The following is a 72,089-nucleotide window of genomic DNA, read 5'->3' as shown; positions in this document are numbered from 1 at the left end:
GGGATTTGAAGGAGTGGAATGGGGGGTACAAATGCGCTTTAGAAGACTTGCCCATTAACAACTGTGTTTCTGACTAAATGTAGCGACATTCAATTTTCAAACAGTAACGCTTTACGTGTTGAGCAGAGTATTTCATTCATAGAACCATTCATGAAATCAATATTTTAGAACGAGAGCAAAACACTCGGTCTCGTTCCTGTATATCTCGTTCACAAGTACAGTTACCACACATTTTTAGCAACGTGATCCACCGAGTGCACCGTACTCTCGCACGATGATCCGGTGTAACCACCTTATACCGATGTTACTTTTTTATGCTTTACTCACAGCGTTCAAAACCAGTAGGCATCGGAAATATCAAGGCTTGATATGAATACTCGACAGGGCAGGCAGGATGACACTCCCCTGGGACGTGGGGGGTGTCTCATGAGCAATTCCTGGGGGGTCGACAAATTTGGGGGAGTGGAGGGGTGCTGGGAAAATCACTGGTTTCGCCCCCTCGATGAAACTCCCCACCCATCATCCTGAAATAAAGTTGTTGTTGTTTCTTCTCTGTAACGTGCTTTTTCAATTCTTTTTTTTACATTGTTACTGAAACACTCTGTATGTGTGGTGCACGGGGTGAGCAGATGTCCGGTCACTGTTGTGAATTGGTGAGCAAATGACAAGGGAATGAACGTGCGAACGAACACATAAACTAGGACCGCATTCTAGGCCGTCGAGTTCCCCGTTCCTGTTAGTTTCTTGCACTTCAGCTCACTTCTATAGGGGATGTAGCTACGCATATCCACGTACAGTTCGGTGACTGGGAGGGGTGATGTCTTTCTATTGTTACCTTTTCATCTTTTCAGTTTTCTTTCCCCTTTCATTCATTTCATTTCCTTTGTGGGAGTAGCAGAATTCGTCAGTAACGAATTCAATATCTTCCGTTTTTTTTCTTTCTATAATCAAACTCAAACTCAAACTATCCGTAGACGCACAGCTCTCGCGCTCGTCATTCGGTTTTAGACAGGCATTGGTCATATGCTTATAATACGTACATTGCTGCACGCTGGGACTCCATCACACTCTTGATTATTGTTGTGGAGGGGGGGGATGTTTATTTTTAAAAAAAGGAGAGCAAAGGTAGTCAGACAGAGCCGACCTGCTATTCCATGCGCATCCGTATTTAGGCAAGGTGTTGCTATGTACATACAAATGTCAATATCCGCAACGCTACACGTAGTGTAATATGACTATGTATAATAAAATAAAGGAATTATGTTATGAATGCTAATGGACGTTATGAAATATAATATATTCTTAGCCAGGTCTTTGCTGGCGTGTTCTCATGCTGGCTCGTAACCGACCACAAGGAGCAGTGCTTTCCCTATCTCAAATTAAACGACAACCATAATGAATGATTCACATTCCTAGCTGCTTTCTAAATCCCAAAGTCATTCTAAAGTCCTAAATCGCAGTGTCCCAAATCTGACTACGAGCGCTCTGCACTACATTCACGATGCACAACGGCAAAATATGGCCTGCGCCATTTGCAAGCCATCTGGCAGACGGTTTCACTCGTTGTGCATGGGTATGTTTCTCAGGTCGTAACTTGACTGACGTCACGACCGCAAAGCTCCACGCTTTTCCGTCGAGAAAAGCGTCGGATGCGCATCCCACTTGATTCTGTCTTGACCAGTCGTCCCCATACTCCGAGCTGGAGCGGGTCAGATCGCATCTCAGTCCGGCTCCGAGCCGGAGGGATCGTGCAGAAGCCGAACGCGGCAGGTTCGAGCAAAGGAGCGGAGAGGGAATGTTAACTCACGTGACTTCCGGTGTTTCCCTCGTAGTCAAAACGACGACGATGCAGAATGCAGAACATGGCAGGCACCCCTATTGGAAAAACGTCTTGAGGTTACCTCAGAAATCCTGAGATTGCCTCAAGCTATCCTGAGATTGTCTGAGGTTACCTCAGAACTGCCTGTGGTTCTTCTAAGGGGACCTCAAGAAATTCTGAGGCTCTGCTTCAGGACCTCAGACCTCGCTCTCGTTCTTTTGATGTAACCTCAAGAAATTCTGAGGTTCTACCTCAGAGCCCCAGACCTGGCTGTGGTTCTCCTAGGGTTACCTCAGCGAATATTGAGGATCAACATAGATCCTCACACCTTGGTACACCTTGCAGCCTTAGTAATTTCTGCGCGAATTTTTCAGGCCCTTTTCGTTGGAGAGGTTCGCAAGGTTGGGTTTGTTTGGTGACTTTTAATTTAATTGTGTTAACTTCAGTAAATTGACAACGTTAATTAACCTTACACCAAATCGTAACTCCAAAACGTTACATGAAATTTCATAAGTGTTATTCATATAAATCGTCGGGAAGGCATACATTCAACGTAAAAATTTTCGGTTATAAATTAAAGCTCTGCTAGCACAGTAAACGCCCACAAATATTGCACCGATACGGATGTTACACAAAAATCACAATGAAAGAATTGCTAAAAAGCAAGCAAGCAGGTGATTAGAATTCATGTTACTAAAACTCAAGACTAGTGAACTACGAAAACAGACGGACACTGTCCGCGTGTGTCTGTTTTCGTAGCTCCCTAGTCTCGGGGGCTTTTGGTAATATGCAAGCAAAAATCAGATTCCTCGTGTGAAAAATAAGGTACACATTTTTTCATGACCAATCACCTGAAAACCCAATAAGCGCAAATTTTATAGTATAAAGGATTCACGCGTGAATTTCTATTAGAGGCTAGGATGGATGGATAAAATTGCAAACAGGAGTTGTTGCGGTGCTTTCTACTTCTACCAGCTTCAAACGGGTTGGCGTACGTTACAATGAAATGTTGTGCAAAGAATCTACAATAGATGGAATATTTTGTTTCGTTTAGTTAAAAAAAAATAACAACGCGGGAAACATGCAACATCGGTATCGCTCGTACAAACCTACGCAATGGCTTCGCTCAAGAGACTCTCTTTCTCCCTGATTTTCATTAGTTCGGGAGGGACGGTACACCAAGTTCCCGCTTTTGCACGCGGTTCTTGGAACCCCCTCTGCTTAGAGAAATTACACGCCTGGTTCCATGGTCTGCGTGCGTATTTACTTCGTCCTGTCTGCCGCTTATTAATAAGTGTCATGATGACGTGTGTGTGTGTGTGCGTGCGTGTGCGTGTGTGTGTGTGTGCGCGCGTGCGTGCGTGCGTGCGTGCGTGCGTGCGTGCGTGCGTGCGTGCGTGCGTGCGTGCGTGCGTGCGTGCGTGCGTGCGTGCGTGCGTGCGTGCGTGCGTGTGTGTGTGTGTGTGTGTGGTGAGGCTCTTGACGACATTCGCGTTGTTGCTACCGTTGACAACGTGAGGATTTTTTCTGAAGACAACGATGCCACAGATTTTCAATCGGAACACAGAATATCCAGTGCACGCTATTTTCGGGAAGGATGGCGAGAAAAGGTGTGGAGGCTTCTTTCTGGAAGCATATGTATTGCACATAGATTTGGTTGTATGTGTGTGCTTGTCTTGTTTCAAAGAAAAAAAAAAGCTTGAATATCTTGTGAATGGAAAGTGACACAAAATAAACTACCGTAAATAACCGTTATCTCACTATAAAATGCACAGTAGCGCGCGGGAAACTGCCAACGGCAACCTGGACATCAAAGCACAAACACCGAACTTGGTCTAACTTAATAATATCCAACATGATGCTCCGTCGTGTCCGCCCTGTTAAGCCCTATAAGTTAGTATAGGTGACCGGTACATTCTCAAGGAACTGACGTCAGCGCCCACGTGACCGCTCACTTCCGTGTCTAGAGACTCGGGCGGCCGGCTTGGTGTTGGCTGCGGCAGTGCCTGTTGCTGCTTGTGTAGCTCTTGTTTGCGGAGCCTGTGTCCGGTGGAATGGGCGGTTGTTCCGCGCATAGATTGAGAAGCTACCCGTCAAAAAGAACTCGTTACAAGTTAATTGATTGATTGATTGGGTTTTTTTTGCGCAAAAGCGACAAAGGTCGTAGAGCGCCAAAAACAGTGGGTAGTTACAAGTTACCGTGTGCAAAATCTGTTAAAAAAAGTTAATAATGGAGCTCTTCAGCCTGAAATGTAACTCGCAGTTACTGAGTCACTTAAAAAAAGAACGAGTTACTTCCAAGTTACTTCGGAGCAGGTGCAGCGCGCGTGAGCAGTTGAGTTAGACCTTGAGTTGCCTGCGGAGGAGTGCAACACGCTTAGATCGTTTTCGTTTATGTCCAACAATAGACCTCTCCATGTTTGCAAACAAATGACGTCATAGTGTTCAACAGCGCCAAAATTTGGTAGAATTGAACTACGCTCGAAGCTAGAGGTGAAGAAGGTCGCGCCCGAAAGCCACGGTCTTGAGGGGATTACGATATGGTCCCTTAAAGGGACGCGACCCTCGGTCCTACTTTTCTTTCAATGCGAGGCCGCGAACAAGTGCCCGTTCGTGGAATTCCGCCCTCTCCTTCCGATTTGTTTCGGTTTCAGTCTGTCTACCAATGTCATGATGACGTTTCTCTGGTAGGGGTCTATTCGAACGCTTTGCATCTTACTCCCTGGGGGCGTACAATGGTTCAGCTTCATTTCAATGGCAGCGGTTCTTACTGCCTGAATAAAATACTGCCATTGATTGAATATCACGCTTTATGGCAAAAAATGCCATGCAGGAACCAGAGAGAAAGCAAGAAAATATGTGGACGTGAGTGAAAAGCGAGTTAAATGTAACTTGGAACTTAACTTAAGTTAGTTTGGCAAAGTTACCTGAAAAAGGAACGATTTCCTCTGAAAGTTACCACGCCGCAACAGTACCGAGTTAAGTTACAAGTTACCAAAAAAAGGAACTTAGTTACAGTAACGAGTTACTTGTAACGAGTTACCTCGAACTCTGGTTCCGCGTACGGGTGCGCAAACTCTTCGCAGGAAGGGTTCAAGCTGTTCCGATTCCCGTGGAACGCGGGACGTCAAAAGTAGAGGGCCGTTGCCGTGAAGAGGGCGGACCTCAGCAATAAGTTGTGAATGCCGAACAACAATTCTAGGATTTGTGAGGCACACTTCGTTTCGGGTAAGCCATAGCTACTGACCTCGTAGTACGTGAGGCTTCCATGGTTAGTGAGCTTGTAATGACTGTAATAAAAATTTTCGATCAATTCGGAAGAAACGCGCATTTAACGCCCTCATTCTACCTCGAGCTACTGCCAATATGCAAACATACAAAAGGACGATAGACATACTGCAATCCGCCGCCACTATACATCCACGTGCTAGACGCGCGGCTATTTTGACTTTCTGGTCATAACCTCGCTCGCCACGGACACTTACAAGTAACACCGCGTCGCACACAGGCCTTATTAACTAAAACTTTCACTCTTCACATTTTCCTCTGGCAGTTCTTACCTCGTTTTTAGCACTCTTCGACAGGTACTATGCCAGCCACCCGCTGCCATGGCAAGATCCGTAAATATCAGTCCAGTGTCAAAGTGACTGTGGCCTGTTGCCCTTTTTTTGCTTTTTGTTTGTCAACCTGCTGGAGCAGCTGCATGAAGGCAGGAATTCGTATAGTACCTACTAGCTGCAGTGCGCCTTGAAAGGCCGACTTTGAGGTCAACTGATGACCTCAATAACAATAGAAAGTCTTTGGTGAAAGACAAAGTGGTGCAACGGACGCTCGGTGTTGTTCGTGTCTTGAGGTCCAGCTTGTGGAAACCTCAGCACCCGATCGAGGTAACCCCAGGATCTCACGCTCCGAGGTAACCTCAAGGCCTCAAGCTCTGAGGCAACCCCAAGGGCTCAAGCTCTGAGGTAACCCCAGCACCTCAAGCTCTGAGGCAACCTCGAGATCTTAGATGTTCCATAATACCTCAAGACCACAGACTCTGAGGTAAGCTGAGGAATTATTTTCAATAGGGATGGCGGAACAAAACCACTGCTCAGCGGAAGCTGCCGCAGTCACGTGATCAGGACCCAACCATATTTCGAAACCGCTCCGACGACGTTGGTGAGAGCACTGTATAGAGCGCTCTGTGTTGGAGGAAAGAGCTCAAAATGAACCAGTCGAATGCAGTGAGAGTGCTCTGTTTCGACCAGTCGAAGATGGAACGCCGTTCCAGAGCGCTCTAGAGCGATGGGAGGCAACCAGTCGAAGTCACCATTAGTATCCTGTACTGGGACGTCGAGTCTCTCGAGTGAGTCGAATGAGGCATTGCATATATTCATCTGGACTGCCACAGTACAGAAGTTAGGAGTCGCACTTGAAAAAACTTTTCGATTTTCGAACTTTGGCAGGTTTTACACAAAACGGAAATATTTCTATGAAAATGCTTGAGATAGTCTTCAACAAGGAACTTCGTTTTCTTCAGTACAGAGAAAGAAATGCAAGAGAACGACGCGACCTGGATAGTGTCACCGCGAATCTACCATACCTATCGGAACCAATGACAACGTGCATATGACTCAGAATCTTATGAGTTCATTGGGTGCGGTAGACGTAGTACTTTGGAAACCACGTAGTCAACAGTCTACTAACACTTTTTAATCGTACTAGGTTGCGTATCGCACCAAACACGAACATTTTTTCTCGTTTCAGATATCTATCGGATTGTCCCCGAAATGGAGAAAGTGTATTTACTTATCTCCAATGGAGAGTGTTACCGTTAGTAGACCGTTGATAACGTGGCTTCTGAAATACCGTATCTACTGCGCGCCTAAACAGCTGACAAGATTCTTAGTGATGCACGGAGCCATTGGTTCCTGTATGTAGGATAACCTCATGGTGACGTTGTCAACGGTCTACTAACACTCTGTAATGGCCCACTGCACGCATTTTTGAAGTTAAGAAGTTAACAACATGTTTCATCAAGGACATGCTCTAACCGGTGTACGTGTCCTCATTCGGAGTTGACCACAGAGGTCTGGCATAAACCTACAGTCTGATACAAAAAATAAAAAAATCACCGGACAATTACGATAGTCGTGAATGCGAAAGTTGAGCGCAACTGTTGAGGTTGTGTTATACATCACTATTTTTTATTTTTTTTTTTACACATGGTACTTTCTTCGGGTAGCGCTCGTATCCCAGTTGAATTCGTGAAGTCGTTGTGAAGTTGTCGTCCACGTTGGTTAACAGCCCTGCTATGTCTGTTGCGCGACTCAGTGCCACGTATACCAACTTTTGCGGATGACTCTTGGCATAGGAGTCGGTACACGACTCTTTCACACGTGCCTCCCTGCGATTTGTGAATGGTGATGGCACTCGCCTGCACAACAGGTAGCTGGCATCACCTAACCGATACCTTCGTCTCCTTATCGATAACTCAGGTGACTGTGCGTCTTTCGATAGGTATCCCGTTTTGCTGAATGTCGCTGTTGAACACCCGAAACTGCGGCGATTTTGCGGCCGCCACTGTACCAGTCGCAAGTTTGGAGCCAAGCCCATCGAACTGCAGCCAGATGCGTTCCCGTCTTCCCAAGCGTGCCCTCCTTCTTCGCTTTCCTCCTCGCACCCTCTTCACTCTCACCGTACGCTTCCCCGCTGCTTTCCTTCTCACGCTTTCCCGTACTTTCATCCTTCGCTTCGCTCCTCGTGCGCTCTGCCGGTTACAACGCTGACGCCGCTCAACGCAGGAACGGGTGCCTAAGCGCTGCGCACTAAAAAGGGGGGTGTGCTTACTATACGGTCGTGTCCATGTCAAATATTTTTTAAATTCCGTGTTAGCGCCGCGAAGCAACTGTGCCTATGAGCGGCGTACAGACGTGGACAGATGGAGAGAGGACAGCACAAAGGAGTGGGGGACACGGGGTTAGTATGCGTCCTGGGCGGACTTCAGGGAGAACTGTGCCAACATTCGTCTGGAAAGTCTTCGGAAAACCCAGGGAAAACCTCAGACAGCACAGCCGACAGGATTCGAACCCGTGTCACCTCCCAGTCTCGGCGTGGAAAGCGATCATCCTAACCACTATGCCACGGGAGCTGGTCCATGTCAAATATTACGCAGTTGCAATCGCCTAGGGATTTTGGGAGGAATTTCGCTGCCTAGGCAGCGAAATTAGCGCTAGTTACCCCAAGTTAGAATAAAAGGCAGAAGCTTCTGCCTTTTATTCCAACTTGGGGTAACTAGCGCTTCCAATGCAGGTGTATTCGATGGAAGCCAAGCGCAAATTTGCAAGCCTGTAGCAATTAGGGTGGCGACGCGCATCCCATAAACAGCACCAAGCAACCCAATTTAATCGGCTGTATTTAATTGAGCGACAGAGGCATGAGAAACGCTTCAACGGCTTCCGCAGTAGGGGGTTTGTCTAGGCACGCTGATGTCATTACAGTTGGTGACTAAAACTTTTTCCTCTCGCAAGTGAACCGTTACCTGTAGGGAAGCACTGGCAAGATACGTCAGGAACGTAACAAGTATTTATTTTATTTATTTATTATATACTGCTAATCGCCTTTTGGCGATCGTAGCAGGAACAGGCTACAATGTTTTGGATGTATAAATGAAGAGCAAACAACAACAACAAAAAAGATTCAAACACAGTAATACATAGAATAGAGCGCAATGAAAACCTAGAACAAGCACCAGAACATATAAAGAGGAAGGGTATAAAGGGAAGGTATAAAGGGAAGTTAAATTTCCTTATTGAGTTCGTTAAATTTTCTGAAGTTTCTGCTGCATTGTGCAGATTGGCTTACGTCATATTTAGTGACTCGTTTTCACCCATCCCGATTAACATTTGAACCGAGATGAGCGGTCCCACAACTTGAATTTAACCCTTACCCTGCTTCACCAAGGGTAGTTATTGTCGCAGAAACATTCATCACGTCACTAACTAACATTGCTAAAAAAGAATTGAGTGTTAACTTCAAGATTTAGCGACCCTTGATCTCGGTTGGTGAAGCCTGGCCTAAATCTCAAACACTTACGAGCAAACTTTTGTAGCTTGGCAGAATTCTCAAAGCTATGAAAGATGAAAGTTCTTTCATTCTCAAAACTAGCACACTTTTCCAATAACTTCCAAGAGGGACCCCGTCCTTTTGCTGGTAGGAGCGCGTACATGCTCACCTTCACTGAATACGACAATTTGAAATTGTTCCCACACTGTTTAGCGCACACAGCGGTGTTTCGACAAGTTGTTATTCCGATGCCACGCTATTAAAAAAATGCCGTTTAGTTTTATAGCATAGTAACAAAATGCACTCGTGTGATCGCAATTTTTGCAATTGTGCAAACCTGAAGCACACGGACGGGCGACTGACGAGAGGTTAGCAAAGGATTACAAAGTCACGTAGCCGCGGCACGTAACCATTTTCATTTTTCTTGCCGAGGCAGACCTTATAGTATCGCGGCAGTAGAGGATGTTAGGGAGAACCAACATCATTGATCCATCTTTCTCTCTTTCTCTAATGATCCCAGCGTGACACGTTAAAAATTAATACTGGCGCACATTAAAAGCATTCATGTCCCGGCCCTCTTCCTTCTCTTTAACTATTTCCATTACATGCAGAACATGGGGATTAGAGTTCAGCCATGCGGACTGGAAGCAGAGCACGAGCATGCTATTGCAGCGCGTCGTTGCTAAGACGAATTTCCTTTTGTTAATGTAAGCTTTTGTGCGGACTCGCAAACCAGCAAAGCGAACAGTTTCACCTCGGACCGCAGCACACAGGATGGCGTTACCCCCACCCCCTTCTTCCATTCCTGCATGGTAATTTAATAGCGGGCGCACTGACAGAGGCAGATGGTAAGGTTGGAGAACTCAACGCACATCTCTCTATTCTTCCCACCTGCAATGAAGAGAAACCCTGGACCTCGTTTTTCAGTGCTTCAGCAAGCGCGGCTGTCAAAGCCGCTAAGCATATAACGAAGAACCGTCGTTTGTGTGACCATTAGTGCCTTTGTCTGTATGTATGTGAAACCACGCACCAAAAGCGCCGAAAAAAAAAAAGACGGAAAAGAAGAAAACGCCGTTTTTAAATCTTGGAGGGCGCGTAGGTGGAACCTTGTGTGGTTACGCAGCGGCAAGAAGAAAAAGATATCACTGAAAGCGAAATTGGGGATTAAATACGTAAAGAGAAAATGGTTCGAACAATAGGTGCTGGGTATTCGAACTGGAACGTGTAAGTTGAACTACATCCAATCGGAGTTCAAAGCACAAAGAATTTGCGATACGCTATTTTGACGATATATCAGATAAAAAGCATGCTCTTAATTAGCCATGTGCCATTAGCGGATTTCCAGTTCAAAGCGGAAACCAAACGTATAGCGTGTTTCCCTGAATATTTTTTAAAGACAAGGCTTTGGACGATTGGCGAACGAAAAGTGCGCACGAGAATAAAACGCTTTTTGTGATATAGAACCCAAGATATTTTTGTAAACTGGATTCAACACAGTTCATTCTTTTCGTTTGTATCTTTTATTTATTTATTATTTGTGTGTGTGTGTCTTTTTACGAGGACTGTCGTTGATCATGAAAAGTGTCATTTGCAATTGTTTTTATCTCTGAAGTGCTGAGCAACATGTTTCTGCAATCTCCCAAATGAAAGCATTTGAGGAAATATGAATTTTTTTTTAGTCTGCCGCACGGTCTATGCCTTTTGTACGGTAGCTCGAAAGTAGAAGACCGGTATTGGGGTTCGAATGTCACATTATCCCTGTTATCGAATAGCCGCACAGGCTTTTATGTTTTTTAGGCTTTTATGCTCTCCTAGAGTAAGGATAAATTCGGTAAACTGTCAGAGCTGGCGTGTGGGTATCAACTCTTTATACTACTGTCGACCCGCGTTTTTGCGAACGTCGTTTATCCGGATCCTGTACTATCCGGACAAAAAAGCATGGGGGCGGATTTCTCCCCATGTATTCCGCCAACGTTTATCCGGACTTGAGCTTCCGAACTCGGACGAGAATTCCAGGGAATAGCGTCGACGACTTGGCATCAGCATGGCCGGCAAAGCCGCGATAGGTAGGAGGAAGAAAGAATACCCCCACATGAAGGTTCCGGACATGCAACATTGGGCCATTGACGACACTTGGGCTGGATATCCTCAAGTAAACAATGAGAGATATCCTCAGCTGTTCGAACAAGTGGTTGGACGCCGGAAAGGAACATCTAAACATCGTTCGAGAGCGGGCAGGACGAGAAGGCAAGCTTGAAGAGGCGCTAATGACATGGTTTGGGGACATTTCCGGCCGTGGAATACCAGTCAACGATATAATGTTGATTGAAAAGGCAAATATCTTTGGCGTGAAACTCGGTAAGCCGTTCTCTCTTTCCCTATAGTGTTCAAGAAGAATCTGATGGTGAAAGCGGGGATGCACCAGCTGTGACGGTAGAAAATGCGCGGGCGTCACTGAGGACAGCTCTAGTATTTTTCGAGCAATATTTCGCAAGTTAACGCCATTAGCAAATGTTTGCAAGAACTGAATGCGTGTATACGCTTTGTAAGCGCGCGGGGTCACCGCGCATGACGCAGGAGTGACGTTTCAAGGACGCCTTTGATTGGCTGGACGAAACATGTGCTCGCTCCTAAAAGGTAAACAATGCAGCGTCTAGCCGAAGCTGAACTGTAAAACAGCGAATACGGCTGTGATATCGACATCAAAAGTGTGTTTTTTTTTCTTTCTGTGATGATCTTGGCTGTATGAACAGACGTGAAAAGAAAGTTGAACGTAGGAAACGCGCTTAAGCGTGAATTCCTGGACGCCTGTATTAGTGTCGAATGCGCGTGCTTCATTCAGAGATCGTTCATACCGCGTCAGGGTTACGCTGTCAACCTATGGACGGATGCAGTGTGCTTTGTGTGAATGCCCCAACGGAAATGAGAAATGTAGTGATGCCGTTTGCTGCCATCAAGTACGTGTCAAAAACTAACGTACCGCAACAGTAGAAACGCCGCCCCAACACTACCATACCACTAGACATGAGGAGTGTATTTAAGTGTGTTTTTAAAAAGGCCAAATTTAGTCATCGAACTTGAATACTTTTTCTGTACTTCTACGCATTTTCCATGTTACACTGAAAGCACTACTCTGTGCGTCACCCGGATGTCAAGCGAAATATTCCCTTTTGTCGCAGCAATGCATCATGTGTGTATGAATGCTTCAATGACCGAAACAAGCGGGACATTCATGTCCCTCTTTTGAAGGGGTAGCATACTGTGCCTCGGGTTTGGGCGGTTTGGGGGCACGCAGGAAGCGATGTGAGGTCCTGAACGGTATGCGGTTAAACTATCCAAACCCAATCAGACAGGACCGATGTCCGCCGGAATGTGACATCAAAGTATATAGAAAGTAACTCGTTACTTTTAAAAGTCCTGAAGATGGTGCCTCGGAACTGCGGCGTCAAAGTAACGACAACAAACAACTCTGGTAGCTGTATCTTGCCAGTCGCGACGGTCGAGTGCCTTCTGCCACCGCCGACGTTCCCGTTTGTCTTTTGGAACAGGGAAGACAGATACTTCATCCAATTGTCCATAGCACGTATTTATCACAACACGAAATCCACAACACGTATTTACCATTTTGTCGCTTAAAAACGACGTAAAACACAACAAACTGACAGCGTGAAAGCGACCGATCCGTCTTGTTTACCTTTTTCGCTGCTCGCACGTGGTGCAATGGGCTTCTCCACCAATAGGAGCTCGCCACATCACCGCGCGCGTCACTCCACTCTCTCCCCCTCCTCTTCTGCGCAGAAACTCACTTACAAAGCGTATTAGAATGATACAGATGACAATGGATAGTTTTCTGTGTAATGGTCAATATAAAGATGTCCTTTTAGGATCACCCTGGATTTTCGTGTTTCACTTATCCGTTCCCCCCCCCCCCCACCCACTAACCGGACATTTTCACAGGAAACTGAGCCGTCCGGATAAACGCGGGTCGACTGTATTTCGATCAAGCAAATAAAACTGATATACAGATTCCCGAAATGTTTATGATGTATAGACATGCATGCTCAAGTGAAAGAAAAAAGCTCCTTAAATGGTGTACGGCAAAGGCGTCGCCCCGAGGTTCCATCCTACCCATTTACCTATGATTTATCCTCATTGTCTCCATCTTCGCGCATGTCGTGATGTTGAAAGATTCAACGGCCTCTTCCTATGTACCCGAGCCATCGATATTATTCAGGCCTTGCCTTCCACATGCACAAAACGCACAATTTCCCGTTGTCTATAGCGTGCTAAAGAACCAATAACCCAGTCAACACACATTGTTGGTAGAATGCAGAATTAACGTTGAATATTGCTGAACAATGTAGAACCCAAAATGCTAACATTGATTCCGCGCTGATTTTACCTAGTCAATTCAGCATGTCAAATCTTTTACGTGAATATAACGTAGATTTGTTGCACACAAATTAACAGTAGATTTGCATACGTGAAAACAGCATCGATAACTGTAATGGAAAGTCACAGAGGGACAGACGTCGAATATACATCGTCGCTTTTGCGAAAATTTTGTCTCATGCCTTTAGCAAAAAGCAGGCTCAAACAATGTGGACCTGCCGCACAGGCCGTTCAACAGCGCTTTACCAAGGTGGCTTTTGCGTGATTCTGCTACTGTTAATATTGCAAAAGATCGTACAAATAAAATATTAATATGGTAGTAATTCCATACGTCGGAAACCTACAGCTGATGGAAAACCAGTAAGTGCTCACCCAGTAATCCAGACACGGGTATTTTATAAAATTCAGAGCATCTTGGAAACCCTACCTATAATCAAATTCCATTCATTTCACGGAGAAATACACAGTTGGGCGTTTGAGCCCCCTTTTCTCCGCTATCCGCCTTCACCCCATCTTCGTAACTCTGCCCCCCTGCCGTCTGAGACCCCCACACCACCGTACCACCGCCATGGCACCCGGCCAGCCGGTCACACGAGAAATCTGCGCAGAAGGCGTATTTTTTCGTCAGGCGCGGAAGAGAGAATCACGTGATGCCCTAGCCCGTTGTGCCCAGTGTTGCCAATTTAGCGGATTTCCCGCCACACTGTAAATTTCAGAACACCTTTTTTTGTGTGTTTGAGGTGTAATTAGGGTGTAACATTGCATATACTCCCCTATTACACCTTGTATGGAAAAAACAGTCACCAGAAGTGGTGTTAATGGGGTGTTAGTGTTTCGAAACACCCTCTTTCCAACGTGTTATCACATTTTGGTGTAAATATGGTGTAAATGAACAACATATATACTAATGAGACTTTTGTTTGGGGGATGTCCACAGTGGGTGAAACATGTGTTCCAGTTCGACATTTTCTTAAGAAAAGGCAATGAATGGATATGTGGCGAATAACGAATTACCTTCTTGTGCTGTCAGTACCTAATATTTACGACATGACTTCATCATTAACTAATACCATAAAGTAAAAAAATACTTGTCCTGCCCAATGTTTTTGTGGACATTATGTCAGATGTCAGCCCAATACAGTGTGGTAAGCAAGTGCAGTGCATATTCAGCAAAAAAGAATTACGATAAAGGGTTGGCAGAGCAAAAAGTTGTGTCTTCACAGAACAGAGGAAGAGAACATTTGCATAACGAATACAAGGGTACATACTGCACTAACAAACACGAAACCATGAAGAACTGTATGTTCAAGTGAACAAAATTTGTACTAATATCTGTATTTATTAATTTTATTTTTATTATATTTTATTTTATTTATTTATATGTATTCATCTGTATCATCCGTATCATTTATGTATCTGTATCAGTTTGGCTTACAGTGGTTGCTGGAATTAGATTGCTGGGATTCCAAAGCCCAGCCACGGCATCTTCAGACATTCCTCAGACGCGTTCGCGGACTTCATTTCGCCGTGTCTCATATACGACACATGGTGCACTTCATTTACACCCTTTCCAGAAGGGTGTACAGATTCCGCTGGGTGTAGGATTACACCAAAAAGGGAGTCAGTTATTATACCGTTGAAATACACCAATTTGGGTGTAAGGAATACACCTTTTCTGAGGGGTGTAACTTTTCCAAAGGGTGTTGATATACACCAAAAAGGGAGTCAGTTATGATACCGCCGAATTACACCAAAAAGGGTGTTTTGAAATTTAGTGTGCAGATCCTGGCGGATTCGACTTGCATCTAGCGGGAAATGAATTTCTTTAGCGGCTAGCGGAATTTCTAGCGGGGTCCTGGCTGAATTTAGGGGATACTAGCGGATTCAGACTTTCGCCGCATTTTGGCTTAAAAGCCCGAAAAATCAATTTATTCCCTACAGTATGCCAACTTCCGAACCGAAACCAGTCACGCGAAATTTGGTGTCTGACGGCAGTTCGCGCTCACAAAGCTCACTTTCGATTTGCTTTCCTTCTCTGCAAGAACCTCTCTGATCTTTTTTGGAGAACACACACCACCAATACTTTGCCAGACCACAACATTTAAGGCTTTATATTAAAGACCCTTTAGTAGTTAGGGCCGTAATCTCGCGCCACAAGGACAGAACCGACTTTGCTCTGTCCTTAGGGCATGAAATTGAGGCCCTAACTACTAAGGCATTAAATATTGCTGTCAGTAATACTTAGTCATGTCGTAGGAGACCGGAGGCGAAACTACAACATTGCCACCAGGGCAGGGCCACCGTCGTTCGCGTATTTTTCCCCGCGCGGCGCGTGTGCGGAGGGTTGTCCGCGCGCTTATCGGCGGGGGGAGGGCTGCCTGCGCGCTTACCCTCTCACATTTTTTCAGCCTGGGCCAACTTCTTTCGTCATTTTTCAATCTGTGCCGATTTCCCTCACATTTTTTTTCCCGATACAACAGGTGTGCGGTGGGTGGTTTACATGCAAAGGATAGGCATACACAAAAGTACAAGTGAAAATATATTTATTAAAGTCATTAGTGTCAGGATTTATGTTATGACTCTGTGTGCAATAGCATTCTGATGCAATAGCATTGAATGGGTATCACAATTTTTTTATTAGTGATAATCACGCAAGTTTTCAATTAAGCAGGAGGAGTAGCACATTTTAATCAAAGAAGATATTTTTAATCAATACGATTACAATCAAAATTAAAAGTTTTATTATAAAAAGTCTTACATGAGCACCATAGCGGAGTTTTAATTACAAAGATCGATGTACGTAACTTCATGCACAACAGCTAATATTCCATTATGACACATTTAATCAAAGAAGATATTTTTTATCAATATGATTACAATCAAAATTAAAAGTTTTATTATAAAAAGACTAACATTATTATACGTGACCACCATAGTGGAGCTTTAATTACAAGTGCCGATAGATGTGTGTAGTTAATTGTGGACAGCAGAGAACCTGGAAGACCATGGGACAAGAATCACACGAACACAAGACAAAATAAAATCTATAACACTACATTTAACCAAAGAAGGTATTCTTGATCAAAACAACTGAGGAGAACAATAATCTATCATTTTAACTATCATAAAATCATCCTCGTGACTTAATCTAGTCGAACCCCAAACAATTTTCATTCTAAGAGACGCTAAAAACCTTACTTTGTTTTATGAATCCAACACAGAAAATATATTAAAAAATGAACTTCACCGCATAGCACGCTCCTAGCCAACAACGAGCTCTAATAATATCTGCCCTGATTTGTTGAAGACTGGAGGCGTACACCTATTTTGTGACAGTTATGAACATTTTCGAGCGCAATAGGGAAGATAAGTTGATTATTCCAACATTACACAATTAATCAATTTCTTATTAAGTAAACAGCATAGACATACGGAAATAATGAGAAACAAAACGATCAACAGCTAATAGAGAACCAAAACCCATCACGTAAACAAGAGGTACACAAAGGATTAATAACTGAAAAATAATCCATCAAAACGATAAACATGCACGGATGAATAGCAGAAAAACACTTTGATGCTCATGATGAATTTAATACAGCACAGAGCTAAGCTGAATAGCAGACACACTCTAAACAGCGCATCTGCCAACGTGTAAACAACAGACAGGAAAATATTATTGAAACAAGATCAACAGCTAATAGAGAACCAAAATCCATCACGTAAACAAGAGGTACACAAAGGATTAATAATTGAAAAAGAATATATCAAAACGAGAAACATGCACGCACTTAACACTGAATAGCAGAGAAACACTCTACACGGTGCATCTGCCAATGTGTAAACAACAGACACATGCAAGAAAATAATTGAAAAACAATCTATCAAAACGAGAAACATGCACGGATGAATAGCAGAGAAACATTCTAAACGGCACACCATCCACACGTAAACAATAGGTACATGCAATGAAATAATGAGAAATACAATCAACAGCTAATAGAGAACCAAACAAATGCACCAAAGCAAACAAGAGGCACACAAAAGAAAATAATTGAAAAACAATCTATCAAAACGATAAACATGCACGATGAATAGCAGAGAAACGATTTGAACGATGCATCTGCCAACATGTAAACAACACACAGGAAAATAATAGCGAAACAAACTATCAAACATTACAAGTTGAAATGGAAATAATATATCTTTTGAACCTAAAATCAACCTTGCGACCTAACATTATAGAATTTTTATCCTACTCAAGCACCATAAACATTACCTTGACAGAGGTATCCAAACACGCAGCACAGCTATGCTTTACACAGTACAACCAGACTCGAGACCGGTGGGTGTCACTCTCTCCCTCTATACACCACAAAAGCAAAGAAACCGCACATCCTTTGTCAATCTATGGGGTGGGGAAACCATCTCTCTTTTTCACATTCTTTCATACAAAAGGAAATATTGTTAGGACAGGTGTACAGAGACGAAATTTTTTATTGATTGCAAATAGACATTGGAATTATTCGATTCTCAAGAACACAATAAGAATTCTATCAACAAACAATAGCACGCAAAAAATCTAAGAATAGACTTTTATGTCAGTGCAAACTGGTTTTAGAGAAATATTATCTAAGCAAATTAGAAATATTATCGGCGCAAACAATACTCAACCAAAACGAGAAACGCTGCATTTTATTGTATTTCAGATCTGACACAACTATTATGCATACATTATTCTCAACTCACAAAATATCAATCGAGTGAATATATGAAACAAAAAGAGAAAGTCAGATTTATTCATTGATAGAAACAATACTCATTCGAAAACGAGAATCAAATTTAACTACATCGTACATTTACAACTTTGCAATAGTAATTTCTACACGCAGAAGCAGCAAACAACTCGTCTGAAATGCAAATTAATGTAAAAGTTTGCTACAATGAAAATCAACGCACACAACTTAAAAATACTTTTCCAACTAGTAGAAAATTTTTATTAATATCAATCGAGCGATCATCTGAAGCAAACTCAAAACAGTAATTAATTTAGGGAAACACTTTCTGACCAAGCAGGGCGATACATCACAGGAACACATCTTTTTCATTCAGAGCCCAGTAAAAAAAAAAGAACGAGTGAGAGAGGGAACCTGAGCTCCCATGCACCTACGCCAAGGTTACGCCCCTCAGGGAGAAGGAGATCCCACAATGGTCGTGTGACTTTCATAACTCTCACGTCAGGTGGAACATTCTAAACGCGATAACATCATAAATTTTTAATAAATAAAATGAGCACCGATATGATTTAATTAAGTGTAGAGGCACACTACAAAACAGAACGGACAATTGCTATACATTGAAGAGATGGACGGATTTTGTACTCGTTACCATAGGTCATGGGAGGACCTGATAAAAAGCTGCTTCGAAAAGGAGGAGCATCGAAACGATTCAATTATCGATGCATTTCAATACGTTCTAGACATGGTCGTATTCGGAGATATGGTGGAAATTATGGAATTCAAGATGCGAGAACTTGTATGCCGAATCCAGGCAGTAAAACCAGGCCGAAACCAGGCAGTAAAAGGATGCATAACGCCGACATAACACCTTCACCGACATATGCGAAATGAAAGCATCCTCTATAGAGAGCGACAATTCAATCGGAGGTGCCTATACTCCATCTCCCTTGAGTATAGGACTATATCTGTATGGTGTGTCTCAAATACAGCGTCAGGTGACGGTGCAGTTGGACCTAATTTATGTGCCTAATCTGCGGTGACTAGACAGATAGCAACCTCGTGAGGCACACAGAAGCTGGCACAAGATGGCACAGGATGTACCGCTGGACACCAAGCTGTACTTTCTTATACCCAGAAGAGACGTGCAGGTTTGACATGCTCGCATACTGCTGCATGTTTAGTGGACATGCGGAAATCCCATGTCATTATCCCACTGGCGCCAGACTATCGGAAGAAAAATAGGGAGTCACCACAACGATCGAAATGGAGAGCACAACAATTAGTGGCATCGGCCAATAGGATGTCCCGCGTTTTATGTGGTTCTGTCGCTTATTACTTCTGACAGCACTAGGACAAACCGATACTTTCAGAGACACGAGAGATACAAATGGCATCGGTACACCCATGCTTTAAAAGGTGTCATTATTTGTAACTCAACAAGTATAGGTCAATTTGGTTTTCGAATCTGCATATACGTGCATGTACAGAGCGAGGTATCGTGCAGCAAAGTTCTGCATATGGCATAGACCATGTGCAGCTCAAAATGTCAAGGAGTTAATCTATAGTAACTATTTCTGAAATCTGGTTCTATAGCTATCATTCGGAACTTGTGGCGCTGTCTACCAAGGCAGCGCTAACAGCAGCTGCTGGAAGCGAACCAGCGGCAGCACGCACTGCGTCTCTGGATGGGCGGAAAGGCAACAACAACAACATAGATGAATGGATGATGATGATGATGTGGAATGTTTCCCTGCGTTGAGGCGGAAAGAGATGAAATAGATGCAACGCATTCCTCGTTTCTTCGCGTGAAGGGGGCTATATGAGTTGATATTCGAATATTGTATGGGGTTTGGAATGCGACGACTACCCTGCGCTCAACATGGGGTAAATTCTGGTGTTCTACGCGTATTATGCCTCGAGTTCTTCCGCGTTTGGAGTGTGATTTACCCAGCACTTCGAGCTGACAAGATAGTTAAGGAATGCCTTCAAACTGAAGTGCCCGTTATAAAATCCTTGAAATTCGTAAAATGTACTTTCAACATTTATGCTGTGGTGTGTGTCCAGTTTTCCCGCTACGCCGTTTGCTCTCGGTGGCTCTACAGTATTGATGACAAGTAAAGAAGGTGATCGCAAGTTAAGCCCTGCTAGCATTCGATGCAAAAGCGCACCACAAATTATTTAATCATGACTTTTTGTAATAGCCTAAGGAGTAATGAATTAATGGTTCAGATTTATAATTGACACATACGATGTTTATCTGCTGTACATCTGCTGTACTTTTGCGCCTGCCATCTATCCCTGTTTCTATTATTTTAAGCGGTGTCCGTGTTATATTTAATGTCTCCAGAAACGTAGTGCTGCTTGCTCTGTTTCATGTGTCTCCAAGCAGACGGCATTCGAGCCGTCGTTTGTTATCAGCATTTCGAACAATGACAATTGCATGCGACGACATCTGCAATGCAGAAGATGTAACAGTGGTTTTGCGGTCAATACGGTGTGATATGTTGTGTCTACATCATCTGGTTTGGTGTTGATACGCTTTCCTTGAATTATTGCCTCTTTTTTACCTCAGGAAGCAGGGGGCTAATTGCAAATTACAAGAAACGGATCACTGCATCGTCGTAAACAACGCATGAAATGAAGAAGCGTGGAACGGTAGAACGGGCTCCAGTTTAGTCAGCCACGGAGAAAGTGGCTCACAAAACTGGAGCTCGTGCTACCGTTCCACGCTTCTTCATTTCATGCGTTGTTTACGACGATGCAGTGATCCGTTTCTTGTAATTTGCAATTAGCCCCGTGCTTCCTTAGGTAAAAAGGAAACCATGAGGACAGAGCTCTCCGCTCGTTGGATTTCGGAAATTTACCACGACCTACTTCATTACACCGAGCATGTCATAATCGGCAACTCATATGCAGCATCCTGTCCACACGATCCACTAGGGGCAGCACTCGGCCCGCGAGGTCTTCATTATGATTGGTTTGCGAACATTTGAACGTTTTGAACATGCGGCCGGGGCACTCCGGGCGCGGGCTCAGCTGTGCGGCTGTTTTCGCTGGGTGTTCCTTGCACGCTTCGTTTTACTTCGCAAACGAAAATGAATGTATGTATTGAAGTTTGAAAGTGAAAATTTGTATTGTATTCAGGCAGTTTGTAAGGAAATTTTGCAAACCCTACTGGTCCATTTCGCAACAAGCTTCATGCAGCAGATTTCAGCAGACAGCGCTCAGCCCACCATCCACTACCTTGTAAATTGCTAGCTCCACAACGCGGCGCCCTCTACAGCACTATTCAGATTGTTGCGATATATATCTTCATGAAGCCTCAGCCTGCAAAGAACGTTTCTTCCGTCATGTTTACGACATAGGCTGACGCTCTAAATTCCTCACAGACTTCTCCACCCCTCTGCTGCTGAACATAGCTGTTTTCATTGCGCTTTATTTTTTCTTTTTCACTCTGAAAGCAATGTAGTCTCCTTTTCTTTTCAAAGCCTTCTTTTCTTTGCAAGTGCCACTCAAACCCTTAACGACACAGCCTTCGACGTCAAGATAAATCTAGCGACAATGAGGACCCAAGACGTTGCTATACATCAAGCTGGCATCCACGCTGATGGTACGTGGCTGAAGAAGATCGGCCCCCCAGTTTCTATTTCTTCGCAGGCATTACTGCAGTCGATATCATTGCGGGTTCATCTAATGCCCCGCTCTCCGTTCTTTTGCGCCCTTTCAGCCATGAACTGCTCACGGAAGGCTGGGTGAAAGAGACACTGGATGCATTAGGGTGAAGTGGCGCATAGGCTCGATAGGAAAACGAATCCAAAAGGGGCATAAATGGGAGAAGTGCAGACAGATAGACGCTTCCTTTAAACGGTTGCCCACCCGGAAGCTTGTTGTTGGAGTCGGAATAAATGGAGATGACGCGAAGGAACACAGTGGGAGGAAGCTTGGAAATTTAGAGAGTATTACGTTATAGCACACGCGTACCAGCTCTGTTTCATCGTCTCAACACAACGATTGATAATTAAGGTTGACCCGTTCCCCCCTCTTTTTTCAAACGCAATGAGATTGTCCCATGTATAACAAGGGGCTTGCGCAAACCGCTGTTTAAAAAACTGTTTAATGAGCGTTAATTCATTTCAAATTTTAATTGCACGCAGTTTTGCACTTTTCTTTGTTATTAATCCATATCATCGTCCTATCTGTATCACTATGGAACACTCCTCGTTGCCGCACCATTTTTGATGCCCTCTGTTGGTGACTTATTTCTAATTGGTAGTAGCGAAAGTAGCGCACCGAGTGTAGGGAGTGCACGATGATGGCTGCATCATGGAGAGGGCCAGGAGTTCACTTCCGCTTCTGGAGCGTGTTTCATTGGTGTAGGCATAGCCGTGGTTGGAGGCCGCTATCACGCAAGCTCTCCAGGGTGTTCTGTTGTCGTTGACCTGCTTTGCTCTGTACAGATACACAAGTCGCTTATACCCCTGTCACACGGGCATTTCGATCCTTCTCGAATCCGATCTGCATCGAACTTCCCGAGCACGCTCGAGTTTTGACGCTGCTACACGGCCGTCTTAAGTTATGACAGTTCACCGGGGTCGAGGATGCAAATGGCGGCCGTCGAGCCGTCTTGAAATTCTCAATCCTGTTATGGGAACTGTCTTGAGTCAAGCAGGATCAAAGTTCGATCCTGCTTGGAAGCGGCCGTGTAGCACCATCCGATCTGCATTGGGTTCAAGCAGGTTCGGTCGAGCACGATCGAAAATGCCCGTGTGACAGGGGTATTTCATTTGGTGACCCGAACATTGAACACCTGCCTAGCCCAGCAAACAATTGAGCCCCTGTATGCAATAAGGGGATAATTCGACTTATCCCCTTTGGGGTATTTCTGTTGCAATGACATCTACATACCAGTATGTACTTACAAAAAAAAAAAAAAAAAAAAGATCGGACCGTATTGCAATTTATTGACCCACTGCAGGAGGGTAAGAAACGGGAAATGCATCGGTGTGAATAGGACGGACAGTCAGACAACATACAATGGTAGACATGCATAGATATGCATACAAATGGTGTAGCTTAACTAACATTTGCTACGATGCCGTAATTAACTTCGTCTTCCAACCGGAAAATACGTCCTTCCTACCTCACGTGACCGTGTCAGCAGTGCTACTGCGCGTTGTAGCAAAAAAAGAAAAAAGAAAAAATGTGAGCACTAAGTTAATTGGTCGTATTATACTGGTCATATGGGACATTGTTTTCAAGATTGTGCTCGTTTAGCAGCACGATAAGTCCGATCCAGGATGCTCCACTACACACAGATGACTTTACTCTACCTGCCATCACCATTGTTCTGTCATCAAAGCCCGACTCGTGAAAACAGTTTTTTTTTTTTTTTCGCACGATAACATTGTGCATGCGGTGTTACATAGGAAAAGGGGATATGTCATGCTCCTGGACTTTGTTCAGTTTCTGCTAGGTCACACACACAAAAACGATGCTAACAGGACATGCATGTAGAGTAGACACGTACATATACATTAGACATTTTGCATTTCCATTATTCGAGGAAACCAGCTCCCGTGGCCTAGTGGTTAGGATGGCCGCTTTCTTTTTTTTTTTTTTTTGATTGGGTGTTAGCGCCGCGAAGCAACTGTGGCTATGAGCGACGTACAGATGTGGACAGACGGAGAGAGGATAGCAGGAAGGAGTGGGGGACAGGGGGGTTAGTATGCGTCCTGGGCCGACTTCAGGGGGAACTGTGCCGACATTCGTCTGGAAAGTCTTCGGAAAACCCAGGGAAAACCTCAGACAGCACAGCCGGCGGTAGGATTCGAACCCACCACCTCCCAGTCTTCAGCACGACCTTGGTTACCACCAACGAGCGGACGCCTTAGCCCACTCGGCCATGCCGCTGGTATGGCCGCTTTCCACGCTGAGACAGCGAGGTGACGCGGGTTCGAATTCCTGCACCGGCTGTGCTGTCTGGGGTTTTCCCTGGGTTTTCCGGCAGACTTTCCAGAAAAATGTCCGCACAGTTCCCCCTGACGTCGGCCCAGGTCACATCTGTACGCCGCTCAAAGCCACATTTGCTTCGCGGCGCTAACACGGAAGTAAAAAAAAAAATATTCGAGGAAACCCTGCAACCAGCTGCAATTGCTTTACCAAACCAAATTTGCTTAAGGTACTTAAATAGACAGTAGCATTCGTCCCGGTTGATTCCGAAACTATAGTGTCGTTTTGCTCCTCGTTTAACACCGATAATTACACCGAAAGTCCGAAGCGAAAAAGTGGAGCAGTTTCTGTGCAATCTGAGTAATACATGGGCAAGACCAGAAAACGGATGTTAAGAACATGCCGAAATTCCCTCTCTGGAAGTCGGAGAAAACGTCACTCGGACAGGGCCAATCAAGGAATGCCCTTTGGCGCGGACAAGTCCAATCAGGGAGCCGCGGGATGGCCTTTAGTGACCGGCGGGCGGGTGGGACGGCGTCTTCTGATCACGGAGAGTCTGTGATCGGCTTCTGGAATGTCACTTCTGGTTTAGCGTCGGCCGTGCTCGTACAGCCAGCAGCGTAACACCGTGTTCCACAGGACATGGTCGCGTCAGAACTCACACTAGTAAGCGAATGTTTATAAGTGCTCAACATCGCCATACCAGCACTGGACAACTGTTTCGGCCCTATTGGGCCATCGTCAGCAGTGCGCGGGTAGGCGACATTTGAGCGTGTGGCGTTTGAAGGTCACGTGACACGTGATGTCCTCCCTTAAGGGTGAGGGACTCACCACTGAAAGCCCAGTGCAAAGCCAGCAAAGTATTTAAGGAAGAAAATTAGCCGAGGCTCTTTGGCTGCGCGTGGAGTATACGTTTATAAGTGCCCGACATCGTCATACCAGCACTGGACAGCTGTTTCGGCCTTATTGGGCCAACCTCAGCAGTGCGTAGTGGTAGGCGACGTTTGAGCGTGTGCCGTCGGAAGGTCACGTGACATGTGATGTCCTCCCGTCAGGGTGAGGGACTCACCACTGAAAGCCTAGTGCAAAGCCAGTAAAATAGTTAAAGAATCCTATTTACACAGGACTTTCCACTTAGCATATTGTGGTGAGAGCGCGAAGCAGACGAACTCGGAGACAGTCGCCTGCGCTGCCTTAGTCGCCTGCGCTGGGTTATTTTGCCGATATCTGGAACGACTGGTGTGATGTTATCTGCACACCGCTTGCAAACATTTTACATTTGCAAACACCCCACACAACCAAGGCACAGACAAAGCTTGTGCAACACTGAAAATGCATGCTTTCCCAGCAGTTCGTATCCGCCAGGCCATCATGCCACCTACAACGTCACAACACTCCTGCATTGCTTCACTGAGTGACGGCCAGCCAAACACAACGCCCAAGGGCCAAGATAGAGTTGCGGCCACTCTGTTTTGGATGTGTCCGTAGACATATAATTTGATGCCGACGCGAAAGAAAAGGCAACACGCCCGACGGTGTCTGGTCGTATACAAGAGATATGGACTAGATTGCACGAAGAAACAAGAGTGCACATGCAAAGCAACGGACGGCTTGTTTACTGGGAACTGACTGCCACAGTACAGTGGAGCGTCAGAGCGACATAGCAGGCAGTGAGAAAATGGAAATCAAACAGACATCTGACAGTATAGCCTGTCGAGACAAGAGTGTAAAACGAGTGACAAGGAGCACGTTGATATAGCGCGGCCTAAAATTACAGCAAAAGAAGTGTGTACGTCAACAAGAAAAATACGAAGTGGCTAATTGTGTTCCTGGCATGATCTATATTCCCATGTGTGTTTCCTACGTGCCTTTTAAAGAAATTCGCTGCAGCGTTGTCGGTGACCGGCGCTAAAAAACAGAATGTGAGAGGTCGAGCACTTATTTTCACGTCCTGTTTTTTTAGCGCTTTTACCCATATCGTGACCTACAAACAGATCCAGTGGGGGTGTTTGACTTGTCGGTGACGTTTACGCTGAAGGGAAGCGTTGCCTGTCTGTTCTTGAAAACGTAAAATGTAGGCGCCTCGAGCAGATCGTAATACAGGATTCCAGACTACACGGACAGACAGTGGCTACTATTTCTGATGATATGGGACAGAAAAGAGTAATAACGAAACGGAAATCTGCTTCAAATCTGGCCGGCGTCCTGGAACGTCGTGTACTTCCCTTCGTGTAAATCTGTAGCAATTTTGTAGACGCAACAGTACCTATAGAAGGTCAAAGTAATTTGTCGCATTGCAGGAGCTCATCTCCGAAAGCTGTTCTGTTTTTGCCCCCATTTGTTCTTCTCTGGTCTAAGACATGTACATATTTAGATGTTTATTTATTTATTTATTTATTAAGGAGTGCCCAACAGCAGCAAAAGCCTGGGAATCGTGTACTCTACACAACGAAAGTGGTTATCTCAGCGAGAAGGTCAAGTTCCTTACAAAGGTCAGCTCAATACACACGATATTGCAGCATGTGCAGCTTTTCTGAAGTCACTTGTCTTCATAGAAATGTCGACATCTTGTGCCGCAATCTGGTTAAATCTTATCTGCGAGCTGACCACTGGTGAAAGCAGATGTGCTTGGTTAACATAAAACAAACTTGTGGCTCTGCAATGCCTGAGTGGTACATGAAACCCTGCCTCAGACAGGAGGTCTGGGCATTCCACCTGCCCGTTTACGATTTTGAACAAGAAATATGATGCGCCTGTCCTCTCCTGAACTATATAGCCTGAGATCCAACATGTCGGGGGTTGAATGCCAGTAGGATTCGGGGCGGATTCGCACGCTTTTGTTCTATATTTATTTGTTTCTGACGTGAACACGTCTTTAATATCGGCACCCAGGGAGGGTGGCATCCTGGAAAGCCGAGCGAAACGAAAACTATCACTTTTGTCACTCAAACTCTCAATCAGAGATTGCGAGGCCAAGGTGTGGGGCACCTCCTGATCTCGTAATCTCTGATCTCTGGAAGGTTGAAAGCGACAACGAAACCGGCCTCGACCTTCCCCGCAGCTTCCCCAGGGTGCGGCGCGCGTTTGAGGTTGTCTGTCATACGGGTGATTCACTCTGTCGACTCGCTGAGCGCTCGTTTGTGTTGCCAACTGTGTGAAGCTAGAGTCGATTCGTGTGCACATCATTACAGTCTACAATTTGAGTTTATCTGTCGTAAAGTGACACTCCACTCATCTGCGGAGGTATTAAGTGCAACAGCTCGAAATGCCTAAGTTTGTGTCTAATAAAAGGCATCGTGCCTTGAGAAATAGAACGGTTCCGGCTATGAGCAATGCGGAGCGTTGCCGGCTCTATCGTGTGAGAGGGAAAGCCAAACGGGAAGCACAGCAATGAACCGGACTGCAGACTCCATCCACTTTGGAGACGACGCATCCACAAAGGAGTGAACGCGCAGTTGCCATTTAAGTAGAGGCTGCGGCAACGAGCACTGGCTGTCCGTTCTGCACCTAATGACGATCGTTCGAAACCTGCGGACGACATGTACTTCGAGAAGACTTTCACCCAGAACGAGTTCGGGCACGCTTGTAGCGTATATGTGATCGCATCTGGTTCCAGCTCGACTTGAAGCCAATGGGCAGCAGGGAGTGCGAAGCACGGCAAGAACGGGAAACGGTTCTTGCCGTTTCGCGACAGCGGTGACGAGCGTGACTGGCTTCAGAGTGTGCGCGACCTGTAAGAAGTCACTGGACGCTGGCAAGATACCGGCATTGTCGGTGACAAATGGTTTCAAGTACCCACCAAAGCCCGAATCAAAGCCCGTGGTCTCGCATGTGGAGACGTATTCAGGGGAAAACCTAGCTGTAGTAGCCCGACTACTACCTAACCGAATTTTTTAAATAATATTTTCGTATTTAAACGGGCAGTAACACGACCATTCAAGAACCTGGATAATCACGGTATGCATCGTGATGTCTGTACTTCCGAAACATGTGCACTTAAGCTGTACACCGATGCGGCCCTACATTATCAATTTCCTGTACACCAAATATCTGTTGCTGCGATAACACTCCTGTTAGTCTCTAGTACCCTCAGGATATTGAGATGTAATATCAGGACCCGATTTTCACGCTCGTTCAGCATCTTTGCTTCGGAAGGGACGAGATGCGCTTTTGTCTACCATGTGGCAACCTTCTCACTGCCGGCAACGTCCCAGTTTGCCGTATTACAGTCTGCCGAAGTAAATATAGTCGAATGAACCTTAAGAACGGCGCGTTTAAGCTCCTACCCTTGTTTTCATTGGCTGGAATAGCAAGCCGCGTCACTCTACGTCGCAACAAATAATGCGCCGACGCCAAAAGTGCAAGCGGTAATAACACGCGACCAACCTATAGGGAAAAGTACCCAAGTTCAACACATGAATGTAATTGCCTGGTTTGCTAGTTATACCAAGTGAACTAAGGAAAAAAAAGAACTTTCTACCCGAGTGGGTAGAACTGCGTTGCAACCAGAGTTGTACTCAAATGAGTAGAACTGCATGGGTACAAACGTTTCTACTGGTATGAGTAGAATTGGTAGTACAACAGTTGTACTCAAAACAGTTCAACATAATTATATATACTGTTTGAGAAAATCTGGCTGTCGACATCCAAGCGCTGATCCATCCATCCATAGCACTGCAGCTTCAGCCGCTAGAGATACCGCTAGAGATATAAAGTTGGTGGGGAGGTCAGGCAAAAAGCTGCTAGTGTGCAGCTTGACGCGGCCCGACCCCCTATGTACATTTGGCAGCGCGGCACACATCGTTCATGCAAAAAGCATGACGTCCAATATCCATCTGTTAACAATATATAAGAAAAAGAAAATACACACATACAAGAAAATGAAAAGAGAAACTCCACTCAAGCGATTCCAAAAATATGTAGCACAACTCCCTACAAAAGCATACAACCTCCTATACATGTAAGCCTGAATAGTCGAAACTTTATTCAATGTATAATACTCGTAACGAACGTAACGGGAGAGAATCAATGTTAATATTGTTCTGTACACAAGAATTTATATGTCGGGGAAGCTTGTATGCGACAGACTGTAAACCAAAATTAGTACGTGCTCGCGGGGTGAAATAACGTTCGCCATGGCGTAAGGTACGGTTGGTCGATCTTATGGTTAAATGAGCTAGCCCTAAGAAAGTGTAATTATTTTGTTTCACTGATATAATATATGTGGCTAATAAGCGGTAATCATAAATGTGCATTATTTTAAAAATGTTAAACCTCCGGAAAAGAGGCCCGGTAGGTTGCAATAAAGGAACACCTGCTACGTGACGAATCACTCTTTTCTGACACAAGAACAATCTTTCAAGGTTTGTTTGTGTTGTCGTGCCCCAGACTAAATGACAGTAAGTAAGATGGGGATGAATAAGAGCATTGTATGCCATCAGTTTTGCCCTGCACGGAAGAATGTTTCTATACCGAGCTATTATACCAATGACACGCGATATTTTATTCATGACATATGTAATATGCTTGTCCCATGACATTGCATGAGTAAACCAGACACCAAGTGACTTTACTTCTTTGATAACGGGTATGACGGTGTTGTCAAGAATGATGGATTCAGATAAGATGACACGCTTGCGTAACGGATGGAAAACGACAGCTTTTGTTTTTATAGGGTTAATTACTAAGTAATTTTTAGTCGACCACGTACATAGAATCGACAGAAACCAGTTCATTTTCCTAATTAGGTCCGTGACATATTTCCCCTGCAAAAATTCGTGTCGTCGGCGTATGATATAAATGATGAAAAGCAAGGGCCCTAAAATGCTGCCTTCGGGAACACCTGTTGTTATGTGATGTGTACTAGAACGGTGGCCCTGGATGTCAACGAACTGCTTACGATATTACAGGTAGGTACGTATAAGTTTCAGTGTAACACCTCTGATACCATAATATTCTAGCTTTACGAGAAGGACATCATGATTTAGCAAGTCGAACGTTTTTGTGCAGTCGATAAACATACCTAAAGTTAGAAGCTTATTTTCAAATCCGGAGAGAATGTGTCCTTTCTGGGTTAAAAGGGCAAGTTCCGCGGACCTCTGTCTTCTGAACCCATACTGGGACTCTGAAAGCAGAGAGTGTTTTTGGAGAAAGGAAAGCATCCTTGCATGAATTAATTTCTCCAAACCTTTTGAAAAAATTGGTAAGATGGATATAGGTCTATAATTTTTTAGCTCATTTACATCACCACCTTTGTGCAGTACAATGACCTTTGCGATTTGCATTTCTTTCGGAAACTCACCGGTTTGGAGTACTAAATTGTAAATAAATGCTAGAACAGGCGCAATAACATCAAGTATGAATTTAATTGGTCGTTTTTGAAAACGGTCTTTGTCGCAGGTGTTGCTGTTTTTAAGATTCCTAAAAACAGAAAATACCTCTTGTGAATCAGTTGGAGATAAGAAGAAACCTTGGCTTGGACTCGGCACAAAATGTGCTGTAGGGTGGTTGGAACTAGTACAAGAAACATTAGGTGGGTTTGATTGGGAGACGAAGAAAGTGTTAAATTTTTCTGCAAGCTCTATGCCGTTCATGATCGTACCTCCTATAGTTATTTTCTCTAGGGATCTGTTTTCATGAGTGTACAGTGATTTAAGACTCCTCCATGCCAGGCTTGGCTTCTGGCCAGTATTTTCAAAAACAGAATTGTAACACGTCTTTTTGGCACTACGTAACTTCGAGTTCACATTGTTTCGATACTTTTTATACCTGACAAGATCATCAGCTGACCTTGTCTTAATAAATTTTCTGTAAAGCCTATTTCTAGTGTTTATCACGTTTGTTAGTTCCTTCGTCATCCATGGTTTCCGAAGTTTAGAAGATACCCTGTGAGGTTCTATTGGAAAATGCTTATCGTACAATTCTCGAAACTTACAAAGGAATTGCATGTGTGCCCCCTCTGCAGTGCTTTCCTGGAAAACGTGTTCCCATGAGACTGACAGCATGTCTATACGGAAGGCCTCGAGTGACAACAGTCTGATAGGCCGGTGTAACACGTGCTCCTGGTTTTTAGACTTCTTTTTAGGTGAAGGTATCGTTGCGACAATCGGCAGGTGATCACTGATGTCTACACTAATGACGAAAGTAGAAGTATCAACTTCGTTTTTGATGAATAGATCAAGCAACGTTGCTGTACTATCAGTGATCCGGGTGGGAATTTGAATGATGTTACTGAAACCGTTCACATCTAGTAGCATTTGGAGGCGCGTTTGGTGACAAGTTTTTCCAAGCATATCAATGTTAAGTCGCCCCCCATAACAAGTGCATAATTGTTATTGGTCGCATACAAAAACACTTGCTCAAGAAAAACAAACAAGGCCTCAGTATTGCCAGTAGGTGGCCTGTATACAACAGAAAACACGTGTTTGTCAGTTCGAATTGTCACTATCTCAAAATCACTAACACAAAGGATGAAATCATCGACAAATTGACAATCAAATGAAGTTTTGACAAGTATGGCGACGCCTCCTCCTCGCCTCTGTGGTCTGTTTAGGGGGAACAGATTATATTGAGGCAGAATGTATTGATCCTCGTTTGAACACCAAGTCTCCGTCAGCATGATGACATCCAGGATATTTCTAAACTGACTGAAAAAGAAGTCTAATTCGTCTGTCTTGCTCACGACTGATCTCGCGTTTAGATGTAGGCAATTCAGATGTGGCAGTTTCAGGTTCGATAAATGTTTACAGAGGTAGGATGGGGTCACAAGACTTGTCATATTAATTATGAACTACAACACACAAAACAGGGAGAGACAAAAAACATCCTAATAAATTCGTGTGAGATCAGTTTGGTCTCTGATGTGAATCACGTGTGATCCATCCTCCTTACGTGCGTAAATTCTACCCTCTCGACTCCACACGTATCTCCAGTTTTTTCTCTTTTTTCTTTGCAACAGTTTGACACAACAACTTTTTCAACGTGGAGCATAAATGTTCGTTTATGAATATGGGCTGTCGTGCGCAGTGACCCAGATCTGCAGTTGTCAGCTACGTCATCACGTTTGTCTCTTCGCGCAAACTGGACAATGATATTGCTCCCCTCTGCACTTTTTGCAATGGGGACACGATGACAGGCTACTATGTCCTCGCGTGACACCGGCTGCGAAACTTTATCTCCAATGGAGATTATAATATCAATTGGATTTTCATTTGCTGTTACGGGAATGCCTTTTATTTCAACGTTTGAACGTCGACTATACTGCTCAAGGTCAGTGATTCTCTTAGCATTTTCCTTTAGCTGCTGCCTGAGGATGTCACAGGTATCACTCAAGGACTTGTTCTGGGTTTTAAGTTCGGCGTTTTCTATTACAATTTTGTCCAGTTTCTGAACAACCTCCTCAAAGCTTTTGTTGAAGAACGTCGGAGATGCGTGGAATTCAGCTACTTCCTTTCGAATATCTTTCTGAATGGAGTCCTGGAAAAATTTCCATTCAGATCGTAATTCCCTCTTAATCTCTTCGCTAAGTTTCGACAGTTCTCTTGTCATTGTACAAGCACTACAACGGTGAACAGTACTCACAAGCAGCAGCAGCCAAAAAAAAAAGTAAACTAAGACAGGCTATACAGTCAGGAGATATAGAACAACCTGAAAATGTGCAGGCTGAATGTTAGCACTTCGTGCGTCAATGACGGCTGCTGCTGCCAAAATGAGCCCATTAAGCCCTGCTGATCGCTTTTGAAGGAATTGCAAGAAGCGTAGGTGGCAAATCAGACGTTCCCAGGAAAGAAAATCCGGTTTCGGGGTAGATATCCTCCCACGGCGACTTCCGATGTAGTCAGCGCAAGACTGAGCGATGGAGCCGGTTTCAGCACGTGCCGTGAACGACGGAAAGACCAGACAGATCCTGTAAACCTTGAGCTCAGCAAGGCAACACGTCACCGACTGAGCTGCCGACGCCTTCCTTCTTCTTTTTTTTTTTTTTTTGCTCAAAAGAGATAAACCACCGAAGCCGGTGTTGTACCCTCCCATGCCAACTGCGGCCTTGCTTGATAAGTGGAGAGAGGATTGGGGAAAGGGAGGTTCCCGCTTATACCCAGAGAGGAGAACGCGCGCGCCGGTTCCACTCGGCACGTAGAAATACCGTCGTTCTACCCGCATGGGTAGAAAATTTTATCTTTTTTTCTTAGAGTATGAGGTAAGTCTAGGTTAGGTTCGAGCCGCGAAGCCACGGAGTGGTTCTGAGTGCACTTCCTGCTACTCTCGTTTCCGATGGCTTTAGTTGCGCTTGTGGTTCGACAACTTATAGGCCGCACCTCGTGGCACTGCAGTATAATTTCTCAGGCGGAGTAACTCTGTTACATTTCGTGCCGTTCTTACGTTGAACACGGGTACATGATCGATGGCTGTCCCGCACTCGAACTACAAAACCGAGCTGAACCTGAGTCCCTCATTATCTTTTTCATCATCACCTTATACCCAGTTATAGTTAGTCGTGGCGATACTCACAGCTGCGAGGCCAACAATGGCAAGCTGTTTCCAACATAACCAACACCACCACCTACCTGTCTGCCGAAATCCGTTTTCTCATAAACGTTGCTACAAAAAGCCTACAACTGAAACATCTTTGACTTTCCATATTGAATGTGCTGCCAGGAACTCTACAAGCGTTGCATTGAACACAAACTACTGAATCTTTTCCAACTTCTTTTCACCCCAAGCTTATGTCAACGAAAATACAAAAAATTCACCGGGAGCAGAAATTATTGCTTACTGCGACACGTGTTGTTTCCTTACCTCATCGTAAAAGCGGTTGAAATCATAGCGACCTACGAGTTCTGCCTCGCATGGTGTGCTCACAATATTATTGCTTCAAGCGGTGCAGGCGCTTGATACGTTTCCGAACCCAGAAGAGAACCCTTCAGAGAAGAACCCAGACAATCACCCACCTACACCAGAAAAAACAGTTATGGCGACCTTACTCGACACGAAACAAGTTCGAAGGCGACTTCGACTAATTTTTCGGCGCGACATCCACACCGTCTCTGTATACGTTGCAACATGAGGCGCACAGCTATCGACTTGGTGGCTATCGCCGACGGTCACTACTATCGTTCCGTTCTCCTTTTCCAGTGGCAGTTGTACGAAGCATTTACATTCGGCAGTTCAGTGTGACCTTATTTCCCCAAACGCCAGCAAAGGACCGCAATCGTGAATCGTCGAAACGAAGCTGGGAAAAGAAATACATACATAGGAAGAGGAAACAAACCAAATAATGGAAGCCATTACTCGGATGTCGCGTCGTTTACAAAAAAAAACTTCTTTGATTTCAGCTTCGAGATCCGGATGTCATTAGAGCAGCCTCTAAAACGGAAAACTTACTAAAGAAGAACGTGAAACTATCAGGGATGTGATCTCCGGAAAAGGAGGAGGAATACCTAGTACGGCACGAACGAAAAAAAAAAAAAAGCAAAATGAGAAGCTTAAAAGGAAACGCTAGCGACGAAGTCTTATGGAAATGGAAGCCAAGTTACGCGAAGCTCAGAGATGTTGCAGTTTATTCACATCCACAGGAGCTTCATATTACGATATGCTTGTGTGGCTTAAGACTTGTTGAATCCGAGAATGTCCTGGAATAGCGAGCTCCGATTTTGCAAAATACGAGATGCGCCTTTTTGCGTTTTGTTACCCTCCGAGTCGTAATATGCAAGTTAAATTTTGTCCTTTCACCTTACGACGAAGTACATTTCATTTGGGAACGACGTGATTTCGCGCACGCAAAGCTGAGCAGACCTTCAGACAAAATAAATGTTCGTTTCGCACACGGGACCCGAAGGAAGAAAAAGCCTTTGAAGCCCGTATGACGTTGAGCATGCGACGAGATCGGGCCAAATGTGAGCTGATACAACTGGAAACAAGGAAGGCATGGGAGTGGTTAACCACTGCATTTCTTATTCCTCAATGGCTATTCTTTTATCTGAAATAGAAACCATTTGTGTGCGACATTCTCTAAAACCTGAATCGTAAAAAAAAAAGAAAGAAAAATTGTTTCGGTCCGCTAGCCAATCCATAACAAAACGTTGACGTTTTTGTTACCTGAATTTGTAGCAGGTATTTTGGAAGAAAGGTAGTGCATTAATAAATATTTATCAAACCCGCATGCTTTTCCTGTAACCTTCCTGAGTCGCATTGTCGTTGCTCCAAGTGATGATGCTCAGCCTGACGCGGATGGACATCCTTAGCGCTCTCTGCGTTCTCCAGTTCTGGTGCTTCGTTTATACGGGACGCAAAACTCAGGTTGTAGAGTCATGCATAACTAACGTCTTAACGAGAGACACATTTACTGCAACAGCTTCAAATGTCGGCGTCCAGATTTTACCGGAACTAACACGAATGTTGACATCTCAACCAGTGGGGTTTTCGCGGTATCAGCGTATACGGCGCTTACTTGACGACAGAACGGCGAGAGCCGAGCGATTTTCCACTCGACTCAGAAAACAATACCAGCCGACCGGATTCGCCGACGTCTGCTGTGAGCACGTCCTCGCGGCCGACGAACGGAGCAAGCGACGCGTCCATCTTGGCCGGAAGCGTCCGGGAACATAGACAACACCACCTAGAGACAAAGCCTGATCGCTTGAGCTACGTGACGTAACAAATAAGAGTCCGCAAATCACGCCCGTGCTTTCAGGGGCCGTGACTATGGAGACGAGCTGCCATCAGCCGCATGGGCCACAGAAGCCACACTATAGAAGCTACAGAAGGCCTCTGTTTCAAAATAGTGTGCGGCGATTGCCTGACATCCTGACTTCATGGGTCTACGTGCGAAGGAGTGAGAAGAGACATTAAGCAGGCTTTCTGTATCTGTAGATAGGTGGCGTTGGTGGCTGTACTAGATAAAGAGAGCCTCCTCAGAGCTTCCTCAGAGAGCCTCTTCCTGCTTGGCCCCGATGTTCAACCTGTCGTTATCCCATAACGCGCGGTAAATGCATCACTTCGGCCCGTGATTCGCCACGAGCTCTTGCACGAGCCTACCACAGCGGCGTTGTAGCACGCGAACTTTAAATATAACGATAACGATCGCTATGTAAAAGTTGAAGATCGGAGCCGGACGTATAGAGCCAGCCGCCGCAGACGACTCCAAACACTGGATTTCAATGGCTCCATATGTCTGCCCAATGCGGATGATGGCGACTTGTCTCCATAGCCACGACCGCTGAAGCATGATCGTGATTAACGGATTCTTAATGACTACGTCACGTTGTTTAAGCGATCATTTCTTGTTTTTTCAGGGGCGAATTACTGGCCACTTGTCGGTGCGTAGCGCAGCGTCGTCTTCATAGTAACTCGTGCTGCACGTGACCCGCTTCGTCGTGAGAAGGAAGAAGTGACCTTACTCGCGGCCTGCCACCATCGCCTGGTGTGTGGCGTTCGTAGCCATTGGGCGTGGAGGTCAGCCAACGCAAAACGCTGCGATGTTCGTCGTTGAAAACGGCGCTTGTGTACGCGTTTCTAGAGGACCAAGGAGCCACTTCAGTGCAGTCAACGAGGACATTACGTGCTCACAAGGATGTCTTCACGTTTTTGTCGGAAGAGTAGTTTGTTTCCTTCTTCCGACTGTCCAAAGCCTCGTGTATACACCATGTATATGGAAACATTGACATGACATCGAGTGTTTCCCATATAGGGAATGTTATGCACCCGCATTAGCTGAGTTAGTGTGTATGTAACCCAAAATTGTGAAATAAACTCAGTCTTGCACAAGCATGACATTTCTTTATTTATGATATATTTGGACACTGCAATAAAAAAAAAACTAAGAATACTTGCGCTATTCATTTGTATGCCTTTTCTGCAGAAGCTTGTGCGCAAAATATTGTGATATTGGAGCCAGTGCCTGCGGGAATGAGCCAGCACATATTTTATTGTCCGTATTGTTAGTAACTCTTTCATTGGGTATACTTGGCATAGGCGATCAATGCTTCCTGCGGTCCGCCGTTGTTGTTCCACGATTCTCCTTCGTTCTTCAAGGAGTTGGTGGACATTGATGGTGGCACCTGTCTCCTCCTCCGTCGACATCTGCCTCCGCTCCGCACACTTTGAGCTTGGCTGCTTGTTGTAGCTGGTAACTCTCTCGAAGCCTCAGCAGGCTGTGTAGTCCTGAGCTGTTACCCGCATCCCTGCTTAGTTTAGTTGTAGAACTAAAAAGGAGGAGGAGATCACTCGACAAGGTCAGCAAGCACACCGTAAGTCAACCAAATAAGTTTATCCTCGTCAGTATAGGAATCTTCCACGCGGCGTACAGTGCACAGATCACCGTCCTCGTCTTCTACGAATGTGATGTTAAAATGAAATACGAAACTAATTCTCAACACATGTGTAGAGTGAAAAGAAAAAGAGACAGCTCCGAGCGCCGAAGGATTCAATTCGAGCCGGCGACGGCACCAGACGATACAGCGGTAACCGCAAACGACGGATTCTCGACGGAAAACCGGCCACCGTCACCGTTTTTCCGGTGAGCCGACGCGAGCAATGGGAACGTCACCGATTTCTCGGCGACAGCGATGGACAGAAAAATCCGGCCAGGAGCGGAAGCGGGCGCTCGACGGCAGCCAATAGGACAGCTCCACGCGCTATCGTTCCACGACACTGGATCGCGGATAGGGAGCGCGAGCGTGCGGCAACCGGCCGCCATCTTACTGTACCCTAAACAGTCGCCGCAGCGATCATGGCAACTTCTTGCAATTACAGTGGTACCAACCGTACCGGCAAGGATACAGCACCTAAATTTCTACAGGTGGGTCATTCTTTATCAAGGAATAAATAGGCGTCCATTCTGTACATTTATTTGACAATTATAAAGTGTTTTTTTAAGGCAAAAGTGTCTCTCAATACAGATTTCCTCATGGGGGCTACCCAGAGGATCATCTGTGCAGTGTGATGCGCTCGAGTTCACAGATAAGTATCATGTTCCTCATCCATGGGTTTCTACTTTACGGGAAGAAACCACCTCAGTGCACGCACTGTGGTTAGCCTATCTCAATTTTGCACATTTTCTTTACGTGTTCACATCATGAAACACACCTTACACACCTTAGGCTCCTTCACCCAGCATTTTAAACTTTAAAATTTTTAAAAGATATCGGGCTTGTAAACCCCGTTTTAAATGGATGATTTAAACATTTGTCCAATGCATTTATTAAACAACATATTTATTTTGAACTAGTTGCATCCTAACCAATGTTCTGATGTACTATGACCTTTGTTGTCGATGCACCATAAAAATTGGAATAATCATCATCAATACAGGTTCCTTCAAGCTGCCTCGACATACTCAAGAAATGGGTGCAGAACCTGTGCAGTGCCCACACACTTTGATTACGACAGCACCTCCAAAAAGTAAAAGCATATGTGTCACATGAGATTTTTAAAGGTATTCATAGTATATAATACCTTGTAGTAACTGTGATCATTGTTTCAGTTAATAGGCATGCACATATATGCTATAAGAAGAAAATTATTTCTTGAGAATGCACTTCTCTGGCTACTGATGTTGTTTACATCTACTGTTGATCACATTCATTTATCGCATATTATGTTCTTATATATTATTATTATTCTGATATATATTATTATATCTCATATTGGATCTCATTCAATTTAAAATTCGGCATATATGAAAAAATAAAAGGAGGGCAGTTGCTATTCATTGCTCATTTCAACCTAATATTGAGCGCTACAAATTTAGAGATTGTATCTGTACGTTGTCATTCCTGAATATTGTCATTGCAGGGAGGTCACAAAACAATAAACGTAGTCTTTTGTGACCTCCCTGCACGTTCATTGTATCTTGAAACGCATAAGTGCAAGAAATAAACGTTGAACTTGAAAAATGTATATTCTCTTTACTCATCATCACTGATCATCTTGCCTCGGCCAAATCTCGTTGTTTACAAAAGCCTATCGCGTTACACTTTTTTATTTACGTTTGACACGATTCAGTTGATATCATTTCACAGACGGAGTACCCCAGGGCCAAAATCACAACTGTTTCAAGCTCCAAATCGTCCTGTTGCAATTCGCAGACCATGCGTGTGTAGTGCAAGAGAACCCTTGCACATCAAAATGTAAGATGGGAGTCACAGTTAATGCAAAGTGGTTCCTATGAGAGACTTCGACGCTGAAGAAAACTGTGCAAACTGCGGAAGGTGTCACAGAAGATCAGAAACCGTGTCTGGTCTCACGGGGGTGCTGCGACGCTCCCTTTTAGATGACGATGGTAATGATTGGATTTTCAGATGTGCAGCTGCATTTTTTGGAACGTGCTCCACATAACAAACATGACAAAGTCAGCACTGGATGGCCCCCGTCCCTACGCAGCTTTGCTCACGCTGCAGTTCTATTCAGCAAAAGCATGTGAGCACGCGAGAAGGACATTCAATGCGGCTCAACCGCACCTGCAAATAATCAAAACAAACGAAGGAGGATACAAACAAAAATAGAAGAGCTGTACATCAAAAACAGATAAGCCTTGTGTCTCAAGGAGGTGTTACCACTTTCTAAGTAACTTCATTAAGCTTACATCACTACCTGATTAACTGTCCTAACGAGCGTGATCTAATTGCGTGAAGTAATTATTTGGGCTGCTTCGGTGTGTCCATATTTGCGAGGCATTACGTCGAAGACACCGCTGTCGTTCACTAAAAGCCTTTTTCTGCGGCGATGCTTGATATAAATCATACTAAACGCCAGTGATGGCCACTAACTACTTCTACAGTAGTTTAACTATAACTACTAACTACTTCGCAATGGAGTAGTTTAACTAGTAGTTCAACTACTATTCAGGTGAGATAGTTAAAACTACTTCTTTAACTATTGCAATTTAGTTTAACTACATCTCTAACTACTCAACGTTGTCTATCAACACCAATCCCATTCTGTAGTGTTCTTAAACACCTAAATATGAATCACAGGCAGTGATGAAAGTGAATATTTCGTACGCATGCACGGCACAATTGCTCTGCACCTCCATTCTCATCAAACGTGTAGCTCAAGGTAAAAGGCGGAAGCACAATCTTGCCGTAAAGCTTGCGGCAAAATCGGAAGTACGAGTAGTTGGCGCCTGCAGTAACCTAACTACTGTAGTTAACTACTCAAAATATTTGTTTAACTAGTAGTTGCACACTACATTTCTGCAAGTAGTTGATAACTACTTCTTAACTACAATCAGGTAGTTTAACCAGTAGTTTAACTACATGTAGTTAATTACTGGCCATCACTGCTAAACGCATACACCTATCTAAAACAACGACTGTGATTCTACGGAACGATCTCTTTCTGTCATGCGAGTATATCTTTTCCGGGACCATTCTTTCTGTAACAATTTTTGTCCAGAACGGAGCACCGGAGATTATATAGATTGTTGTTGTTAATCTCACATCGTTTCTTATTGAAGTATTGGCTGTGAAACGTGCTGTAGCACAATCCCCAGCGCTGCACTGCAGTGACGGTCTAAGTTTCGGAATACAAAACATAACGTAATTAAGAATCGAACGGCAGGACACCTGTGAAACACTGTCAGGATACATCAGTGTACTGGCACCTTACAAAATTGTGTGATGACAAACAGCGATCAACGCTTGCAGCGCTATAAATACTCACAATCTCTGTTGCCTCCCATTGTTTTATATGGGCACACACAGCTCTTTAGGGCCCACCAACATGGCGGCCCGAATGCGTGCCTCTCCCCACGCGCCCCTCTCCCATGCGCGATCCAGACGTGGCGGGCCACTGATCTCTATAGTATATGGCTGGATCGCGCATAGGGTGCTCCACAGCGTGGAACCGGCCGCCATATTGGTGGGCCCAACACGTACTGTCGTCTGCATTTAGTTAAGTGCGGCTGCCCGCAAGTATTTTTGTTTCCTTTAAATTAGAGAGCATGCCATGCCAGCTTGTTGCAGTTTTCAGTGCACTTCACGCACGGACAGACGAAAGGGGTTAACTCTTCACAGGTAAGCTATTTATTTTGAGGAAAAACAGTGTTTATTCGTATCGTATGTATGTGACACTCGCGCTTGCTCGCACTGCTACTTCGCTGGTGCCGTTAGGTACTAATAAATTATGTTTGGCTGCTCTATTTATGTATTTTCTACACAATGTGCTTGTGCTATACAGGTTCCCTCACAGTCGCCCAGCCGTGCTGAAGAAGTGGGTGCAGAAGATGCATCGCAAAAATTGGGCCCCATCTAAATCTTCGGTGCTCTGCAGCAGACACTTTGAGGAGGCCTGTTTCGATCGTACAGGGCAAACTGCGCGACTCAAGAGTGATGCTGTGCCTACAAAGTTTGACTTTCCACAGCACCTCCTGATAGGAATCACAATAGTAACACATTAGAATTTGCTTGGGAACCTGTGTAATGTGCAGGAATTCTGAATGTGGTAGTTGATCCAACAAGCTCAGTACAAGTCTTCAGAAGTGAAACATCAGTCAACATACATGACACAACAAAACTTATGCGACAAAATTTATGGTACAAAATAATGTAGATTCCTTGCTAGGCTTTCTGTCATCATCTTTAAGGCTCATGACAATGCAAGAAATAGCTTGCAAACAAAATTCTGTTATATTGAGGTTCCACAACTTCTCAGTTTTAGCTTGTGGTGATCACAACAGCTCTGAATTTGTGCACTGTGCTCTGGGTGCAAAGTCATGGAGACTTGTAAGACACTTTTTCTTTTTTTTTTTTGCGAACTCACATTGCACTTGCTGGACTGAACTGACACTACTACTTTTTGCTTTTATGGTTCTTCGCAATGTAATTTTACATTCACTACCTAGAAATGCAGAGTCATGTCCCTGATTTGATTATTCAAGACAGTCCTAGTATAAGGTCAGGGTCCTGTGGCGTAATATTCGAGCTTGTAGGAACCAATACATATACTAGCTCGTTAGGTATTTCTCATGCAATGCAAAAATAAATAAATAAATAATAACGAAGGAAAAATATTAATTTCTAGGTTTTCACTGCAGTGCCCACTGACCTCCATCATGACCTCAGTTCCTGGCATGTGCAAGAAATGTGGAAATAAATGCTGAATTTAACAAATGTTGTCATTTATCCCACATGAACAACAGCTTCTAAAAATAATTAATTAATCTTTCCATCACAGAGGGTACAGCCAAGAAAACCACCTCCAACAAGACATAACATAGAGGTAGAGCAGGACGTCAACCATGAGATTTCACAGCCAGGACCATCGTGGGCTGCAGGTCCAGGGGTCTTGTCATCTCAGCCAGTCCTATCCTCACATAACCTTGCTGCTGACCACACATACACAGTGCAAGAGCGTCCACGGACCTTAAAAAGGAAGATAGACATCACAGTTGAAGCACTGGACAACGTGAAGAAGAAGCTGAAATGCTCTGAAGAAAATGCCCGAAGACTGAAGAAAAAGGTACTCACTGCGGAGAGTGTTATAGAAGATCTCGCCTCATAAAGCTTATAGCCAACTGCTATTGCAAGATTCGACTTCACCATCTTGCAAAGGAGCACACAGAAAACGTGAATGAGAGATCACGACTACGAAAGAAGCTCTCAAGAATCATAGTATTCAACAATCAATGAGAATGACTAATGGCCGTAGAAGTCGAGTGTTGTAATATTAATTTATAAATTCTACATGTCATGTTCGCAGTGATGTTACTGTGCAATTTTATCCAACTTTACTGGGTATCACTTTAAACAAGCCGTTTGTGAGGTAGGGTGGAAGTAAACTGCGGCGTTAACCTCGCAAGTGCAATCACTCTTGCAGCACTTGTTACGTCATGCGCTCTTCGTGCACAGCGCTTCGAATTTCTGTAACGAACTGCGCCGACAGCTAAACAGCTGCAACACACTCGTAGAACACAATACGAATGCCAATGGATTATGGAATAGGCCAAACGAGAACCATATACAGCGCCTAACGAACCACACAATAACAAACGAAAACCACACACAAACGAAATTACCTTACAATAACAAACAGTGCAAACCCTTTCTAAGCAAAAGGAAGTAAAGTTATAAGTTGTCATTCACCAAATTCCTCTATTTTTATGCTTCCCGTGCACGTAACTAACGACACCATATTCGGAGTGCAGGAAGCGAAGAAGAAAAAGAACGTAATTACCAGTGATGGCCACTAACTACTTACAGTAGTTTAACTATAACTACTGACTACGTTGTGATTGAGTAGTTTAACTAGTAGTTCAACTACTTTTCAGGGGAGTAGTTAAAACTGCCTTTTTAACTACTGCAATGTAGTTTAACTACATCTATAACTACTTAACGTTGTCCACCAACACCCTTGTAGTGTTCTTGGACACCTAAATATGAATCACAAGCAATAATAAACTTTGGCTCAAGCCATTGCTACGGTCGTCAAATACAAAGCTTGCGGCGGGATTCTTTCTGTGCCTACGCGATAAACTAAGTTGCAGAATTATTTCACAGCAAATGAGACTTCACTAGACAAGCATTAAAAGTGAAGATTTAGTACATGTGCACGACACAATTGCTCTGCACCTCCGTTCTCATCAAACAAGTAGCTCAAGGTAAAAGTCGAAAGCACTATCGTGCCGTAAAGCTTGCGGCAAAATCGGAAGTAGTTGGCGCCTTCAGTAACCTAACTACTGTAGTTAACTACTTAGAATAGTAGTTTAACTAGTAGTTGCCACTACATTTCTGCAAGTAGTTGATAACTACTTTTTAACTACAATCAGGTAGTTTAACTAGTAGTTTAACTACATGTAGTTAACTACTGGCCATCACTGGTAATTACCATGAAAACTACAGACACACCGCCGAAGCACGGTAGGAATACACCAGCACACTGACTCCTAAGAAAGATGCGTGCTAATCAACAATGAGGAGCGTTTAAAGAGTAACAAATGCTCCAAATCGAATCGCCTCCCATTGTTTCCTATGGGAGCAGCCGGCGCCATTGGGCCCTCCAACATGGCGGCCGGTTGCCGCACCACTCTCCCACGAGCCCCTCTCCTATGCGCGATCCAGCCTTTATACATAGAGATCAGTGTGGCGGACATTTTGGATGCCCGCATGGCCAACCTGGAAGCTGGGAAGCATGCTGTCGCACGCCCGCTGCTGTCTGAGGGCGCTTTTGTAGCGCCTGCTTTGCGAATATGCTTTGACCGCAAGAACTTATTCTGTGTGCCACTATAACTTTTCTATGTGTAGCAAAATATTTATCAGTTAATTTGAAGTGAATATTTAACACGGACTAATGAAACGCAGCTAGTGCGCCACCGTTCGCCGCAGTGGAAATCTGTGCATGCGGTCCGTCCTGCCGTTTCTCCGTCGAGTTGTCGTGCCGGTGGGAAAGTTGGCCGTTTTTCCGTCGAGAAATCGTTGCATGCGGTTACCGCTTACCGCACTGCATTCGCATTGGCTGATTCGTGTATTACTTGCTCATCTAGCGAAGTATGTGCAAGAATGTTTCTTTCCACGCGGTAACAAAATTTATATTTGTTAGAGGTAAATACAAAGTAAGTTAATGTCGTCAAATTTAGGCTTTTTGCTTGACAGACTTGAGTTTGCAACCGAGAGTAGCGTCATTGCTCCTCGCGCCGGCGAGGCTCGCCTATCCAGCGGACGACAGTGGCCTTACTGAGCACTTCAGATCGTGCGTCGGCAGCGCTTGCTTGCGCGACGGTGGGCGTTGCCACGTTAGGCCGACGCACCGATGCAATGGCCAGTAATCCGCCCCAGGTGATGTCTCAGGCCGCGCGTCAACACCGTAGAGCAAGGAATTCGTGCGCGTTGATGTTACATCTGTAGACGGGATGCTGTACCTCTGCATACTGAGTCCTCCGAGTCCTGATTGGTGGTGGTGGAATATCACGGGGGGGGGGGGGGGGGGGGGAATATTCTGGGGAGCTTCTCAACCCGTGGCCTCATTTCAGGACTGCGTCGATAGAATGAGGCTCATGCACATGACGTGACGCGCAGCCTTTGAGCGCCCTTCAGCCACGTGGCATAGGAAAACATGGGGGTGCGTCACAGGCGTCATACTGAGGGCCGAATGAGGCAGCAGCGCGCCCTCTCACTGAAACTCGAGTGCGGCAATGTGTTTTCCCATGTCGTGTGATCAACTGTGTCGTCACTGCACAAGTCTCATTGCGCGAATACCCCAACAACTCACGGCATGCCCTCCTACTGTGACTCCGGTGCGGCAATATGCTTTCCCATGTCCGCTTAAAAAAAAAAGTTTCCAAATTCTACAGGAATTGTATACAAAAATCTAGACAGGGCAGGTACAAAAGCTATAGGAATTCCATACAGCCTTTATCTAATCCATTTCCAATGAATATTTGGAGGCCGCTTTCTATAGAAACTGTATACACCGTTTTCCCGTGGACGCCGCCATATTGAAAGCGCAGCCCCGTCTAGCCGGGGGAGCATGTTGAAAACTGTTTACCGCACAAGCCAGATAGAAGGAAAGCACACGTGTCCTATGCTTCCTCCATGGTATCGCTTTCCTCCTTGCTGGAGTGCGCTGGGTGCGAGCCCGTCTGTGAAACGGTGTATACAGGAAAATAGATACACGTCGTAAACAATATGAATAGAATTCGCCTTTCATTTTGGATACAGTTTACAGCTTCGATAACTCGTAGGTTACGCATGGTTTGCGCCTAGCCGATGCAGTAGCTCGATAACCTTTTGTACTTCAAAAATATTCCATATTTCGACATCGCGACATCAGAGAGATGCTTTCCCACTCCAAATAAAAAGAAAAACACACACAAATGGGAAGGAAATGAGACATGTTGCAGAGGAACACAGATACGGGTTAAACACGCAACGACATGGCTTGGCCATATGTGGATCAGTCTTCGCTTGAGATGGAACATCACGGGTGAGGAGAGCACGCATAGATTGTTATTTCGGGAGCAAATAACAGCCACCAAAAATATTTCCTCAAACTGGTTAATATATTACTCCATTAAGGACTGTGTTTATTATTTAAATTACTTAGCACAATCTCCACACCAAATTAATATGGTGCTGCACATTGCCACGTATGGAGCCCCGTGTTATACGATTAGCTACCACGATCTGTGTCTTACACATGGTTTAAGCGGCGTATATAGACAGTTGAAATAGGTACAAAAATGGTGCTTCAGGCCTGGTTTACCTTTTTTATACATATACCTTTTATACCTTTTGCTCTGACAATGTAGAAACAGCAGTATTAAAATATATATATAAAGCTGCAATATTAAAAAGTAAACAGTAAATGTTCGCGTTGCCTGAAGTGGTAAATCACAATATTGCTATTAACATTGATATCCATGTTCATACATGCACACATCATACGTATTAGTTGTTCTTCAAATGTGCAGCAAAAACAAGTACCACATGTTCATCAATTGGAACTTCTGTGCCTAGCATAAGCTCTATACAGACAGTATAGAAAATCTATACATACTAGTTCCTGACTCCTGTATAGAAAGTGTACAGAGCTGACCAGTTAAAAACCCTATACAGCTTCTACGTATTTCCTATCCACAAGATTGACACTAGACACGATAGATAGATTCTCTATAGGCCCTGTATAGACACTAGAAAATCATTTTCATAAGGGATCACGTGACCAAACGTGACGTCACTTCACAAGCCTCATTGAGCTGTCTCAAGCAGGAACCGCATGGGGCGTATTCCGGGGCGTATTCCAGGGCGTGAAACCGCCAGCGCGTAAGACGCACCGGCGAAAACACGCGGGCCACGCCGCATGGATCAAGTGCAAGTCGCGAAACTAGGAACTCGCCGCGAGGAAAAATCACGCAGTGTTGCCAGTACATGTGCAATATGCACTAATGCAAAACATACTAAAACACATACAGAAAAGTCGGCACAGTTCCCCCTAAAGTCGGCTCAGGACACACACAACCCCTCTGTCCCCCACTCCTTCCTTCTGCCCTCTCTCCATCTGTCAACGTCTGTACGCCGCTAATAGCCACAGTTGCTTCGCGGCGCTAACACATAATAAAAAAAGCAGCAGAGACGGTAATAGAAGAGGAGAAAACAGGCTCCGCAAATACTGATACTCATGCGACTCTGACATCACAGCCCTCGCATCCGCTAGTGAGGCAGCGCTGGAGAAGTCTCGTGCTTACGGCTGCCAATGGGAATGGACACAACTCTGAGCTCTCTGACGTCTGCGCTATGCTCAGGAGTGTGTTCAGTGGCTTGTGTTCTCCTCAGCATTCTGGTGCGCCGTACAATGCGTTGTAACAAACCACATCTATGAGAGTGCCCCGACACCTCTTAGTGAAAGACTGCAAAAAATGGTACCGTGATGTTACACGTACAGTTTGTCTGCCGAATGTTGCGACATGTTGCACGTGCCGCAGGGTAGGACTGCGGATAATTTGGATCACCTGGGGTTCTTTTGACGTGCGCCGGAAATCTGCGACATACGGTGCTGCAGCATAGTGGATTTGGGTGAAGAGAGCAGTCGTGATATACTTGTCGCGCGGGCTAGTACCCTACGATACGAGGCAACCTTGACACGAAAGGAAACGAACCTCATCAGCCGACCATCAGGGGCATGCTTGAGCTTGGTTGGGCATGCCCGATGCTCGTGAGATACCACGGACCGTGTGCTGCTCGTAAATATTATTCTGGCTATAGACATTTCAAATCTATTTCTTTTACCTTTCTATTTCTTTTTCACCCTTTGTTCTAATAAGTATATCCCCCAATAAGACCCTCAGGTATTTACCTGTTTTCGTGTTAGTACTTGTTGGAAACATCGTCCTTTGATATGTGTTCTAGCAAGGTCAAACTTTTTCCATCAAGAAATGGTTGCTGTAGTGGTTGATAGTTAATAGTGAGTATTCCAACAGGGAAGCAAGACCCGTTGAAAGAATACTTTATTCTGCAGCGGCAGGTGTAAGTACCCTAGAGGACGACGTCATAACTTCACCGAGGCACCCCAAGAGATTCCAAGGCGCTCGTGTGTCGCGACAGTCATCGTAAAGACGGCGAGGTTGCGTCACATCACTTCAGTGTTGTTGTTCAACACAGCTTCAGAAGCCACGAAAATTCAGCGTTTCATCGTGCAGCTTCCACTGCATTGAGAGGGGAGGACCTCGATATTCCGGGTTGCGAAATCCCCGATCTCGAAATTCACGTTCTCGAAACAAGGAAAATGAAGGAGAATGCTCGATTGCTTCATAATATGATATGCTGTGTTTAAAAACTCGACGTCATACGTATTTAACCACTCAAGTTCACGGGTTTTCGATGTCTGTCCAAGTCGTTTTAGCGAACGTAGGCCGCATTTTAGGCCGCCGGACGTTAGGCTTAGCAGGGTGGACACGACGGAACAGCACGTTGGTGAGCTTATTATTAGGTTAGTCCAAGTTCGGTGTTTGCTTCTTTTCTCCAGGTTAGTCTAAGTTCGCTGTTGGCAGTTCCCCGCGTGCGGCTGTGCATTTTATCGTCAGATAACAGTTATGTAGAGTAGTTTATTTCGCGACGGTCATTTCGATCGCTTTATTTAGAGGTACACCCCGTGGCATGTACGAGTCACGTATCATCTAAGCACAGTACAGTCACTTTTACATATACTATAGAAACGCCCTGGAAACAAAGAAGTTCAGCACGAGAAACCTAATGTGTGCCGGTAGCAGGACTCGAACATGGAACTGGAGAGTTGCTGTTTCTCAGGTTATGGCGAGTAACGCAAGCATGCTGTACAGATTACCACGTATGTCTACCTAATAGAGTGTTAGCAGACCGTTGATAACGTGGCTTGCGTCGAACCATATGAACCGGAACCAATCAGTGGATAAGATTCTGAGTCACGCCCCAAGCAGCACACAATATTGGGCCCGTATTGGCTGGTCATTGGCGATACGGGTCCAACATGGGCCCGTTTCGCCAAGATTTTCCCCCATACTGGCTGAAACTTGGCAATATGAACCCCATATTGCCCAGTTTAAGCCAGTATTGGGAAGTCCTGGCAATATGGGCCCCGTATTGCCCGTGTACACCCATATTGACTGAAAATACAGAAAATGGTGCGCACCCGTGTTGCACAAATGCTCAAGCATAGCACGGCAAGATTGGACGTTGAAGCGTGTGAAATGCCCAATTCAATCCTTCGTTACATCCAACAACTTCCCGCAGATGATACATTGTTCGAAACAGTCAACATACATACGTGGCAATCCCATTGTAACATTCACTAGAACTCGACAACTCAACTTTCCACATTCTGGAAGCAGCCGTCATCTTGCTTCGCGATGCCAATGCCACTCGGTCGAACCGACTGAGAGCGAGCGTGGTCGTTTGAGCGAAATCACGCGTCCTACAACTAATGCGCATGCGCGCCAGTCGGATCGGACGTTTCATACGGGCTAAATGTCGCTGGTTCCTCTAATGATCATGGAATTGCAGCAGGTCAAGGAAAAAACACGATGTTTGATAGAAAGGGATGGCTCTTCTGTAAAGTTAGGTGCTTACAAGTTACTGCAAGCAGTATGAGTTGCTCTGGCGTATGTCCGTCACCGTCACGAAAGTGTTTCGCTGCTTTGTACTCTCAGAGCGGGTTGGAAATTTTTGGTTCATAGATTGTTGCGATCCCAATGAACTCCCTGCTCCCAGAGCAAGAGGGTTAGGACACCACTCCCTCTCCTGTGCCACCATCATCTCTCCCCTCCCTCTTTCACCCTCCCCTCTTCCCCCTTCCCGGGGTGCGCCGAGCAGCCACTTCAGAGCAGGCTGACCGCACCTTCCCCCTACATCCCCCCCCCCCACACACACACCCAATGAAGGCTTCTGAGTGATGTTTGGCATTGGCAGTTCCGTGGGACTACCTGTGTCCTTCAGCAAGACGGGTGTAGCACCCGTTCCTGGTTTTTGCGGCGATGCCGTGTTGTTTTTTGTAATACTATGCAGCGTGGATCAATGAGATCGGCAGAAATCAAGAGAGAAATAATATCAGTGGTGGATATTAAACCGGATAATGCTTTATTATTACACGGACTCGCCGTTGGCGTTATCACAGAAATATTGGCAATATTGGCGCAAAATGGGCTTGCCAATAGGGGCAGCCCATATTGGTCCAATATGGAGCCTGGTTGCGCTCCCCATCCCAAGCAGCACACAATATTGGACCCATATTGGCTGGTCATTGGCGATACGGGTCCAATATGGGACCCGTTTCGCCAAGATTTTCCCCATATTGGCTGAAAATGTGCAATATGGGCCCCATATTGCCCAGTTTCAGCCAATATGGGGAAAATCCTGGCAATATGGGCCCCATATTGCCCACTTTGAGCCAATATTGGGAAAATCTTGGGAATATGGGCCCCATATTGCACGCGTACACCCCATATTGACTGAGCAGGGTACGTAGCCGTGTTGCACAAATGCCCAAGCAGCACGGCAAGATTGAACGTTGAAGCGTGTGAAATACTCAATTCACTACATCGTTACATTCAACAACTTCCCGCAGATGATACACATTGTTCGAAACAGTCAACGTACTTGGCATTCCCAACGTAAAGTTCGCTAGAATTCGACACCTCAACATTCCACGTCTTGAAAGCCGCCGCCATCTTCAATCGCGATGCCAATGCCAATCGGTCGAGCCGACTGAGAGCAAGCGAGTTGTTTGAGCGTAATCACGCGTCCTACAACTAATGCGCATGCGCGACAGCCCGAATGGACGTTTCATAGGGCTAAAATGGCGCTGGGTGCTGTAATGATAACGAAATTGCGGCAGGTCAAGTAAAAAACACAATGTTTCATAGGAAGGGATTGCTACTCTGTAAAGTTAGGTGATTTCAAGTTGCTGCAAGCAGTGTGAATTGCTCTGGCGTATGTCCGTCGCCGTCACGAAAGTGTTCGCTCCTTTGTAGTCTCGGATCGGGTTGGAAATTTTTAGTTCACAGAATATTGCGATTCGAATGAAGGCTTCTGAGGGATCTTTGGCATTGGCAGTTCCGTGGGACTGCTTGTGGCCTTCAGCAACGCGAGCGTAGTTCTTCGTTCTTTTTGGGCAAAGCCGTGTTTTTTTTATTTATTTATTTTTTTGCGATCATGTGAAACGTGGATCAATTAGAGCCGCAAAAATAAAAAAGTAAAAATCAGAAAAAAGTATTATCAGTGGTGACTAATATACAGAATAATGCTTTATTATTACACAGAATCCCCGTTGCTGTTATTACAGAAATATTGGCAATATTGGAGCAAAATGGGCTTGCCAATATGGGCAGCCCATATTGGTCCAATATGGAGCCTGGTTGCACTCACTATATTGGTCCAATATTGGCAATCTTGGCAACCCAATGGGTCCAATATTGGACCAATATTGGCGTGCTGCTTGGGATATTTGTCCAATATTGGCAATCTTGGCAGCCCATATGGGTCCAACATTGGACCAATATTGGCGTGCTGCTTGGAGCACCACTGCGATTGGTTCCGATAGGCACGATAACCTTATCAACGGTATACTAAAACTCACTAATTAAGCCAAAAGTATTTCGTCACCTTACTTTCCCGTTGTCCTTCCACTTACCTGCTCTTTGACATTAGAGGTTACGTACGAAACCATAAACCCTTTCCACTTCATATCCCGCTCGATGCCAGACCCATTCCCAGAATAAAGCAGTAATCGTAAAGTACAAATACGGCCGTGAACTAAGAGATCTTACTTCCTGGCGTCAACATCGTTCCGAGAAGGACCACATTTGCGCATCACCCAACGCACAAAAGGTACGCTGAATGAGGTCCCCTTTTTTAGGTGATTCATAACTTCTTGAGCAAGTTTCTCACATGAAGCTGACTTATACGATAACATTTTGGAGGCCAGTCAGTAGCTGAGGCCTCCTGATATGCCTTATCGTGCCGCCGGAAAGTCTACAACGGTTCCCGCGAGGAAGCTTTTTGGGATAAAGCAGGAGGCGGATCAGAGGCAAGCTTTGGCGAAGAACCTTGCGAGCAGGTGCTCAGAGGTGATTAGAGAGGGAGGGTATCCCTAAGCCTATAATGTCATAAACTGCGCACTGCTGTACGACGTCACGTTTTGTTCCCTCTCACCGACTGCAGTTGCGTTGCTAGTATGCATGAGCGCTAGTCTTAGGCTTTGCTGTACTGGCCGGAGTACAGAGATGTGGCACGAATAATAATACAATAACGTCGAAAGTACGCTGCAGGAAAACAAAAACAAAAAAATGCTATGTTGTGCTGCTCCTCTTGTGTACTGTGAACCTCGGGCGGTGTTTTTATTTTGTATATGTTTCTATCATGCATTCGAGAAGAAACGGAAAATACACGTTGTACTTGCATTGAGTTTTTCTGCGAACGCTATAAATGTTTAGTTTGGAAATTTGATCTATCGAACAACAGCAACAACTCTATTTTGAGTTGGTGAATGGGGAGTTTCATGGCCAGTGGCGGTATGATCTGTCGATTCATTGCCTATACGTTGTATTTGTTGTCTAATACACGGGACTATGGTCACCTGTCATACTTAGCGCCGCTGTACGTCGCTCATAGCCACAGTTGCTTCGCGGCGTTAACACCCAATCAAAAAAAAAAAAACCTACAACAGGTGCTCTGCACCTATGTCGGAGGATCGGTGCTGGTGGTTGTAGTGACAACATCTTTGTTTCATATTATGAATGTGAAGACAGAATGGTACAAATATTTTTGTAGGAGGGCATAGAGAGTAGGGTTTGGAGTCCGGGATCCCGAAATTCCGGGATTTCAGCACAATTTCATGTCCCGAAATCCCGAGATTTCGGAAGGAAGTATTGTAATGTATTTTCACAGCACGTATTCAACTAAATTATCCAGTTTACTTAAATCCGTTCTTCTTCCTTTCTAAATTCCAAATCTAACCGGGGAATGAGGTAGTCACTGAGCGCTCCGTATGCCACTGTGCTTATCTGTTCCAAGACAATATTGGAAGTGAAGGGAATAAAACGATTCTCCGGTTGCGAAGAAGTGATTGTGTCAACAGTAACGAAATGCAGTAACTTTTTAAAACTTCTTACCTGTTGCCAAGAAACGAAGCGTCAATGTCAGCTGCTCCTCCACGGTAATGGCGATCCTCATCAATGTGTCCTGATACGGCACGGCTTCACTTATTCCAATATACAAGTTCTTCAAAGTCATGTGTTATGTGTCAGTGTGCTTATGTGGAGGTAACCCCTGAAATATTCGTCACTTAGACAAATGATTGGAAGGAGGTTATTCTGGGCACCAACTTATGGACGAACCTTGGAAATTCTTTTTGTCCCCGGCTATCCCTTTTGGGCCAACAGTCTCACTGCTTTCAAGCAGGTTAGGTAGCATTAACACAACAGCCACAGCAGCAGCTTTACGCTTCCGCGATGAAGGATACATGCTATCACACTAAACTTTTTTACACCCTTTTGAGTGTAAGGTGGGTGTACCATAACTCACACACCTTTGAGTGTAAAAGTGTGTAGGTCTAGTGAAATACACCTACCTCTCAGGGTGTATATCACCCCACACACACATACACACCTCTGAAAGGGTATAACATCTACTTAGCGGGTGTGCGGCTTGTTGGCCTATACACTGGTAATTGGACGATACCCTATAACTGAAACTGATTCAATTTTTGGTGTGGCGTAACATGTGCAGCTCTGGTTCCACAGTGAACGTATCATGCATATCAGCGAAAGTAAATTCGTAACATGAACATGTAATGCATTGTGCTCTCCCGATATAGCAATTACGAACTAGTGCCACATTGGACCAATGTGCGGTCTGATATACGGATAAGGATATACGCGCTTAAATTTAGAGATACATTTGAAACATCACATAAATGGGATGACGAACCAAAAGCTCACTTAGAAAGGCATTTCTTTGTGTGTATTGTTGACTCTGTGAGATGAGCCACAGAAGATTCTGTACTCATCTTCCTAAACTTCCCCTAACCATTTACCCCGCTTGTTACCCCACTTGTTATTCGTATCTTGCCTATTTCTATCCTTGAGTCAACAACTGAGACAAGTTCTAAAACAATGCCACATTGCTATCGCACTGAAGTGCAGCATCCCATCGTATATACTCTCGAGGAGTGCCAACACCACTGTGCTTCACATTTAAACCACCCCGCATATCTTACCAATTCCCTCCCCTGGAAAGCTTTCAAATGCTCGGGAAACATAATTTCATTCATACTTACTCACTGAAGTGGAACTTGATGATCCCGTCCACCACCCTGAAGCCTTTGCACTGCCACTGTTTGAAGAAATTTTGCGGCCCCAAACGTAACCTTTCCCTCCCAAGCCACATGCGGACATAATAGCTCACAATATTTCTAAATTTTGCCTTGCTCCAACAATCACCTCCATGAACAACCCTACCCCTATTAAGCCACACTTGATAGACAATTTCTGCGGCGACCAATAGATAGAATCTTTGTTGCTTCTTAACTACTTACCCGATATGGATCCCCACAGCTTGTTCAAAAGTTAGACTACTTAATCCAAAATATTTTTGAAGCATAACCACAGGTATGCAGGCACTTTACACTCAAAAACTGCATGTTTTACCGTTTCTGTGCGACTACAAAGTGCGCAGTTCCGTTTACCGGTCTTACCCCATAAATAGAATCTGTCTTTCACAGGTAGTACTCCATGCCCTATTCTCCACAACAGCGATTTCCTTTTACTATCCAACCAGAAGCTATTTAGTCTTCTCCATCCCTCTCGTGTTATCTGGGAAGAGGAGTGCTCAACTAATTCTTTCCTCAACTCTTTGTAGATTTCCAAGACCTTGCAATCGCCATAGTCCTTATTATTGTTCAACTTTTTAAGCTGTACAAGCGCCTGTTTCTGGGCTGGCTTTCAGACATTGGCACTCTATGATCAATGCTTTCTTGCCTAAAAAGTTTTATGTTAGTACCCAGCCAAAATCTCGATAACAGTTTCCCGGAACCTTCCTGAGTTAGCATCCTGTAAGTTCCATGTACCGCGTATGCCTGTGCAAAATGTCGAAAGTCCGGAATTTGCAGGCCACCATTCTCTACTGGAAGCTTTAATCTTTCGTGCGCCACCCACTGAGTCTTTCCACTCCAAATGAAGCTAAAACAACATTTCTCTATTCCTCGGCATACATCCCGAGATGGGTGAATGACCGAGAACAAGTATGTGTACTTTGGCACCACGATCGCTTTAATGACCTGTGCTCTAGACATCAGTGACATTGCCGGCTCGTCGTGATCGTTCATAATCTTTTCGACTGCTGCCATCAAGGACCAATCAAGACGCTCCATGCTTATCAAATAGCATACCTAAAATTTTTATTTCATCAACAACCCTAAGCCCTATAGATCTCTCCTTGGGTACTCGCCCCCCATGTACAACATTTTCGATTTCTCTTTGTTGATTTTCGCTCCAATTCTTTTGTCCCAGAATCTTCTAAAACCCGCAATGTGTTCTCCACGTCCTTTTCACTCTGAACAATCATGGACAAGCCGTCTGCATAGGCGACTATTGTCTTTGTCTGTGCTGAGCCAGGTATTCCCACTCCCTTGATTGATGAACACTGATAGAGCTATCGCAGGAGGCGATCAAATGCCAGTGCGTACAAAAGAGAAGAAAGAGGGCAACCCTGCATTACACCTCTTCTAATAATACATTCCTTCCCTAGACAACCGTTGATGAGCAACATGCTCTTGCATCCTCTATACATCGCTCCTATAGTGTTTATTATTTCATTTTCTTCTTCGACTTGTTCTAGCGTTTCCCTCAAAAACGCATGTTTCAACCTATCAAGAGCCTTTTCTTGATGAAAGGCCATTAAAATACTTCGTACGTCCCTCTCCGATAACCACTGTATTACATCCCTGATTTCCCAAAGTTTGTCCTGTATTTTTCGACCACCGACTGCTGCCCCCTGAAATGGCGATATCCAGTTTTCCATGTTTTCTTTTTTTCTTTTTCCTCTTTACTAGAGCCTTTTCTAGACTTTTGTAGTCTACGTTTCAAAGTGTTATCGGCCTCCAGGCTCCCACCTGCTCCTTTCGCTGGGGGTCCTTGCACAACAAAGTAACGGTTCCTCCATAAACTCATCTGGTAATGATCCCTGTTTTAGAGAGTTATTGAACACCTTAACCAGAGAGGGACCCAGGAGGTTTCAATACTGTTTGTAGAACTCAGCAGGCAACCCATCGGGTGCTGGTGCTTTTCTGTTTTTTAGGCTACGGACAACCTGAACAACCTCCTCACAGTTCAGTTCAACACCCCTGTTGCGGGTGGAATCGGAACTGAAACGGTCCGACTCTGTGAGGTCTCCCCCGTACAAGTCTGAGAAGAACTCTCTGGCCATTTCAGCTATTTGTCTCTGACCAGTGATTCTGCTGCCGTTTTTCATTAGAGCCTCCATTGGTGGCTGAGCCGAAGAAAGATGTTTGGAGAGGAGCCTTCGGGAGCACCAGGCTTCCTTCTCAATTTTATTTTTCGCCGCCAAGTACCTTACTGCCTCCCACCGCTCCTCCCTCAGGAGTGCCAGGTGATCGTTGGCAGAAGAAAATGTCACACCGGAAAGAAACCCAGTGCCGGTTTGTTGAAGTTGGCGCAGATGTGCCTGAAGTCTGCATGTCAAAGCACGCTTCTCATGGGCCTTTTTCCGGCCCCAGGCTCTCAGACAGTTCCTGATGTCATCTTTGAGTTTTACCCACCAAGCAAATGTACTGTCACTCTCCCGGACCGCTCTCTCAATTAAGGTCTGTATGTCCGCATGAATTTCTGGACACTGCAGTAATTTGGTGTTCATGCGCCAGGGGTGTCGGGAACCTGGAAAACCCACTTTTGTCAATTCAACTAAAACTCCCTTATGATCAGAGATGTCAATGGTCTCAATCGTCTGAATATTTTCTACATTACACAAAAAGTGACTTGACACACAAATTCTGTCTAGTGTACTTCCCCCCAATTTGTTTAGTCGTGTGAACCCATTTCCTCCTCCTCTAGCCAATGTCCAAGCGTCTGCCAACTTAAAAGCATCTATAGCCTGCCGCAACTCTGCGGCTGCAGAAACGTTTTTATGTACACCCGATTATGTATCTTTTGCATCAATTACACAGTTGAAATCACCTCCCACAATGAAACTGTAAGCTCCAATGAAATAGTAAGGATGCTCATCTCTATAAAACTCCCCCGACTCGTTTGCTTTATTTGGCCCATATATATTGATAAGTCTAAGCAACGTGCCTACGTTATCTATGTCTACGCGGTTACTATTCTCCCGTGCTGGTCTTTCTCAAACTTGATAACTTTTACCTCTCTTGGTTTTAAGGAGATAATGCCGACCCCTCGTGAGATATGGGTTCCGTAGCTCCAATAAGACAATGTGTTGAAACATCTGTCAAATTCTTTTGCCTCCAGATGTTTGTGCCAATGCGATTCTTGAATGAATATACAATTCACGCCTAAAAACCTTGCTAGGTCTATGACTTCGTTTTGTTTGACTCTACTTCTAAATCCCCTTAGATTAAACGTTAATAATTTGAAAGTCATTGACGAAGTCGGGGAAGGGTTCAAGAAAAACACGCTGGAGAACAGCAATCTCATCTAGACACGCACCTTAGGGGGCGTTCATATGGGCCGATTTTCAGCACCAACTCAGACCACCTCGAAGCAACGTCTTTGGACCAACTTCAAGACGGTGCCGTCTCCACGTCCACACGTACCAACTCGTTAGCTCCGCCCACAACCAACCTTACGGCAATCGGGGTGTATGGGTTCAAGTCCAACCGCTGGTGACTTTTTTTTAACTGTCATTAACCAAAGCGAAGTCATTTTATTTCGCCAGAAGATCACCAGTACCTAAAAAAATGACTATTGATATGTTTATATGGCATTAGTAACCAAAATAAAAAACATTCTCAAATACCCCTGTAGGATTTGAACCCATGCAAGGCAGTACGACAGGAATGAAATCGCTTGACGGCCTCGGGCGTCACGTGACAATGCTCCTCACGTTGATTGGTTAGACCACCACCAACTCTCCGAAGTTTTCGCTCGGCGACCGATTCCCAGCAACTCGAGTTGGTCATGGTTGGTGATGTCGGCCACCAACTCCAAAGTTGGTCCGAGTTGGTGCTGAAAGTTAGCCCGTGTGAACGCCCGCTTAGGTGCATTTACCCGCCCTCTTCCTCCTCTTCGATATCCTCCTCCTTTTCAGAGTCATGCCCCTATCATTCCTTTCACTGCTGTCACTTACACGCCCTTCACTTTCAGATACCAGAGTAGCTACGCTCTCTCCACTAACCGACGACTCGTTATTTGACCCAGGAGATGCACAAAGCGTTGCGGTGGTTGATGCATCCGACACATTCCCTGGGTCATCACTAGAGCGATTTTCGAGCACCTCAACTTTCTTTATGTCCACCCTACTACACCCTTCTACATCCTCCGACTCCTCCGTCACTGGCTTTCGTCATCCTCAGCAACTTGCTTGTTCTGATGCTGAAGCTGATGAACCACTGCACTTTCCTCCTGAAATCCCCCCCTGTCTTCTTTATCTTCTTTTCCCACAATTTTCTCCTGCATTTCTACCGAATTTTCACCACCATCATCCACATCTACCGAATTTTCCACATCCTGAGCGACACCATTGTTCCCCTCGGTGTCCTTGTCCGTGTTTCCCAAACAAGGAAAATTCTCGTCGGAAATCCTCGGAGTGTGAACAGGATCAGGAACTCCTCCCTACACCGAAACTCTAACGTCGGCTAGGACGTTCCGTTTCCTCTCCTTTCCTGCCTTACACTTCCCAAATTCTCCTTCATAGAAGGAGCCACACCACCGGCATCTAAGGACCTTACAGTCACGAGCTAAATGGTCTGTCGCGTCACACTTAGCACACCTTCGTGTACCCCCGTGGTACAGGCATTCAACACGGGTCCCTCTCACCGGCAAAAAGTTGGGAAGTTCCCCTCTAAGTTCCATGAGAACGAAAGACGTACCCGTCTCGCAGTCCTCGTGGTCACCACCGTACTTCTCCTTCTGTGTCTTAATTACAACACCGTAGTTCCCCAGTTCCTCCTCTAAGTCTGTGTCAGGATAATCAATCGGGTACCCGAACATCGTGACCTTCCTCATCTTTGCTCCCAAATAAAACGCATCAACTCCCCCCCCCCCCATTAACAACCGATCCCTCCTCTTTAAGCAACCTCACTCCCTCAACACCAATCCCTTGTAGTGTTCTTGGACACCTAAATATGAATCACAGGTAGTGATAATGATATTTAAAATATACTTTTGTGCCTACGTCGCTCAATTCACATACTGTCGTAAAATCCACTGTCTGCCTGTTGTATATTATGCGCTGACAAAAGAGCTTGCTGCGGAAATATTTTGTATGGAGTGAAAGCTTCCGCTATAAAGGTACGTACAACATACGATGAACCATGTACGAGATTTACACTCAGGTTTCTTCGTCACAGATTAATGCGCCACGCACAAATACATAAACTAAGTTGCAGAATTATTTCACAGCAAATGAGGCTTCACTAGACAAGCATTAGAAGTGAAGATTTAGTACACATGCACGGCACAATTGCTCTGCACCTCCGTTCTCATCGAACAAGTAGCTCAAGGCAAAAGTCGGAAGCACAATCGTGCCGCAAAGCTTGCGGCAAAATCGCAAGTAGTTGGCGCCTGCAGTAACCTAACTCCTGTAGTTAACTACTCGAAGTAGTAGCTTAACTAGTAGTTGCCACTACACTTCTGCAAGTAGTTGATAACTACCTTTTAACTACAATCGGGTAGTTTAACTAGTAGTTTAACTACATGTAGTTAACTACTGGTCATCACTGGCAAAATATACCCCTTTTACATTAACATAGGTGTAAAAAAGTTTAGTGTGTACGCTACACGCACTCATACAAAACTGTCGCTGAAACGCTAGATGTGCACTACACTAATGCAAAACACAACATGCACTAAACCAAAAGAGCCACAGAAAGTCTGTATGTACCCCGTACAAGGGCAAGCGCACTAAATCAAAACAGTCACAGAAACGATATACCATCTATGTACGCTTCATTAAGACTGTTGTACATGTACGTAGAGAACACCGAAATATATACCCACAGCACAAATATGATATCCAACGGATATATACAGGGTGTCCCAGCTGAATGCGAACATATTTTTTTAAAAATATATACATCACTTTTTCGTAGATGAAATCAATTGCAATATAGCATATGCTGAAGGGCACTCCTTTAGGAGGACATTAGGAAACTCCTAAGGCAATGTCTTAATTAACTTTCAATAATTAACTTTTTAATTATAAAAGCTCCGAAGTTGTCCCAATGAGAACATCTGGTCCCTTCAGTCACCTGATACCGGAGCAGTTTTCAGAACAAAAATCCGTTCGATAGATCGTCCGCAAAAAATTCGTGAAGGAACATCATTTTTTCTTTTATTTTGTTCATTGCGCATCTTGGGAGACGCGTCTTTCCTTCACCCCCAATGTGAGAGGGTGAAGGAGCACAGTGCCGCCTCATGCGTCGAAGATGAGCTTTAACTTGCGGAAACAAAACAAAAACAAATGTATCGGGTGACGCTATGGGAACTGCCCGTATCTTGGTTTGCATTTTCTGTTTTCTTTTAATATTTTTCCAGGACGCAAGAGGCGATAGTGTGCTCTTTCACCCTCTCACATTGTGGGTGAAGGAAAGTCGCGCCTCCGAAGATGCGGGATGAAAAAAATAAAGAAAAAAATGTGTTCCTTCGCGAATTTTTTGCGCACGATCTATCGAACGGATTTTTGTTCTGAAAACGGCTCCGGTATCAGGTGACCGAAGGGATCAGATGTTCTCATTGAGACAACGTCGTAGCTTTTATAATTAAAAGGTTAATTATTGAAAGTTAACTAAGACATTGCCTTAGGAGTTTGATAATGTGCTCCTAAAGAGTGCCCTTCAGCATATGCTATATTGCAATTGAGTTCATCTCGGAAAAAGTGATGTATATATTTTAAAAAAATATGTTCGCATTTAGCTGGGACACCCTGTATATAAACAGTCCTGCGGAATTCGATGCACAGGCACAGGTACGAGCGACGAAACGGAAGTCTATTCTCGATGACGATGAAATTTCAGATTATCTCACTTCCTGTTCATCAATTATGAACTGTGAACAGTTTGGTAAAGAGCGAAGCTTGTACTCATTTCTTTCGCAAAGGTATACAAACAAATATCAAAACAAACGCGTATTTATTAACGTAATATAACCCTATCGCCGAATAAGCAGACCCAAAATTGGTCGGTAGTTGGAGCTGCCGAGTTGTTACGTGCGAATGCGGAGACGGCAGCGTCTCCAAGTTGGTCAGAAGACGGGGGTTGGAGTTTGTGGATGAAGTTGGCCCGTGTGCACGCAGCCTTAGTCGACTTATAAGCGAATGGCGTTCGAAAATAACAACCTTCGCGCAGTAATTTCTGCAACTGCAAGTATGTTGTGGGACCGTCGCTGCGTGACAATACGGTGTGATGAACGCTCCCGGTAGGATCGACAGCACAATAAATAGGGGTAGCTTTAGGGTAGTTTGTGGAAGGAACAAGGCCGCACCAGACTCACAGTAGGAGGGCATGCCGTGAGTTGTTGCGGTATACGTGCAGTTACGAGAGGAAACTGCAAAAACACACGCTGGTGCCTCATTCGGCACGCAGTAAGACGCCTGTGACGCATCCCCATGCTTCCCCATGTCACGTTGCTCCAAGGCTCTCAAAGGCTGCGCGTGACGTCACGCCTTGGGGTACAGTCTGCGACGGCACACTGCTGGTGGCGGCTGTCGAGCTTAGGTGATGTTGCAGAGAACTAAGTGGAGGCGGGGCCTTGCGTGACGAGTTGATGGTTGCGCGTCCGAGAGATCACTCGTTGCTCCCGCCGGTTGGGTGACGAGTCGTGGCCGTCTGCTCTCAAAACTTATCTTTTTCTCCCCTGCTTATGGAGCTGCTCCCCTTTTATGGACTCTCCGATCGCCATTCCCACTCCCATCCCCTGCTTAGGGAAAAGCCGGCAAAGTATGGAAACTGCTTCCTGGAATCGGCGGTTCGGTGTCAAGTCGTGATCGCCTTCCCTCTTCCCATCTGCGCCTCATTTTACGTACTCTGCGAGCCTCGCAGGCCACGGCTATTCTCAGCTTTGGGAGGAGCCGGGAGAACAGTGAAATGGCTAAAAGGAAGGCTTTTCGCGCTGTAACACTGTCCTCCTGGTAGACATTAGTCCGTCAGCAGTTGACTTCGTCCTGAGGGGGGGGGGGCGTTCCAAACAATGTCGTACTGTCCATTCTTTCAAAGGACCGCCGTCAGTCCAGGGGTGCGGGCACACACGAAGAGGATGTTCGTAGAAGTATACGTCTGGTCTTCTGGCTGGGCACGTCTGAAGAGCCCATTTAGTGGTTCCAGGAGCGTCGCATCCTAGGAACATCACAACGGAATAACGGCCACATTGCGGCCGTTTTCTTCCGGCACCCTATGTCTAGATTGAACATTGCGTAATAATTTTCCAGCCCGCTGCCTTCGCGGAGTCTAATAAATTGTTTCTACGCACTCGCAGACACAAAGAGGAAGTAACACTATATACTTCTCTTTTCCTTTTTTATGGCGGATTCTAGGAGACATGTCAGAATACCAGTCTTTTTCCAATGCGAACTATAGGTGCCGGTAGGGCTTGTTTGTCATCCTCCTTGACCTAAGCCCAGCAGAGCCGGTGTTTGCAAACAAGCTTTAAATCAAGAAACATAAGTCTGCCATAAATAGGTTCAGCAACGTCATCTTGACGTCACGCAAAAAGTTCAAAAGACGCATTTTGTGCCGCTTTGAACTTTGTTTGAATGACAGTCCCGTGCCGTCACGTGGGTCATGTAGACCGTCCAACCATCATGTTCCCCCGCATCAACACAGTCCCACGGTAAAGATACCTGAGCCCGAAATAAGTTCAGCAACGTCATTTTGACGTTACGCCAAAGGGCGAAAAGACTCGCGAAGCTGCGTTTACATGAATGCGACAAAATCATATCGTGGCAATAAATCCTCTCCGACAGGGCCACGTCAACTAATCAACCGGTTGGGATAGGTGCGAGGAGGTGTGATAACTCGATTCGATGCGATTTTGTGGCATTCATGCAACAGTTTGTTGCTTTTGAGCTTGCCTTGATTGACAGTCACGCCCCGTCACGGGGGACATGTAGAGCGTCCAATTGTCGTGCTTCCCCAAGCAGCACAATGTACTGAAAGTCGAGTGCAATAGGGGTGGACGGGTAGGTGGAAGGCCTTGAACAGACTCGTGAAACTAAAGCACATTGATAAGACACATACCGTCCACCCCTATTGCACTCGACTTTCAGTACATTGTGCTGCTTGGGTCTCTGCATCTGCCGAACTTTGGTCATGTTGTGAACTTTGCGACGAGTTTAGCACCGCAAGTCATACAACTCCACATACGCCAACATATGTGTGATCGTCTTCTCGGATGAACTTCAACTATGAGGCAGCGCTACAAGGTCCAGAGCACATATCACAGCTTGAAACGAACTATCCGTTATCGAAAAGTGTATATAAATATCTCTCGGAGCACACAGGAGGCATCGCGAGGATACTTATCTCATTCACTCCCAGTCACAAAACATAATGCACTCGTATCCTAAGGGAGGCGTTTGTGGCAATGGTGCACAACGTACTCGTCATCGGTGCCTTCTAATCATGGCTCGCTCCCCATTCCGAGGCGGCGTGATATGCAGATGAAACAGATTTCCATCTGCTGTTCCGACAAGGAATTTAATTAAACGGCGTTAGGGCTATGTCGGGTTTCAGCGCCATCTCTTTCGACATGCCTGTTAGCAGGCGAAATTAATTAGCATTCACACGTCGCTTCATAAACAAGGAACTCCTGACGCAACGTTTTTCAGCTCGAGCTCAAAGTACTTAGATAAATTAGAAAGACACAATTCATCATTAGCATGTGATTGTGTGTTGAGCATTTGTGTGAAGAGTTGAATTTACACGGAGAAGCACCAAAATCCGGCACGATGTCAAGAAGCGATAGGCCATTTGAAAAAGTTCCAGGGAGCAGAGCGCGCCCTAGATGGGCGTGCCGGGAAATGCGGTGTAACGCTAACACTTCGTGAGGTGACACTAAGAACCGCTGTTAAAAATGGAAGAAGAAGCGAAGACAATGTCATAGTTGACAGGCATTTAATTGGATAGGATGGGATGAAGTCAAAATAGAGAGAGTTGACGGACATCGAGTTAATCAGCAATTGCATACGAAAGTGGCGTCATTGATGTCGCGTTGGGCTGACAGTGGAATTAGGTGAAAGAGTTAGAATACACATTTCGTAATACGCCATGACAGTTTGCCTCAGCGCAGCAGAGAGGGCAAAGTAACCCTGAGCTGTTTGCCGTTACCCCCTTATTTGGGAGAGGGACCAATGAGGTTGCTCCACGGAGAATAGGGAGAGTACGAAACTGGGGAGCTGCGCATACAGATGACGTACGGCTCTAGGACATTTCGGTACAAGACGTTTCGGTACAGGGCATTCTGGTACGGACATCTCGCTACACAGACATCTCGGTACATGGACTTCTCGGTACATGGACTTCTCGGTACATGGACTTCTCGGTACACGGACGTCTCGGTACACGGACGTCTCGGTACATGGACTTCTCGGTACATGGACATCTCGGTACATGGACATCTCGGTACACGGACATCTAAGTAGAAGAGCTGTCGCGTAGAGAAAATGTACGCCAGTTCATCGCCATTAGAAGTTCCAGCTTTCTTGATAAATTACCGTAATGCCCAACTGGAAAAGGGGGTATATATTGGAATTTGTTCAACAATGTAGATTTGATGCTGAGGCAACGGATCTATAGAAGCAGCAACACCAATTTTTTCAGACTCTATTAAATCGGGTATAATGAATTGTCTCTGCTCAATTTTCGTGTCGATTGGGTTCGCCGCTGAGGTTCAGCCAAGGTTCAGCCTCGAGAGCCAAGCTCTCAGTACTGCTAGTGTTATATTTCTGACACTAGGATCACCATTTTCGTTTTTTTTCTCGTTTTTTCGGGCTTATGAGCGCAGCTTCCGAACTATTCCAATATTTATTTGTTTCTGGTACCCCAAAGACCAACTGACACTATGAAACGATATTAATATAATTCGGTTATTAATATATTCAGTGTCGAACCTCAATCGCTTCGATTCGAAATTCTGATGTAGTCTTCCACATTTTTTTTATAGCAATACTGCAGAGCCATCTCGGGCCCAAGCAGTTACGTGGTAACATACAATCAAACTGACATAAAGTTAACGAACACAGTAACGTGACTCACAACAAGACAACATATAACCACCATAAATCACACACATAATAATGAACAAAAATTAAAAAAAAAATAGAAGAAAAGACCCTATGCGAACAAAGATTTTATCTCGTTGACAGACCTTGGAAGAGATCAGACGGACACAACGGCTGGCGGGAGGGCATTCCACTCCTCCACAGTTTCGAAAAAAAGAAAGAAAAGAATTCGAATCGAATACACAAGTATTTGCGTATTCAGTATTCGAAACTGGAAGACGCGCAGAGTGTTTGTAAACTATATCAGAACTTCGGAGATGTTAGCCGTATTACTTCGTAAATATGACCCATTTCTTCCCTTCGTCCAGAGAAACGGCCGTGCCAAAAAAAAAAAAAAAAGAAATGGAGGAAAGAGTTATTGTTCTCTTCTCGGCGTAGTATTTCTTCATATAGCATTTGATACGTTGTAAGTAAAAATGAGCATAAGTGCTTTCGACTTATCAAATAACCTTGTTGTTTGTTACAAAAACACGTCGGTAAGGTAACTGATTCCGCACAGGTTTCAACCCTCGTTTACAAACTCCACTGGCGCAGCACATGCGCGCCGCGTCCCGCGCATGCCTGTACCGAGATGCCCGTGTACCGAGATGTCAATGTACCTAAATGTCCGTGTACCGAGATGTCCATGTACCAAGATGTCCGTGTACCGAAATGTCCGTACCAGAAAGTCCTGTACCGAAACGTCTTGTACCGAAACGTCCGTATACCATGACGTACCTGCATAGCGTATTGCGTACCAAAAGAGGTTGGAATACGCCCAAGGTACAAGAAACGTAATATGTGCGGCGCGTTTTCTTGAATGGCGTCTTCAATCCTTCTACACTCGGTGCGGACCGGGCAGTTCTATGCTATGGACGCAGCGGCGATGTACAGTCTAACATAAGTAGGGTTCCCGGTTTCCGGCATGCTCTGAAAAATGTCGGCGGTGTGTCAATGTTCAACACAAGACGCTGCGGAACTTCTGCCCCCGTGAGCAGTTTCGTTTTCTTCTTCTTATATTCCACTAGAATATTCCTTTAACACCGCGGGTGTTAATGCACGGCAGCGTTCTTCAAACTTCTACAGAATCTTACGAATTTTAATTACCGTCTGTATATTCGCCTGCGATTCTACTCCTGGGATCCCCCTTATGAGTTTCCTTTCGCTCTGGCACACAAATAGCAAGTTCGATTACACTAAACACAGGGCGGTAATTGAAGATGCTTTCGATACAACAGGTCTGGTACCGCAGGCAAATAGCTCTAAAAATGTCGCTTATCTTGCATCATATAAATAAATAAGGCAGTGACATCGATATGAAGAGAAATGGAGTGAGGAAAAAAAAGATCTGTGCAAGAGAAACATAAATCTCTAAACCATGTCCTTGGATCGCGGCGCATGGCCCATTCGTATGAGATTTCAATTTTGCACTGGAAGAGATACGATGATTATTATGACCCGTTCGGGGATCACGTAATTCTTCCTGGAGAGCCAGCACGTAGGAACTGTTTGTCTACAGGATGGGGTATGGACATTAAACCTTTCGTCCACGTACGGCCTCAGTCAGCTCTGAAGGCCCTTCGTGGATAGATGGGCCGTTATTTGAACCAGGTTGAGTTTCGATTCCAGATTTAGATTCTATTTCTTTTTCCCTCTCTGACGTATATGTGCGTGTGCTTCGGATTCAATTCATTCATATACGTGAAGCAGAGTGTATAAAGTATACCGCTGCTCTCCAAGCAGGAGCGCCGTCTCGAAACGCACACATTTCTTAATTCGCGATGTATGTCTTCTATCGAGCCCCGCGTGTTTTAAGGGGGAATCACTTCAATGCATTCCCTACGGGGCTCGATTTTTCTAGGTTATACCTCAAGCGGCTCCATGCACTGAGCTAAACTGCAGTCAGAGAATACTATGAGATATCACACACGAAATGACACCATTTTCAATTCCCTGCGCCGTTTCGTTTAATTTATAGAAATATTTGTTTCTCTGGGTAGTAATACATGGGAGTCATATGGGGAGAACGAAAAAAGGCCCACCAAAGCACTTCCGTGGCGAATGCCCAACCTGACAATGGTGTAAAGTTGTGTAGCTCTTTGTTAGGATCCTAATTCAAGCAATTATTTTAGTGTACCTAGTCCGACTTTTGTGATAACCTTTATAAAACGATTCAATTTTTCGTCTGCTAGCAGTGGTGGGGAGTAATGCATTGCGGCTGAGTAATGAGGAATGGTAATGAATTACAGTTTGCCAGCAAGCAATGAGTAATGGTAATGCATTACATTTCGACTGAGTAGTGCACGGTGGCATTACTCAATACTTTCGTCAAATCTTAATTGCGCCAGGTGAAGGTTGGGAATATCCAGGTTTTTCCAGCCAGTCTTTAACAATGAGCTCAGGGCAACAAAGACGGAGAACGGCCCAGCCTGGAGAATCCTGCAAGAGGTCAACATTCATCAGTGTCCACATGGTGATATCACCTTCTTTCTCCTGTACGCGTTTGGGGTAAAAGAGAACCAATGAAAGAGAAACATGGCCTCTATGTGAGGTTAACAATAACTATGTCCACGAGTGATTGGTGGTTTTTGTGTGGTACCGTGTTCCGCTGACAGAGGTCGTTTTTCTGCCAGGACAGAACTGTAGAACTGGACATAGCGAATTCGGGTCACGGAGCCGGCTGGTGGACACTTGTCCCTTCTATGGGCTGAATTTAGTGCGTATATCGAGCCAGTTAGTTGAGATAAAAGAAATTTTACGGTTCGGTGCAAATTATGAGGGTCGCAGCCTAGAATCGCTAGATGGGTTCCCGACAATCAAGAGACTGTTCTTGTAGTAAGTACAACACGGGAATTGAGTCATCCGCTTCAGTTGAACGAATGTTCAGTATGGCAAAAGATGTCCTGTCGCCGAAGCGGGCTAGGCCAGCGGGTGACAACTTTGAGCATCAACTGCTACAACAGTGTGATAAACCTTATCTACAGTTTCTGCCTATCAGTCTCGTGTCTGCAGGGATTTAGTGCCACCGATTCAGGGGATATTCTGGTGTCTATAGACCACTTTCTGTTTACAAACATGTGGCGTCCCGAGAAGACCGGTTCGAGGTTCTATTTTGCTCTGGTTGGCAAGAAGCGGGAAAAACGCGTCTGCTGATAGGCCGAAAAGGCTGATAAGGTTCATAGGTGCCCACCAGCATGCTTTGCGCGGCGGCGAAACGTAATCGATGACGTATGGGTGCAAGTGGTCTATTGCGTATAACAAAGAAAGCAAGGAAGACAACTCATGCTTGGCACGCTTGAAGCCCTAAACACGTAAATGTAATGCCAGAGTAATGACATTACTCGATTAAAGTAATGTCATTACTAATGCATTACTAATGCCGTAAAAGTAATGAGTAATATAATGCATTAGTTTATAGTAAAGTAATGAATAATGGTAATGCATTACAAAGTAAAAGTAATTTCCCCACCTCTGTCTGCTAGCAAGTAATGCACAGTGCTGCCACCGCAACCAGTTTCCGTTTGGGGCGAGGGTGGGTGGGGGAGGAGGCGCGCAAGGGAGGCGGTGGTGTACTTTGGCCTCGTTCGTCGTGCCCCCTGCGTCGTTTTCTGCCAATAAATCTTTGGTTGTGAGTTTGCAGACGTTGTGTTCGGTCCCCCTCTGTGTTTGTTCCTAGTCTTATTTGTTGTGCCATGTTTAGCAGTCTAATCCTGCACGTTCAACTCAGGGCCTTGTCGACTGTTTTGTCAGGTGAACTATTTTGGGGCTTCCGGCGACTTGTGACAAGAAGGTCCGTTGGCAGTTTTGCGCCTTTCTCTTCCTTTTCTTTCTTCTTTGAAACAAGTGTTTGGGTTTAGTCTCTGTCTTTGACCGTTGGGGCATTTTGATTAAATAAATAATAAAATTAATAATATGCATCAGTTCATTTCTTTTATCTCCACAACTTACTTTCGATTACCTTGAATACCTTGATTTCACCATTGCAAGACGGATACTCGTTGCACAAGTTCCGTGAAATATGTCTACTGTCACTTGTAAAGTTGTCATCCTGTTCACTGGGAAATGTTGTGCAGACGTACAGTCGGATTTCGGTGCGGGAGTGAGCTTCGGAAGAGCCTTCAATGACCGCGGCAGTTGTGACAGCAGATTTCATGGTGTCATTCCACACAGAACTTCTCTACTTGGAGTAACTGTTCCACGAAACGGTCCTCAGTTCGTAGAGTTTGGTATACCCTCCCCGAAGGGAGCTACGCGCAGGTGGCTACGTCTAATCGGACACCGGGCGCAGAGACGGACACGAAGGGAGAGAACTCCCTGTTTTATTTCAAACGGACCCTCCTTCCCCTATTTATCTGAATGCACGTCATCAGTCAACACTCGATTTATGAACGGCACGTGTTCCTCGGAAAATCGTTCATAAAACGAGGGATTCATAAAAGTTCACAGGGAGTCTGGGACCTGAAGGACTTATAGAATGACAGGAGCTGCATTATGACATTTTATAATATTAATTTACTTTACAATTAGCGGTATTCATTATTTATTCCCAAAATAGTTTGAAATGACGCTCTGTGTGACAAAGTAGCGGGAAAAGCACCGTTGATCACATCACACGCCCCTTCTTATGGAGCTTTGTTATTGCAATTTTCTTTTCACAATATTTTATTGGCAGTTACACTCCAACATAAGAAATTCACGGAATTACACTTTGCTTTACAAACTACAGTTTTCTTACATGATTAGTGCAGCACCCTTTGTCTATGGCGTCCAGGGCAGGCAACATGTGACAGCCCCGCGCTTTCCCAGCCAACAATACGCGTATTACGATTTACTTAGCTATTCACATGTGGAAGACAAGAGGACGAACCGAGGAAAACACTTTACAGGAGAACAGGCAGCGGAGGGAAGAGGGCGTCACCTCCCTAGTTGTGGGAGGGGGGAGGGATGACGTTTGGGGGAGGTGCCGCTAGCCTTCTCTGAGTTGAGCAGATTAGAATGGTGCAAGCGAGCTGGTGTACTGTAGAAAGAGTTACCATTTCCTTGAGTTTGAGTAACACACAATACGAAGAGGACAACACAAGGGGAAAAGGGAGAGCGGAAATTCGTTTTCTCCGGCAAGGCTGGCAACCCCCCCCCCCCCCCCCGTAGCAGTCAAAGGCAGTCAGAAAGTCACAGATTTTTTTTCTTCATCCATTTCGTTCTTTTTGTTCGTGTTTAGTATGTTTCAGGAGAGTCTCGGATAATTGTGCTGGTTGTTTTTGCGAATACGTGGCAAGCAACAACTTAACGCCATAAATTTCCTCCCACCTCTGGGCTCCCCAACGCAGTGTAACACGACACCGGTGGTACGCGTGTGGGAGACAGACTTGCTAACAGCCAGAAACGTAGCCAAGGGAGGGGATGAAAGAGAGAGAGAGAGAGGAAAGCGTGACGCAACTTCCGATCTCTCCTCGAGAGAAACATCACGTGACACTCTGCTCGCAAAGCCATCCATCGGGAGGAGCTGACGTAACAGGAGCGAGTGATTCCGCCTTAAAGAAATTTAAAAAGACACGAGTGAGACGGAGAGGTATGCGAGACAGTTCGTGAAAAAAAAAAAAAAGAAAGAAAAAGAAGCATTCTAGAGTCTTAATATAGCGTGTGCGGCGGGGAACTAATCAACCTCAGAAACACAGAAGGTGTTCCTGGATGCGCTTCACAAACTAAAAACTGTTACGCCGTGGTTGCCGAGAAAGTATTTCCTTGACTATGGTTGATTGTGCATTCGACGAAGAATCAAGCGCCCGTAGGAAAGCCATTCTACACCATTGCCTTTCCACGTAAGGTCGGTGTACGCGCGATGTTCTACGTCCATGTGTGTGTGTGTGTGTGTGTTCTGCCAGATCGAATGATACTACACATGACCAACATTGTACACAGCTGGTCTGTGTTTGTACGGAATTGTCCTGCTATTTTCTGCCATTGTACATAAAAAACAGGAACTGAGGTTATTTATTCAGGGCTGAAAGATGCAAAAAACACATTCGCAACGACACTGTGTGCACGTATCCATATACATGCCCACACCAACACCACTCGCGCGGCACCATCGACGAAGTTGGATATTGATATCGTTGGGCAGACTGAAGCATGCCCTCTTCCATACCCTTACGCCATCCCTTCAGTGGACTATCAGCAATGGCCAGAAATTTCAGTTTGCTCCAACATCAGCAACACTCATTCGGGAAGGTCGTGTATTGAAAAGAAAAGCTTGATCACTTCGGGCCACAGTGGTTCGCCCCGCGGAATGTGGACCACATACACTGATGTCCGCAACAGCAACCGTGTGTATGGGAAGCCCATAGTCAGCGTTCGAGATGAGACCCCGATGTGAAGCAAACGTTGTGATCGGTTTCAGTGTGGAGCTTTGTGTGTGTGTGTTACGCGAGCCGGGGGAGGTACGACGTAGACGGCCGTGTGTATGGTAAAGAATGCATCAATACCTTTAATGCTGCTAGGGTTCATGTCTCTTGCTCTTTTTGTCGTTCTAGATTCACAAATATGTGATGATGCCATTATTCTAGAGCTCTTTGCTGACATAATACGGCGACATGCTGTTCACGTGGGGAGAGAAAATCATAAGCACGGTAGTCAACCCTTTCGCAGGTGCCAAGAACAGGGGTAACAACTAATTCATGTCGGATGAGTGAAGGATTTCACCACTGCATTCGTGGCTCACTGCCCAAGGGAACATTGGTC

The sequence above is a fragment of the Ornithodoros turicata genome, chromosome 1 (genome assembly GCF_037126465.1).
Source record: "Ornithodoros turicata isolate Travis chromosome 1, ASM3712646v1, whole genome shotgun sequence".
NCBI lineage: Eukaryota > Metazoa > Arthropoda > Arachnida > Ixodida > Argasidae > Ornithodoros > Ornithodoros turicata.
This window is presented reverse-complemented; position numbering follows the sequence as displayed.